Source organism: Argiope bruennichi, chromosome 8 (genome assembly GCF_947563725.1).
Source record: "Argiope bruennichi chromosome 8, qqArgBrue1.1, whole genome shotgun sequence".
NCBI classification, from domain to species: Eukaryota; Metazoa; Arthropoda; class Arachnida; order Araneae; family Araneidae; genus Argiope; species Argiope bruennichi.
Window position 1 is genome coordinate 107,662,195 of NC_079158.1, and position 72,089 is coordinate 107,734,283.

A 72,089-nucleotide genomic window follows, 5' to 3' on the forward strand; every position below is an offset into this window, starting at 1 on the left:
AATATAATATCATTTTTAATAATCTGATTATATCTGACTTTAAAGTGGAAAATTATCCTTACTATGAAAAAAATTAAATCAAATTCATGTAGATATTTATTTCAATGTTTCTCTCTGTTTGTCTCTTAGGCTGAAACTCCTTTCGGCCAGTAAATATCCTAGTAATCCCAAACATGCAATCGTAAACATGATGTACAGTTTGATTGAAGTGCAAAAGAATTCACCGTAGAGAAATGGTAGCGCAAGTCCAATGGAGATGAACAAGTTCAAGCTTGAAAAGGCCGTTTCTTCCTCTCCTTGGAAGAAAACTCCATAAAGAGCTAAAAGAAAAAAAAACTATTATATTAAATTTCTAAAAATTATTTACTTGCGCAAAAGTGCCGGTTCTCAGTTAACTTTCGTCTTATTCGTTGCAATCTACGGTACGCACTACAAGATAAAAAAAAATATACGGACACTTGGATTCAAAATTTTTCTACTTTCTCGAATACGTAATGCAGAAAAAGCATAGTAATCGTCGAAAAATACGAACTCGAGATTTTGACGAAAGTCCGCGTTTTAAACCCCGCTGAGTTCGAAAAAACACATCTTGGGAAATTATGCGCCTGCCTGTCTGTGATATAGATGACTTGACGGTTGAAATCTGGTATATGATCTTTTCGCCACATGAGCAGATTTCTGTTGAATTTTGAGTAAACTCTATCAAATTTCGAACCAGATCCAACAACGGATTAACCTGTCTGTCAGTCTGTACTTGCAAAAATATGTAAATGCACTGACTTAAAAATGCAATGATGTAAATATATCAAATTTGATATGCACTTTTTCTCTCAAATTTCCTTTCAATCAGCTATCTAAAATACAAATTTGATTTACGAATATTATTAAAAACATGCGAGGGATTAATCACCAAAAAACAATCACAAAGGATGAGACGATATATTCAATAAAAATTCTAAATTCACTTCAAAGGTTAATATCTCATAACTCTTGTATGATAGTGCCATGCAAGACGTTTTCTGAAATAATACCAAACAAGTCAGACAAGACAATACACAGCGGTACACTACAACAAACAGTAGCCCACAAGTAGTAATCGATAGTAATAACAACTAAAGTACACAAAACGGCTGGACAAAATTCATCAGGAGGAGGACCACACTCTACGGTCTTTCAAGACGCCTGCAATTCTCCACTGTCTCCTCGCTTTAGCTGTATCCAACCACCGACTCACTAATACAGACTGGCTACTCCTCACACGACAAGCTGCTGCTTCTATAGTAAACATCAGGATTCTGCACACAGCTCAGTTCAGCAATCGCTTGAGCTCCTTACAACGCTTGCTCTTGGCTGGACTAATCAACTCTTCACCATTGTGTCTTTCCAAGATTGATTTAGGCTTGAGAATGTCGGCCTTTTATAGTTCCTGGACAAGGGCAGAGAAGGTTCTGGAACAATCAGACATACCTTGGCTCCTATCGGTTCTATCGCTAAAATTCTGGAAGATTCCAGTATTTTCTATTTTGTCGCCAAACGATCGCTAAGTTTGTCGCCAAGCCCTGAGATTACTGATTCAGTTTCCGATCAGCATCCAACAAAACTGATCGTCAAACGATCTTTCCAGTGATTAAACCAAACATGCTAGGAAATAGCATCACCGATTTGTAACAATGTTTATCGTTTTCTCGAATATTTGGACATTAATTGCTGACTATTGGTTAATACACAAGTATCAGAAGATTGGGTATATTTTGGGCTCCTTTTTTTCAACAGATCGAAACTTCACCGACCACACATCAAATTTAATTTCTTTAATTTTTTAAATCAACGTTTTTACATGTATGCTAACATACAGAGCAGCAGACGATTCTTTGTTTCACGGGTTTGGTTCAAAATATGTTATGAATCTATATTCAATTCGTCGATACTGAATCTTCTTTTCAAATTTTATCTATCTTGCTCTATATGTTTTGTAATCATATCAAAATTTGTACTCTATCAAATTTTGAGAAACTCCATCCAGGGAAAGTCTGTCTGTTCGGCTTTCGGATTAGAAGTTCTGTAAGAAGTTATATGGAGGAAATTCGGTACGAATATTTAACATCTACAGAGACACCGATTCAATTTTGAGCCAAATCCAAAAAAGGGTTGATCGCTCGTTGCTCTATATTTTCAGCAATGTATGAGCGCGATAGCTCAAAAACACAGTGAATGGATATATCATATTTGGCATGAGATTTTGTGACTATATTTGTGTTTTGTATCAAATTTTTGTTTGAATCTATTTGATAAAATTCCTCTAAATCACACATTCGATTCCATTCTATTCATCAAATAATTCACGCTAAATTTAATACTTCACGATTATTGTACGGAAATTCCATGCACGGCTTTCTCTGAAATAGTACTTTTATTAGAGTGTAAGCGAGAAAGTTCAGAAAGACCACTCCCTCTGCTCTTTTCAGTATACTTCATGTATGAGAAAATTAAAAGGGTTCCACTTGGGGTTTAAATTTTTCACATCACTTTAGATAAAATGAAAACTTCAAGGATGCTAAATAATAATTATTGTTTTCCATGGAAGACTGCAAAATATAAAATAGGCATGACATTCATCTATTATCCATTATAATTATACTTGTATACAGGAGGATTCAAAACTTCGTTGCGTTCAAATTTCGTGGGGTGGCAGGGAATAATAATATGTCAGGAAACCGACTTCACACAGGAAGGTATGTCCGCAAACGTTATCTGCATGGGCAAAATGGACAAGTCAAGTGAACACAAGGAAACAGTACATTTAAGTAGTAACGAATGTGACTTTTATTCCAACAAAGGTAAAGCACAAATTTACATTAGGTGCTTAAAATTGTGGCCATTGACACGAATACAGGATTCCCAGTGTCGTTGTACAGACTCCCCAATGTCTGAAGCGGCCGCTATTCGTGCAACGAGGGCCCTTTCACTATCTACGAGCATCTTGTGCATATGGTTTTTCATGGCCAGTAACAAAAAAAAATCTATGGACGATAAATCAAGGTGACCTGTGTGGCCAAGCGATCGTTCTGCCGATTCACTGAGCTCCGAATGTTCGGTTCAGGTAATAACGCGCAACAACTGTGCTATGGTCTGGAGCTCCGTTGTGCTGATACAACATATCTCGGTGCAAATGTCGCACGCATTGTCCGTAATATGCCCAGGCGTTTTTGAAAAGGTTCGATGGTCGATGCAACGGCGGCGTGAATCCCGTGTTCGTGTAAATAGTCGCCATTTTGATCAACTATTGTGAAGCCAAAACTGCTGACGAATGTACTTTACCTTGTTGGAATAAAGGTCACATCCGTTACTACCACTTTACTCTACTGTTTCCTTGTGTTCACTTCACTTGTCCATTTTGTCCATGCAGATGAAGTTTGAGGGCATATTTACGTATGTGAAATCTATTCCCTGAGATATTCCCTACCTTCCCACGAAATTTGAATGATAAGTTTTGAATCACCCTGTATAGGAATTTCACTTCCATCCAAAGCACCATATATCTCTTGACCATAGAATGGCACCAACGATAAATTTCCAAGTATATCTCAATTTGATAAAAAAAAAAAATTGGGATGAAGTCTCCGTAAAGGTTAACTCTTTCTAGTTACTCCAGTTCATATCATCTGAAACATCATACTCACCTTTCGTTTGAGAATGGAACATTCCACATAAAAAACCAAAAGTTCCACCTGCCAAGTAGAAAATAATGGGTTGTTGGGCGTCAGGAGTCCACAAGTAAAGCAAGACGAGACTCACTATGTTAATAATTTGACCCCAAATTAAAACGATTCTTCTTCCTAACTGCCTGGTCAGCAGACCGGAAATAACGGAGGATAAAGAGGCAGCGACACCGAAAAAAACAGAGACCAGTCCGATGCGTGAGGTGCTCCAGGAGCATGCGATGTATGACTACAAACAGACAAAATCAGAGATTAATACAAAAATAAAAAATAAAAAATTTTCTATGCCAAATTTTTCAAATTTTAATTACTCTTTTTAAAATAAATTATTCGTGGTTTGTTGTTTTTTTAAAAAAGGGAAAATATTCATTAAATTTAATGCACTACACTCCCGAATATCCAGCCTTATGTAGCGAAAAGGCAGGTCAAATAACAAAAATGCCAAATAAGCCGGAGTTCTACGAACTCATTTCATTGCCCACCAATACCAGAAGACAAAGTTTTTATACCAAAACTCTATGTTATAAAACGTATTTTCACAATTCTTATTGAGTACTAAACCTCCATTTATCTCAATGTGAACGCAGCCGCTCCCCGGTGATTCATAGAAGCAGTTGCCAGTAACGAATCGAGTTAATATAGAAGGCTCTGTACTGGTAGTTTAAATATGTTTATATACTGCACTGCACGTTTCAGGAATTTATTAGAAAAAAAGTAAGCTACAGGATATAAATTGCTCACATTTTAACATGAATTCTGCAATGACCAACTTAAATGTAAGAAACATAAGTAAAGTATTAACTTAAGGCGTAGGCCTAATTCTTAAGAAAATTGGCTGAAACTGATTTTATTACTCACTCAAAAATGATAAGAGTCAAAACTTGCATTTTTTAAGTTTTGATACGTCCTTAATAGATGATGACTTAATAGAAGCCTTGCCTTCATCATTTAAATACGATAAAAGAAAACTAGACTGGATAGGTGCGAGCGGATACTCGGGAGTGCACCGTATTTAAACTGGCGGGATTGGTTCCTCCAAATTCTTCATGAATACTCTCTAAAAAATGTGCTATCCCTCGAGAACGCTTTGCATGGCACTTGCAAACCATAGTAAAAAAATATTAATTTTTGGCGAGAATTTAAAATTTTTACTGAATTTATTGTATCATTCTTAGAGAAACTTTTGGCGATGAATGCCTGCCATGCTTTTTATGGTATACGAAAATCGAAATAAAGATACGAAAATCGAAATAATGATACGAAAACCAAATTAAAAATGTTCTTCCCATTCATTGATACAAAAATTTGATACAAAACTGCACCCACAGTCACAAAAATCCCACATCAAATTTGATACATTTAAGTCAATGAATTTGTCCATTATCGCGTTTGTTAGTTTCTGGTTTTGCAGATCGACAGACGGTCAATCCATTGTTGTATTTGCCTCAAAATTTGACAGGTGTCTAGATGTTAAATCTGTGTACAAAATTTTACACATTTAACCCTCTTTATTTTGTAGTTATCGTATAAATTTATACACATACAGCCGGACAGACAGATTTCCCTCTGAATGAATTTTACTCAAAATTTGATACCAATCTACAAATTTGGTGTAAAGACCGAATACCAAATTTCATACGCTTATCTCACATCCTTCTTTAAATATCTTTGTCACAGATAGACAGACAGACGGACAGTTTGCAAATATGTGTTTTTCGAACTCAATGAGGTGTAAAACGTCCAAATCCAGAGTTGTAATTTTTTTGCGATTACTGTGCTCACTCTGTAATTCATATACAAATAAATAAAAAAAAACACTTGCTTTTTTTTTCTCGAAAAACTTTCAAACAAATTGCCACTTTTTTAAAAATTGGTTTAACTTAATTTATTAGAATGTTATGTATAGATTTCGAGTAGACTGGGTTGACTTAGACAAAAAGAAAAAAAAAAAGTTCCCTTTTTCAGCAGTTCAAAATTCTTTGAAAACAAAAATTCCTTTCGATAAGATCAAATTTTTATAATTTTTTAAATTTACATAAATTTCAGTTAATATAAATATTCTGTTTTGTTCAAATCTCATCTAAAAGAACTCTCTTCCTGACAAGTGCCTTAAATCCATGAGCGAAATAAAAGCGAATCTCGAGGATTATTTCTTATCAAAATCACAACAATTTTGGAATGAAGGCATAATGAGTTCCTGAGAGATGGAAGAAGGTAATAGAGCAAAAGAGTTCTTACATAACAAAATAAATAATATCTTAAACAGTAAATATTGTGTATTCATTTCATTTTAGATAAAAGAAAGAAACTTATGGGACACCCTAATACGTTCATTCAAATCTAATAAGAGCATTTCTTGAGCTTTAAATAAATTCAATATCAGATTTATGACAAAATGGGGAAATACAGATTCATTAAATTAAATAAAATGTACTTTAACATACCTTTGTGAAATCGGCCATATAAAATGCCTGAAGCATGTTGGTGCAAAGGGTAAACGGTATTATAAAAACTTGTTCTTTATTTCTCATGAATTTAATGGTGGCAAAAATGTGATTCCACGATAGAGTCACTCGTGTTTTAGATTTTTCCAAGTGATCCACAAGTAGCCATATTAGTAGTGCAGCTAGGATTCCACAAGCAAAGCACACGCCTGTGTAATATTGTCTGATATTTGCAGGGACTTCTTCTATTTTAGCATCGACACACACTTGGTCGGTGCTACAGAAATCAGCCCCACAACTACAATTTGAAGTTTTATTATAGTTTTCGGTATGTTCTGAGGCAAGCACATAGAAACTGATCAAATTACTCCAAACATGTGCAGAACAATATGATAAACCATGAAAGCCAAAAAACAAAGAATTCACAGAACTAAGGTTTTTTGACTTTTGGTTATGACTGTTTTGAACATTGCCCGTTCCTTGCAACTCGAAAATCTCTTTAATAGACTGGATGGCATCAGAAGATTTATAGCTAATGTTTCTTTTGGAATCTAAGTCTTCAAAACCTTGATCATATTTTGTTGTTTCTTCGGTCGTTTTTTCAGAACATTGTCGATTTGATTCTGCTTCACTTCCAGGTTCAGAACATTTATATGAGGGCAGATATATTGGTGGAGAAAATTCTAGAGATTTCTCACAATTTTCCTCAGAGTTTAGACCTTCTGCTTTTTCTATGAAGTTTTTTCCTAATAATTCTTTTGTTCCGTCTGTATTAGGTATCACAAGATTTGGAACATAATTAGTGGATTTGTCTGCAAGGTCTCTATAAAATACTGAGCATTCATTGAAGTATGTGCCCTGAGCTCCCCAAACCAATGCGGAACCGATGCCAATCATGACTGCTGAAGGCACCAGAGTAATCCACGAAGGATAAAAATTTGCTGCAATGTAAGGTAAATAAAGAATCATACCCACAAGGTGGGCATTCTTAGTACCAAGTTTTCTGACTAGGTAATTAGAAAATAATAATGACGATATTCCGTTAGAAAGGTATAGGACAACTTGAGTAGCCGTGCCTTTCTCTTTATTCATTGTCGTTTGCAGCATGCTTAAACCACTGTAAGCAGTGAACAATAAAAGAAATGACATGGATATTACAATCAAATTCTTAATGATTCTTAATTTGCTGAAGTTTGTGTTTTGTTGAGGGTATTCCATGCTTGGGTAATTGGGTAATTAAGACTTTGAAGTGTTTCTCAAAATTTCTTGCAGCATGTGATGAAATTGGGAAAATGCCTGTAGATAAAAAAAAACACATTTTTAAGCATTTACGATCATAAAATAATAATAATAATTTTGTTGCTTTTAATAATTAAAATTCATTCACTGGCTGATTCTTTAATCTTTACTGGTTATAAAAATAGAGACTTAACTGCGTTAAAACGGTTCCTGTTCACAATCAATAGAAAAAGTGCAACATCTTTAATAAAACAAGGCTTTAAGATCTATCACACTCTGATGCTTAAATATATCTCTGTGGAGATAAACATGAACATCAAACTATATATTAGAGTTAAAATTTAACACAAACAATATTCCTAGAGGACCAAATGATCATCTAAAACGGTTAGTTTATAATATATATTATTACAAATCTGTGATGCTGCTCCCCAGCAAGATTGGTTCAATCACTGGAAAGACCATTTTACGATCAGCGCTGTTGGATGCTGATCGGATACCGAATCAGTAATCTCCGGGCTTGGCAACAAACTTGGCGACCATTTGTCGACTTGGTGACGGATTTAATGACTTTGGCGACAAAATAGACAATACTGGAAACTTCCAGAATTTTAGCGATTCAGCCAATAGGAACCGAAATGGGCATGATTGTTCCAGAACCTTCTTTGCCCGTCTCCGGGAACTATAAAAGGCCGGCAGTCTCAAGCCGAAATCAAGCTTGGAAAGAGTCTACGGCGAATAATTGGATCTGTCCAATGAAGAGTAAGCGTTGTGTGTAACTCAAGCGATTCCTGAATTGAGCTGCGTGCCAAGTGCTGGGGTTTATGGTGAAAGCAGCATCGAGTCATGTGTGGAGTTGCCCGTCGTGTAGTAAAGAGTCGGTAGATGGATACAGGTAAAGCGAGGAGACTGTGGGGAATCGTAGGCGTTAGGAGTGAATGTAGAGTGAAGCTACATAGATTCCCTCCTCCTGCTGTATTCTGCCTATCCGCTTTGTGTGCTGTGGTTGTTATTGTTTCTTTTGGGCTACTGTTTACTCTAGTGTGTTGCTGTGTGTTGCCTGTGTTCGTCTCGGCTGTGTATTTGTTGTATTAGTGTCTTCGTGTTCAATACATTGTTTTCTACTGAGGCCTGTTGATTGTGTGTTTCTGCATCGACCAACAAATCGTGAAAAGAACCCTGTAAATATCCGCAACAATATGCATACTTTGTACTTCGATAGTGTCCTTTTACTTTGGGTTATAAGGAAAGTGGTTTATTTCAGAGAGAATCCAGGAATCCTATATTTTATTCAAAATTTGTTGCATTGTCTCACAAAATCTTCAGCTTTCGAGAAAGAAATTCAAATCAATAAACGTAAATCCTACACCTGCGTGGGAGCGTAAAGTAGGAAAAAAAATGTTGTTTTGTTGTATTTGTGGGAAAGACCTGGGATCGAATTTTCTAAACAACAGTGACTGATAAAATGGTATTTTGCAATTTCTGCTTTTTTGCACGACAGACTTTTCCCAAAAACATCATTCTCCGGTTTCTTGTAATTCATTCATCCATTAGTAGTTGCTTGTGATTTCACTAAAATTTTTGAATTCTATATAGAAAATAAAAATATGCATCTCAGAGTGCACCCTATGAGATTTTCTTTTAAATTTTAAGTAGAATTTCTATTAATTAAAATTTAAGATGATATTTGGCATTTTTCTTGCACTAACTTTCTACGATATTATTGTAGAAAATTAATTTTTAAACCTTTCTAAAAATTTTTAAAATTATCTTTTAATTGATGTCAAATTAATTATGGTTAAATTCTTTAGTAGAAGTTTCATTAATTTTTAAATACATCTTAAGTTATTTTTTAAGAACGTTTATTGTAAGATTTAGAAAAATGCCAAATTATTTCCATTGTTATGTTTCATCAAAAATTTTACAACTTCTGTTACTAAAGAAGTAAGATAAAAAAAATTCGACCAGCTTTCATTATTGAATAGATTTCTGTTGAAAGCCTACCTTTAAAACGCTTTCGAGACGGGAGGCCTGTATCCTAGACGCACGTACGGGACGAAGCGTACGCAAAAGGATTCCTCCCACAGGAGGGAGGTTTTGAGGCGCTAAGCCAAAAATAAAAAGCACAAAAATAAAATTTATATCCTAATATCGTCAGTTTTTCTACCTTTTTAGATTGTTAGTTCATTTACAATATGAGTTCATTCTTCCTTTGATAAATCGCGTTTTCTTGTCATAATAAACCGAAACCAAAGCTTTCCATAATAAATAGAGAAGTGCGCGAAATGGATCCGAAAGCTACGCCAAATACACAGAACACGTTAGAACCCAAAAAGAATTGTTACGTTTACACAGTAATAACAAAAAAGAAAAGAATTCGGAAGCAGATCAGAAACACGAATGATTCTATCAAGTGGAAAGTTACACAACTCAACTCTGTTTATTTACATAATTATTACCCCCTCGCAACAGTTGATAAATAAAATATCAAATTCTGAATATGAGCAAACTGGAGATCAGGATACTAATACTATACTTATTTCAAAAGCAATGGGCACAGGGAGCCATCTAGTGGTGTTTAAACATTGTTCCAGCTTAACATGCGCATATGCATCCCCATCCCATGAGTTCGATTTCTAGAAATGCACGTGTAGTACGATCGGCTGTGAGAGTCGTTCACTAGTGATGCATATATTACATGCCTGTTGCGAAAAGGTTAATAAAAACTTTTAACCTTGGAAGTCAAAGTTGACATCTAACTTCAGAAGTATAGACTGATAAAAAAAAATCTATAGTTTCTTAAAATAAAAATTATATCTTTTAGTTTGATACTTTTCTTTTTTATAATAGTGCACAGAATTTTTCTTATTGAATCAGAGAACTTACTTCAATTCAACTTCAATTTTGAATGATTCTTCTTTCTGTTCATATAATTTTTAAGAAATGTGCTTACTTCTCGCTTAAAATTAATCATAAAATTTTTGCTGAAATGACAGAAAATCATAAAAGGCGTATAACTCATAGAAAAGACTATTTATAACTTTTGAAACAATGATTATTAAACTGATTAAATGATATTTATTGGTGATACGAATGATATTAATATTAATAAATGAATGATTAATATGCAAACGATAAATCCAGTGAACCAGCAAGTAATTATTAATAATTATTTAACTATTATTTACTACTACATATTTAGGAAGCCATCTTCACGATTCAATAGATTTCTGAGTGTTTAAATTTCTAACAAATTGTAAGAAAAAAAATTCTTTGGAATAAATCTTTATATAATAAATTTTAGTAAATTTATTAAAAGAAGAAATATTGCTTGAAAATAGCATTGAAAAACTCATGTTTTGGTAGTTAATGTGATGTAACTTGTTTTTATAGTGCAATAATATGCGATGAAGTCATTAAGAAAAAATATGTTCATATTTAAATTAATTTTTAATTAAAAATTTAATTAAAATTTTGAAAAACTTTTTTTGTAAATGCATATTTTTTAAGAAATAATTGCATGCGGAATTTGGAAGCTCTAACTTCTAAACACTATAGCATGCTTTAAAATTTATTTTTCAAATCCTGCAATTTACTGATAGTATGCCAGAATATAAATATCTTTATATAAAAATAATTTTTCAAAGACAAATACTAATAGTCTGATTTCAAAAACAATCGGTAATCTGCTTATAATTAAACAAAACGTTGACAATTTTAGCCAGATTTTTCCACATGTAGCATTCATTGCATATTTCACAGACACTGAATACAATATATCCTATTACAGCTTTAAAAAAAAAACGAAATCTTTAAAGACTTACATCAAGTGTAATGATTCAAACTTTCCACATCATTTCAGTTTCAACGTTTTACACTTCGTATGTAATTTAAATCTACTGGTAATGAAAGTTTTTCATAACTACCACATAACTATCTTATCGAGTACTTTGAAATATAAACATGCACGATTCGATTCAGATTATTTGTGCTCTTGGTTTTTTATTTGATTTCATTCGAATGAAAAAAATTATGTCTCATTTGCATTTCAGAAAATGAAAATATGAACAAGTCAAAAAACAATCTTTCAGTACTTTTCTAATTTCTTCTCTTTTTATCTCAGTAATCAACTCTTTGATCTTTAATTTATGATTACCTTAATATAAATAAAAGTGACTGCGGCTACATATATATGTCTTCTCTTAAACAACTCAATCAAATTCGATCAAATTTTAATTTCGCTGATCATAAAAAGACATCGATCGTTTGGGAAAATCAAAATAAAAACTTTGGCATTAAAAAAAATTAAAATACTTTTTTGAGATATAACAATTCTGTGGATAATCTTCTTAAAAAGATTTTTAATGACAAGCTGTTAATATATGAATTTCCGATTCTTTCTCCTCAGATTCTGTTATTTTGTATTTATTATGCAATACTAATACTAAAAATACAATTTGTTGTATTTATGGTTTATATATTATATTATGATAAAATACTGTGAGGATGATTTTTGTTTGAATTTTCTATGTTTAGAACTGCTCTAATAAAATTCTGTCTTTTTTTAAATGGTTTTAATATTTGGATAAAAAATATTCTTCAATAATGTTTTTTAAAAATTAGAAAGGGGTTTGTTTAAAAATTCTCAAAATAGCACTATGCTGTACAACCACAAAAACTCCAGGATTTAAAAAATTTTGATGCTTTATTATTAATAAAATATTTACTATGTCACGAAATATTCATTTATACCTTTCCTATTTTACCACACTATAAACAAAATTTTAAGAAGCTAGTTAATAATTTTAAACAATTAGAATTAATTAATAATTTTAAACATCATTAAAAAAAGTAAAGGTATCTATGAAAAAACAGTACATATTGAAATACCAAGACACCAACAACAAAAAATCTATTTAAAAAACCATATATAATCTTTTTAAATAAAAATACTAATTTGCGAAATAATTACAATTTAATATTACAGAAACTATATTTAAATTTTTTGGGAGGGGAGTAATTCACACAATTTTCGAAATTTTATCTACTTTTTGCATATGCGATGAAAACCAGCGGAAATAAACTACCAAACACTTTCTGTTACACTCTCTAATAAATGTATTTTATTTATCAACCGTATGCCAATTATGAACGATAGTTACGAAAAAGTCTATTAAAATGCAATATTCGATTTTTTTTTAATTTAAAAATGGAGTAAAAAATTTTTTCCTATAATTATATGTTCTGAAATTATTCAGAGAAAACGACAAAATTTCTATTAACTTTTAATTAGAAATTTAATAATTATATTTTCGAAAATTCTTTCTGATCATCTGTCAAAAAGTAACTATTCGTCGAATGTGGCAGTTCTTCGTCAAACAACGATTTGCCCAACAGACCATTTCCAATTTTTTTTTCTTTATGTATGACACATTATGCAAATTACAAATAAACTTCCGGCTATAAAAGGATAATAATGAAGCAGAAGAACAAAATTCCAATGCAATTTTGCTATCAAAACTCCACATTTAATTTTTTTTAATTCAAAAAATAATTTTATTGAGAAAAAATGTCACTTCCTCCACACGTCGTATTATTAAAAACTAATTTTAAAAACTAAAGTATTATTATTATAAACAAGAAAAAAAAACAATTCGATGTTTCATATTTTCCCAATTACTTGTACTGCCATCTATCAAATGACCAAGAATCTAAATAACTCTTTTTATATCTTTTCTTTGTACACTCATGTCCATAAATTAAAGATAATTCAGAGTTACGCGGAAATCGAACTCTATAATACATATATCACCAGTAAAATGACCCGTAAATGACACATCTTCAAAAATCATATGCAAATTGCAAGCCACCAAATGACGCCGACAGTACATCACAATGACGAGAGTGGAAGAAAGTGATGTATAAGGAATACAGGCAAAGAAGTAAAATTGTTCGCAAGCGCTTTATGCAATAACTGCATAGTTATGAAACAAAGGATACATTTGCATGATTTTTTACGTGGTAGAACTATCGGCCATCTGGAATGTGGGCGTAACCAGCTGTATCTGAGGAACTTGGAATCGCCCAGAATGCCATCTCCAGGCTTTTGCAACGATCCCAAGTTGATGGTTATGTGAGTAGACGTTACAGCACAGGTCACCCCCGAGTTACAACGCCGAATGAGGACCGGTATTTGTCAGTTACTTCCAAAAGAAACAGACGGAGCACAGCATAGACCTGTTTCGTCACCTCTCTTCAGCCACTGGTACGACAGTTTCAAGGCAGACTGTGTATAGACGCTTAGGGCAGATTTGTCTATACGCTCGTAGGCCTGTCATATGTGTTCCACTTACTGCAACTCACTGTTACCTGAGGTTAGCCTGAAGTAGAGAGCATGCATTGTGAACACCGCAACAGTGGGTTTGTGTGATGTTTTCCGACGAGTTCAGGTTTAGCTTGCAGTCTGATTCTCGTCGGACTTTCATATGGAGAGCCCCAGGTACCCGTTACCACCAAGAGAACATCATTGAACGACACCGTTATTGTGGTGCAGGATTGCTCGTTTGGGGAGGAATTATTCTGAGTTCCAGAACTGACCTGCATGTTCAAATTGGAACCATGATAGGTCAAATCTATCGGGACGTCATTCTAAAACAACATGTACGTTTGTTTCGAGGCGCCATGGGCGCGGAATTCGTGTTTATGGATGACAACGCCCGTCCTCACCGTGCAAACATCGTAAACGAATGCCTTCGATCGGAGAATACCACCCGTATAGACTGGACAGCATTCTCACCGAACTTGAATCCAGTACAGCATGTGTGGAACGTGCTTGACCGACGAGTTGCAGCCCGTCAACCACCTCCTACATGTCTACTGGAACTTCGGAGAGCATTGCTTGATGAGTGATGTAATATTCCTCAAGATCAGATAGATAATTTGATACTCCATGCCTAGGCGCCGTACGGACTGTATCGCATCGTCTGGTATACATACTATGTATTAACTATCATACCAACCATGTAATATTGGTTTTTGTAAATAGGGTTTTTTTTCTGTTAATTGCTCCAGGGAGCAAAATATCGAAATTTTTATCAATGATATCAAACATATAGCCCCTTTTTTTGCTCTTTACCTTTTGTTTAATAAATAGGCTTCACAAATAAGTCACATTTGTTTTGCTTCTGACTCTTTCTTTTCCTGAACTTGCATTATCCTTAATTTATAAACATGAGTGTACTTTCGGTTTTGAACTAAATTCCGAAGTCATGGCAATACTAGTAAAAAAATTAAAAGCAATAGGAGGAAATTGGAAAAATTAAGTATAAAATACCTTTTTTATATTAAATAATCCAAGACGTTTTGTAACCTAGATGTAATTTTTAACTATCAAACAATGCAAGCACACATTTCGTGTGTAAAATTCCGTCAAGTATAAAATAAAGAGAATATGTGAAATAAAATATTTCATTGAATGTGTGTGATAAATTGTCAATTGCGAAAGAAGGAAAAAAACACATACCTCTTCACTCCACAGTATTTAACTTTTTTAAAGTTTTCAAGGCATTAAATCTTTATTAACAACCTAAATAGTTAATAATTTAGAGCTAGTAAAGAAAATAACGACATTTTTAAAAGAAAATATATAATGGTGAATACTGCGCACGCATTTAAAAATGTTTGCTTTTCACTTTCACATATACGTATTATAAAGAATTTTAATCGACAAAAAAATTCGAATTCCAAATAATATCTACGTATTTGAATAATATCCACGTATCAGACATTTCAGAGTTCGAAAAACACTTTTTGGGTAAATGTCTGTCTGTTTGTCCGGGTGTCTGTGACAAAGATAATTCAAAAAATCTTTGTGCTAGATCCCTGAAATTTGGTATAGGATTTTTACAATAAATTTGTAGCTTTCTATCAAATTTTGAGGGAAATCCTCTCAGAGGAACTCTGTCTGTCCGGCTTTTCGAATATAAGTTAACACGGTAATTACAAAACGAAGAGAGCTAGATTAGGCATACGAATTTAACATTTATAGTGTAAACAATTATCACATTTTGAGTAAATACAACGAGGAGTTGACCATCTATCGGTCGGCTTTTAGAAATATGTAATATCTCAAAAAAGTAAAGACTTAAATGCATCAAAATAGGTATAAAATTTTGTAACGTGTAGTTTTGTGTTGAATTTTTGTTTCAATCGATTGGGAAAAACATCTCTAAAGAGCAAATTCAATTTTTGGATGCTATCAATTTCATGTCATGTAGTAATGGCTAAATATTTCGCCAAGGACAAGATCGATTCAGTAAAAAATGCTAAATTCAAGCCAAATTTTAATATTTCGTAACTATTGCACGCCAGTGCCATTTAGTAGCTTTATTAGGGAGTAGCAAAAAGAATTTCGGGAAAACGTATCCTGATGGTATTCTATGTATAATAAAAGTTAAAATAAAAATACCTGCAAAAAGGCAAAAACACATACACAAAAAAAATATAGATATAATTAGACAGTAAATAGATTTAACAGTTCATCAAAAAATGCAATTGATATTGTTTAAATTAATTTTTAAAAATTGATTAAAAAAACAAAGCAAACATATATGGAAATTTTTTTGAAAAGACAATTTTAAAATGTCGTTAAAAAATTTGTAAGACAGTTTCTTTCAAAGCTATAGCGGGGAAAACATGTAGAATCTTTTAATTCTCTTTTCCACCCCCTTTAGACGCATAGTTGTAATTTGTTCAATAATTATAGAAAAACCTTGTAACCGGGCAGACAGACTTTAACTGCATGGACTTTGCTCAGAATGTAATATTACTCTGCAAGTTTAACATACCTAATTTCATTCATCTTGCTAAAAACTGTTTTCAGTTATTGTGTTCGTACATCAATAACTTCACTCTCGGAGGTATGAAACATGAAAATTCGTCAGAATCTGTAAATTGATTTTTTTTTTACGATTTTTCTTTGTATACTTCTCATAGGATAATGTAAAAAAACATATAATAATTTCCTTCGATTTTAAAGAAAATACACAGGCAAATATCAAATAAAGAAAAGCCTATATGAATTTTAATGAGGCGCATGTTGTAAATGTAAACATGTCGATGTACGAAAATTTCAGCAGACTGCTTTTTTCAACATTTTTACAGCTGCACTTAATTCAACACTTCACTCATTACATATATAAGTATTATAACATAAACACCTACTTGACGTGTCAAATACTTCATTCAGTCAGAAGATATAAAAGAAATTAAGAAATAAACTTTAATCGGAAAGTGTAATTATTGGGTGATAAAATAGTTTTAATCATCACTATAGATACTCTCTATGACTTACCTACTGGAAACGATTTCCAAAACTATTAATTTCCCAAAAAGATTTTCGCACTTTCTTAAAATTCAAAAGATTATAGTTTTAATGATATCGATTTCATGTCATAATATATACACTTTTAATTTGTACCCAAATAATTTGTTGCAGAATGATTCAGTTCAAGTCCTATTTTTTAACCGTATCAAATAATCTGATTTTTTTTAAATGCATTCCATATTAATCGTTTAATAACCTAAAAAATCGCAAATCTTGGCGAGCAAGCTGGTCGCCAAAGGCGGTAGGGAGTATAATCTGGCTGGAACAAAAAAAAATCCAAATTAATTTAATTTGTTTTGAAACTAAATATCAAAATTTAAAAATATTAGAAAAAAAGTTTAAAAATACACATTTTTATTAATGTACTAAAAGATATAATTTCTTTATTTGTATCAACTCTTACTTTTTAATTTTTAATTGACATAAATAACTTAAAATCTTTTTTCAAAATAATAATTATTATTATTAATAATAATAATAATAATTTTATAATAGTAAAATTACTTTTTTTAAAATTCACCAGCAGATGGCGCCACAAATACGGAATCAAATTTCAATTAACTTAATAATTTGACAAATAATTCAATTCAGAAAATATTAAAAACATGTGTAATAAGAAATACACAAACGCATAAAATTTCAAAATGCGAGAATATCAGGAAGTGACTGAAAGATCGGTTACGAAATTTCGTCATTACAAACACGAGACAAACGAAGCTGAATAAAGATATTTTTATATGATTATTGAACGAAGAATATAAATTTGTCGTCCGCTATTTCTACTTATGAAAGCATTGTAACCATGATTTCAATTACTTTTGTGACCAGTTTCAAATTTTTAAAAATAATTTCTTCATTTCTACTGCTAAACTTCCGTGATTGAGGGTACTTAGTCTTTTTAATTTTAAACTAAAATTTTGATGGTTTTAGTAATGGTTAAAAATGAAAAACACCTACTTGTAAGTTCTATTTGTTCCTTTTAAAGTTTTTAAAAGACTTACATTTTTCTTTTCAAATTCGAAATATCGTAAACTGCCTTTTTACTTCCTCGTACGTCATCGCCCTGAATCCAAAAAATGAATTTTTTGAATGATGTCTGTCTGGATAACCTTAAAAACACTTTGAGATAAAATTTGGTTTGTAGTTTTTAAATCAAATTTGTAGACTTCTCTCAAATTTTCAATGAAATCCGTTTATAGACAGTCTTGCTGGCTAGCTGGCTGAGTACAAATGAACATGATAACAATAAAATGTAAAAAGCTAGTTTGATAAAGTTTGGGATATGGAATTAGCATCGAAAATATAGATTCATATCAACTTTTTACCAAATCCGTTAAGAAGTTAATCAGCTACCGAACTGTACTTTCCCATTCATATAATTCAAAAAACGAAGCATAAATAAAATTATCACATACCAAATTTCATTTACTTAGGTCTACTAACTCTATTTTATTTACGTCTACTACCTACACTAATTGCCATTCATGAAATTAAGACAAGAATATATGCACTCTTTCAAAGTTTCACATTAGATATGCTGAAAAAAAAAATTCTGACGAATTATCATACCGCCTCGATATTATCATCCGCGTTTTTGGAGATGCTCATTTATAATTGTGCTGGATTTAACCCTTTCACTAATGACCCGGCCCACCTGGCTTACAAATTTTATACTGGAGGACCAATTTCTGTTTCAAGCGAGGATTGCAGGATGTAAAGCGAAGACATCCTTGGTAATTACGCTTTTTCATCCTACACCCCTCGAAAAAAGCAGCTTACCAGGATAGAATTTACACGGCCGGTTTGGCCGGCTCAGTAGTGAAAGGGTTAAACTTGATATATTTATTTTTTACTTCAGATGAACAATAAGATTGGGCTTTATTCTGCTTTCGTTTAACAGTCCAGCAAATCCGGGATATTCATTTATAACTAAGCTGAACAGTGCTGCCATGCGCTGGACTCTGAAAATAAAAATTCTGAATATTCATTGCATTTGGGACTTTGTCGATTTGTGTGTGAATGATTTGGAACCACAGGACAAAGACATCATTGTTTAGAGAGACAAAAGTGTACGTTTTATAATGGGTTGCTAAAATTATTTAAGAAAATTGGTGAGCTCTCCCACAAATCCATAAAATAGCTCCAAAGCAAAGTTTCATTAATAGATATTGGCTGGAAAATATTAATTCGCTTTCCTTATAACCGTGACCTTGTTACTTTCCTTGTTTTGTGAAAGTATAACAATCGTCAAAAAATGTGAACTCGAGATTTTGAAGAAATTTCTCTGTTTTATACCACCCTGTGTACAAAAAACACATTTTTTGAAAATGTCCTTCTGTCTGTCTGTGACAAATATAACTCAAAAATGCTTTGAACTAGAAGGATAAAATTTGGAATATTCCAAATTTATACGTAGATTTCTATCAAATGTTGTGTAAAATCCACTCAGAGGAAGTCTGTCTGTCTGTCCGCTTTTTTGAACATAATTTAACACGATAACTACAAAACGAAGAGCTATATAAAAATTGATACATAGAATTAATATCTATAGCTTAGACATTTATCAAATTTTAAGCCGAACCCACGAGGGGTTGACCATATGTCGGTCTGCACTTTCAGAAACATGTATATACGGTAACTCAAAAATGCAACTTGAATATATACGCAACGACTTGGTATCTGATTTTTGATTCAAGTGTAATTTTGTGTCCCATATTTGTTTCAGGCGATTCGAAAAAAACGCGCCTAAAATATAAAATCAATTTTCGTATACTATTAACTACATACGAAGACTATATCGCATAATAAATCGCCAAGGATTACACTACAGATGCAATAAAAATACCGAATTCGCGCAAGAGGTTAGTATTTCGTAACTATTGCACGCCATTGCTATGCGAGACTTTCTTTGGGATAACACCTTTATTAGAGTGAGTGCGAGAAAGTTTTGGGAAGAACACTCCGGATGTTTTTTTTTCCCCTCTGGTTTTTATCTCTGCAATTCAAGGCTTCCTATTCGGATCAAAAGTTTCAAGATGATAATACTATTAACAAGCTGTTACCATCACTGCTTATATCATTCTTCAATGTAAAAATGCAAAATATGATACTTCGTTAAGACAAAAGTTTTTATACCGATAGCAATTAAGTTAAAATGCAATCAAAGGTTAGTACCTCGATGTGCTCTTCTTCCTTATATTTTGTATTCTATAAGCCAATGAAATTTACTATAATCTAGAAATATAGACAAGAGCTACAAATCTTGCTTTGATTTGATGTAAAAGAACTCTATTGCATAACGACAATTTATATAAAATAAACAAAATTCGAATTTTTTTTTATTTGTTGAGATAATGAGCACTTGCTTACAAAAAACATTAATGATTAAAATTTTTCAATTAAATAAAAACATTTTCTTAAAAAATGTTTCGATTTCACTTTTTCAGATGTCGAATCTCTTTCGTTTTACGAACTAAGAATTAAAGCTTTTTTGATATTCTCTCAGTTTTTTAGAAAAATACCACATCCTAATGCTGCCAAGAAGACTTCTTTGAGAAAAATAACTTCCAAGCCCGTACTTGCATTCACAATGTTTCAACACTGGCGTCGCCAGATCTTCAGTTTCAGTGTCTATCTTGTCCGATTCTAATTGCTTCTGATACCGTCTTATCATACGAGTAGTGAAATAAGACCTTAACCAACTTTTACCAGTTACTGACACATGCCAGTTATCGTCGGAACTTTTAGACCTCATCTTCAACGCTGCTTCTTTATAAACTTGTCTGGATTTCAGAATGTTCATTTGAAGTTTCGATGTGGCCTGATGAAAATCATGGACAACAAGCTTGGTCCTGCCCTCAGCATCGACCTCAGCTTCTACAGCCATTGTCTCAATGTCTACTTTAGCCAATTTTTGATAAGAAATTTCTTTTCTACCTCCAAATGACCTTTTCGGATCGAGGAGGGTGAAAAACCCGCCCATTCTTGGATCCTCCAGTTTGTCTTCCGGTCGCAACTTCCTCCTAAATCGTTTTCTTCGTCCATCCTTCATGCGGAACTGAAGTGACATTTCCTTAGGAACATCTCCAGTAGATTTTGCAAACTTCTTTTCTAAAGCTAATTCTGGAAAAATTTGAACTGGTTGATGCAGTATTGGTGCAGAGATAAAAAAGGAAGATGAGTCTGTATGTATCGGGTCTCTCTTCTCTGAATCTGAACAAATGTCTTGACCATTGTATTTCATGCCCTCATCTGTTTCAAAATCATGCTGTTTTTCATCATGATTATACCCTCCATGTTTATCTTTTGCTTTATTGTCATCAGGTATTTTATAAAATAAATTTTTGAGCTTTTCCCTTTTTTTCTCAATGGGATATCGTCGAGGATCCAGAAGAGAAAACGATTCTTTTCCCTTGTGTTCAGTTTCTCGATCTGACGACTCTTCAGATTCCCTTGATTTCCTTGATTTTGGTCTTTGAGGGAGATCGCCTGTAGATTTGAAAGCTTTTTCTCTATCTGTAGAAGGCTCTTGTGTAGATATCTGAATAATGCCTGGAGAAGAACGGAAAAATGGATCGTCCCTTTCATCCGTTTGGCAAATCTTTTCAAGTCTTGATAAAAAGGCTCTAGCTAAATCTTTTTTATGTGCATTTTGATTTGATTGTAAGGAAATTGCGGAATCCGACTGTGACCTTGAAATGTTACCGTTATTGTGCCTTTCTTTCGGGCCATTGATATCATCCCATAATTTTTTATTTTGTTCGACAGAATGATTTGATGATTTCTTATTTGACCTCGATGCGTTTGAAGTTTTGCTGTCTTGCTCTTGCTTTCTTGTAGTTTTCTTGTCGGAATTACAATCATCACAGTAATTTTCATTTTGATGACAAATTTCTTGTTGAAATAGAGAACAAGCGTATTCATTCTTGCTTTGATTATTTCTTTGGGGCTCAAAGGGATGATTTGGATCCTTGTCAAGATCATGGTTTAGATCAGATTTTCCACGAACTTCACAATCTTTTGGCTCTTTATTTGATTCATACTGCCAGGCTTTATTTTTTTCTTCAAGGTGCCTTTCATTATCTAAATGTTTTTTCTCTAATGCTTCGTTAATATAATTTTGATCAATTCGAAATGACGCATTTTCAGGTTTATTCATAAAATTCTTCCAGGATTCTAAGATATTTTCAAAATCGTTAAATCCTATATTATTTTGTTTAGGTATGGACAACCCATCGATAATCTCCCCAAATTGTAAATAATTACAATTCTTAATAGTTACGGAATATAATAGACGCCTAGCTGCTTTTATAACGTCACAAACATACTCAAACATTGCTGATGTTAAAACAGAACTATTTATATCCGTAAGCTCTGCGAAATCAGTTTGAGACGATGTTGTACAAAAAGTTTTATGCCTTATCTTTTGCTTATCCGCCTCATTTTCACACTCTTCATTCAGAACTGCAGGAAAAGAATCTGGAATTTTTAACGGATGAGAAATAAAATGAGAATTATCTTTTTGGTCTTTTGAATTCTGCGTTTTTATTTCCAAATCATTAAACAGTTTATTCATTATTTCAAGACAATTGGGTAAAAGTTTCGAGAATTCTACAATCTGATTCAAAACCTCATCTCTGCTGGAGAACTGTGCATCTATAAAAGTTTTTGCTTTGTCTGAAGTCTTAATCGTCTGTAATTTCATTTTATTTTTATATTGCTCCGATGGATGAATGTTCCGTTTATCTAACTCATCTTCTTCTTGCTCTTTACGATGTATTTTCTTTTTTCTTTTCTGCTGATGAACTTTAGGATGATTTGGAGGAACTGGATGAAAATATTTCTGAACTAGGTCTTGATAGTTATTTGTGTTGTTTGCTTTGTCAAAGTTACCGTTGTCATTATTATTTGAAAGTTTCAAATTTTCCTTTCTATCTCTGTTGTTATCCATCATTTTTTCTAGATTAAAATCTTTTAAAAACTTCTCTAGATCTATAATAACTTTTTGCTTCTTTTGCATCTTAGAATCATTATCCATGGATCCATTGTAATTTTCTTGTTTTCCATTCTCATATATCCTCTCAGCTTTTTCTCTCTCTCTTCTTAGAAACTTTTGGTATTCCAAAAAGGCCTTTGTATGTTCATCAGGGTCATTATCCTGGTATGTAAATCGATTAGGTCCTCCATTTCTTTGAAATGCATCAGGTTTTTTCAGTAAATTTCTTTCGTGTTTTTGTTGGTTAATGGGATTGTTCAAATGATGTATCACTTGCATTTCTTTATTGAGTAAATGTTCCATGTTTTCCTCAAATGAAGAATCCGGTGAGGAAAGTTCGGGATGTAATATTAAAACACTGTCGTAGCTGAAGTCTGGTAAAAACTGTCTTTTCCCTGGATCGTTTGGTACATCACGTTGGAAAGTAATTATTTTTTTATCGTTCTTCTTTGTTTTACCTAAATTAGAAATTAAATTTTAAGTCTTAAGATATGCAATACAAACTTTAAAATAAATTTAATAAAAACAACGTTATACGAATATTAGAAAATGGAATCTTTTTATTTTAGTTATTTCTTATTTTATAATATTCAATTTATAATTCATTATTATTCTTATTATCATTTTTTTTTCTGAAATTCATTACCAAGTGCGGACATTTATATAGTATCAAAATATAATTCGATTAAATGATAATTAAATTCTGAAAATGTCTAAAAAAACATTTAGAATACACAAATGTACAAAAAGTCGAAACTCTAGCTTATTAGAAAGTGAATTAAACATAGATTACAAAATTCCATTTTAGTAAACATGAAACAAATGAAATAAAAACACTTATAAAATATAAAAATTTAAATATTTTGCGTTATTGTGAAGTCAATTCGTCAGTTGAGAGAAGAACTAGCAGAATATAAAAACATGAAACAACAGAAAAAAAGGAAAAAGGTACACAAAAAAAAAACAGGAACTAAAATTCCCAAAATGAATGGCAAAGTGACAAATGTTTAACTTTTGAAGTTATATAAAGTGCTGTGTTGAAATTTGTTCCCAGAAATTGTTGCCAAAGTGATACCCCAAACAATCAAGGGAAATAATTCCACTAGCAACTTTTTCAGTAATCTTTTTGTTGTTATTGTTATTGAATTATACACCTGCCATACGAATTTCAAAAAAACTGAAAATAAAAAAAGGATTTTTTAATTAAAAACTTATTTGAATTTGAATCTAATTTCATTTTTATAAGATTATTTTGTATAATAATAACATTTTAGCCCTATTCTTAAACAAATTTCAAAAGGATTTACTTTTAACAGCTAGTTAATGAACAAATTTATGAATTTATTATTTTAGTAAAAATCTTCTGCTCTGACGCTTTTTGAAAGTGTTTATTTTCATTTCACATTCTTTATTTGAATGGAATTCTTAGATCATTTATACTCCGCAGGATTTTTTTTTATCTCTTCATATTTCGGTATATCATTTATTGTTAAAAATAAAAATATATATAAAAAACAAATAAAAAATTAAGAATGAGAGGTTGTTGGGAATAGCGCCACTAGCAGCTAAGTTATTGATGCTAGATATTTATTTTTTCTTCTTATCTCTTCAGAATCCTTACTTTTCTTTTAGGGAAACTAAGTTCTCATTCCCAAATTTTTTTAATTAAAAATTCTTGCCTGGTGCTTACTTCGGGAGGAACGTGCTTGAGAAGCTACCAGCTTTCAGTTTCTAAAACAAACAAAACATATCTCAACCCTTTAATCGCCATTCCCGTGCCTCATACGGTCATAGATGTTTCGCTACCAGATTTCTAAGCTGAAATTTAATCACTGAAAAACATTATTGTTACGAAATTTCCGGGGTTCTTTTGGATAGTGGAAGTTATATGGTGTGAAGAACGCTCAATCACCAGGCGGCAGTAGAAAATAAAACAACGACGTTTATTTAAACGAAGACACACAGGACAACAACTATATACAGCACAGAAGACGATTATCTTCAGCCGAGACGTGCAGCATACAACAAACTCTACTGCAGACAGTGGAACACAGCTTAGTTCAGCACTAGCTTCACTCCGTCGCTGCTCCGCTTATCTCCGGAAGGCCACTTCTTTACTGTCGTTTCCGATTACTCTGCCCTAGCAGAGATGATGGTAAGTTGACCGGAGCACCCGCCTTGCGTAGCAAGGCTATCTCCATGATCCTGGTGATGAAGGCCTGGCGTTATGATATGCCCTTGACTTTGGTAGTAGATTGTGAGCTGTAGCAGGGAGCTGGTCGGGTAGTCGTTTGCATGGGTCTCTCTGCCCTAGCAGCTGCAGCCGCTTCCTTTTATAGGTCTCAGGAGGCGGAGCTAGACGCCTCTCAACCAATCAGGAACGTTCGAGGCGTATCTCCGTTCCTACTGGACGAATCGGGAAAATTCTCGATGTTTCGGGTATAATATATTTTGGCGCCAAAGTTGCCAAATTCGTCGCCAAGTCGCCAAATAGTCTCCAAGTTTGTCGCCAAGCTCCGGGACCCTACGACGCGACACCGGACTCCGTACAATACCGATGACTGTAAAACATTCTTTCCGATGGTGGAACTAACTATGCTGGGAAGCAGCATTACAGATTCGTAACATTATAATTCGATACTAGTACATAAACATCCTCAAGTACTCAATGGATTATTAATTGAATCAGTAAGACAATACATTCCTAATGCAGAAGGTATCATCTTATTAGATAATTAAAAAACATTTCAAATTTTAAATTGTTTAAATTCTAGTCGATACTTACATGGCCACATAAGGCAACGCGAACTATTATAATTCTCCATTATAAAGACCGGCGCAGTCAGATAGAGAAAATTCTTACTTTTAGAATTCAAAGGTTTAAATAGCAGACTTTGAAAGGTATAATAATTCCAAGTAAAAAAATTAAAAATATTTAAATTATCTTGTAAAATTGGAGATTGTTTAATTTTTAATTGCGATTGTTTCGCTTCACTGTTTATCTTAGCATTTTGGATTGACAACTAGATATAATTTAGCATATGAAGGGACACACTGAAGTAAATTTTAAATCAAAACTGCTATAGACCAATTTCATGCTTCAGTCTTCATTCAACATTATTCAGTCCTTCAGGTTCAAGACTTCACGATTATTAGCCGTAGTCAGTTGACGAAAGTAGCGTCAAAGTTATTCATCATTTCATATCAACTGAAGATTATATGCTTTAATTTACTTCAATTTCTCTCATTACCCTATAAAAATTTACCTTACATGACTATTTTCTGTGAAACTGGGTTAATTAGTCTACTAAATCCTAAATATCCATGCATAAATGGATGCTTGAAAATTCAAAAATACATGTATAAAAATTCGTGCGAAATTCCAACAAAAAACAGGTTGGTATACTTATTAAAACTCCTTAAGAAACTATGTTTCAAACATTACAAAAAAAATTTGCAATTTCCCAATCTTGTAGAACTAGGAAAAAACATGTATATTTCCAATGAAAACACTTCATTAATATTCGGGAAAATTAGAATACAGTGAAAAAATATGGTGAAATAGAAAATAAAAATACAAATACCAGGTCTCTCTTTAAGCTTGTTTTCGAAATATTGAGCTGAGAATTCATAAATATCGAGTACTCCTTTAGGACTGGCTTCCAGAAGCTTTGTCAAGTATGACATATACAAGTCAACAAAATCGGGTAAAAAAAGTTTGTTCCCCTCAGTCATTTTCAAATCCTGTGTAGAAAAGAAAGAAAGAAAGAATAATTTGGTTAAAATTAAGTGAAGAACATAATACGGTTCCATCACCAATTTCGGATAATTATCGCTGATTATTTATACGGTCGCCACTCTTTATAACTTATCCGTGATAATCGTAATATTGACAAATTAAAAATTTTTAATGCGTTCGCAAAATAAGTGACTGACATATTCAATCATACTCTACCAAGTATATTATCTTAAATACTTCATTTTTAAGTACTTTTCAGTTAGCTGGGATTAAGTAAGTAGTCGCCAAATAATATAGACCTGAGCCAAAAAAAAACAAAAAAGTGTTAACGTTAAGTTGTATGAAAGTTGCTGCAGAGTTTGGTAACGCTCTTTTGGCGCAGATCTAAATTATTTGGCGACTTTTCACTTGATCCCGGCTAACTGAAAAGTACAATTTTTATTTATAATAGCACAAAAAATAGCCTTTGGAATAACTTATATAAAAGTTATTGTATAGTCCCAGAAAAGATTATAATTCTAATTAATAGATTATCACTACTATTTTACTTATTAGTGTTAATTTTACATTCATCGAATCTAAATTTTTGTAAAAAGATTAATGTTCAGTTTCAAGCCAAGCACGTTAAAATCTCGCCAACCTCTAAAATTTTGCCAAAATTCCTTTATTTTGGATAGCTACAAAATACGGTAAAAACAGTTTTCAGGACTGAAATAAAAATTTCCAAAATATTGCGCTTCATTCAGCGAAAAATACATACAAAAAATTCGGTAAAAGTTTACAATTGGGTGCCCCTTGATGTTTTGACGATTTTTTGAGGCCAAGATCGGTAACCCAACAGTAACGTCAATGAAAACAAAACATTATGGAAACCAGAAGTAGTGCTTCATCGCTGAAATTTGTCGCCAGTCAAAAGGGCACCCAAATCTACACTAGAACCAAACACTTGTGGAAACAAATATCAATTTTAAATTAAGTAGAAATTTTAATGTTTGAATTTTTTAAAAACTAAAAATACAACACTTTACTGCTCTATACTATTATTTAATATTTTCAAATAAAGTTTTAATGGTTAAAAAAAACGCACTTATTTCTCAAATCTATATTACGATTATTAAAATTCTTTATAATCAAAACAGAAAAAACTCTTAAAGTTTATAAATTGCGCCTACTAAATTGGTTAGTTGCCAGCTGCTATTTTAAATGAGATATTATTGCATTTTTTCCCCTTAAAAAAATTATTTATGTTGTAAACATCCTGTTACCAGTGAGGCCTAAATGCTGATGCTTTTTCAGTGTCAGATTTAAAGGAAGTGAAAACCCAACAAAATGCATTGACGCTTTTATCCTGTTTTGTATCATAATATGGAATTCGAAAATGATGTCAATTCACTGGATAGTGAAACAAAAGAAATTGTATGGTCATCTGACATTTACATCTTACACTGTGATATGATGTTATGTCCTTTTTCCTCCCGCAAGAATTTCCACGGATTTCAAATCCCGATTTGAATTTATGTCCCTACCTTAGCATGAATCTAATTATCACAAAGATATTCCTTCGATGTTATTCAACTTTCTGAATGTTATACAATAGCATGAATATTGCAGATAAAGAAGAATTGATATCTACACTTATAATAAAGCTGAATGTGTGTGTGTGTGTGTGTGTGTGTGTGTGTGTGTGTGTGTGTGTGTGTGTGTGTGTGTGTGTGTGTGTGTGTGTGTGTGCGTATGTGCGTGCGTGCGTGCGTGCATGCGTGCGTGTTGGCGCTCTACAGGCCAGACCATTACCAAATTTGGCACACATGTATACTTTGTTTGGAGGTCGAAAATGTTCACCTTGTAGCAATTTTTTGAATTGTGAATTAAAATTTTAATAAATTAAAAATTAAGCAAAATTTTGGCGTTTCTTAGTTATAACTTCCGAAAATATTACAAGATTAATTTTTATATCACATTAAAGTTCAAAAAATAATCCTATTACTGATACTCATGTTTTAACCTATAAGTTAAGTTTCAATTTTAATTTATTTTTTTTAAATAAATTAACCATAATTTTCAACAATTTATTTCGCACAAAATAAAATTTAAGCTGCACGAACACGTTACGCATCAGTGGGGGAAAAAATTAGCTTTTATCAGCGTGCTGCCATTCATTTATAAAAACTCAAATTAAAAAAATAAGTTATCTGTTAGTGCAAATTAAACACATAAAAATGTAATTTTGAACACGCGTCTTTCAGAAATGAAATAAACAAGAAACATGATATTTTCTAAATAGTATATGCAAAGAACAGTTTTCTATGTTCCTTTACAATATTTATATTACTGATTCGATAAAACAGTTTTATTTAAGGAAAATATGTTTTAATCTATATCAGTTATGAACTCTACTCAGGGTCCAACAGCTAATTTGTAACCTTTAGTAACAGACATATATCTATTAACAAATGGCATAAATGAAATAAATAATTATATTTTATCTAATTTGAGTCAATAAATACTGATGAATTACGAATTTTAAATTTTTACATATATCCTGTACCTTGTGAATCATATTTAACAAAATATTCTTAAGACGCTAACATATCGACCGTCTCAAAAAAAATCAATCATCTGCCAGAGTTTCTCAAGAGTGATTGGCCTAAGATTATCAAAATGTTGAGTTTTCTAAAATTGTAATATTTACGACTTAACCCTTTCTAGGGCCATGGGAAGTATGCTTCCCACCAAATTTATCAATCTTTGTATGAAATTATGTAGGTTGGCAGTTCTAACAAATTGTTTTAGAAAGACAGAAACTTAGATGCTTCAGTTCTTTATTTTACACAAAATGATGTGTCTTGATTTGTTACTTAATTATTAATTAACCAAATTAATTAATCAGTTTAATTCTTTAATCAAATTAATTAATTAATCAATCAAATTAAATTTATCTAATAAGCTAAATGTATCCCTTTTCTTATTCTAATTTCAAGTCTAAAAATATTCAAACATAATATGACTAGAAAAAAAATGGCCCTTTAAAGGTCAGATTTGATCTCAGAAGATATAAAGGTTTATTTTATTAGTTAAAAACTGGTATGTCGAGAATATTTTGCAGAATACGATTCCTCAAGGCCAAAGGAATGTCTAAAATTTAAATTAGTTTTTTAAAAAATATTTATAAATTGAAAAAAATAAAGCATTAATATTGAAATTATTTAAATATTTTTGATAACAAAGTTGAAAACTGAATTTAATGATTAACCCCAGAAATTTTTGTCCCGCTTTACAGAGAACTTATTTATTTCTTACTTAATACTAAACTATTTATAATAATAATAATAAATAGTTTAAAATAAATTTACGCTATTTTTCATTGACACAAACACAAGATAGTAATAATCTATAGCTACTCTTCAAGGTCTAGTTGGTCTCATGTATAAGTCAACAACAGCTAACCAAAAGGTTCGAGTTCCAATTCCCATAGCTTGAAATGCTTTTCAATATTGTTTATACATATTTGAAATTGTGAAGAAAGGTATTTACTATAATTAGATGTGGAAGTGTACGATATTTTCTATGAAGCCTATTGCATCATTACTGTTAATGTGCGTTCGCGTTTCGAGGCCTCGTCATTCTGTAGGTAAGACGCTGCTAGCTAACCAAAAGTTCCGGTTCGAATCAATAACTGAGTGAAAGTGACATAATAAATATGAGTTTAAAAAAATATTCAAAAGTTGTTATAATAGGGTACCTTTTTTCCCTTATTCTAATACTTAGAGTTAATATTGAGAATATTTATAATTTTTGGTGCTATTTTGTACAATTCAGGGAAATAATATTGCACAATATTGGGATATTTCCAATTTATTGATTAATGTAACAGAAATTTTATATTTTATACTATGTCAATATTGTAAAAGAATATTTACAGTATTGTTTAATGATATCAGAACAATGCAAACCGTAAAAGTGTAAGTAAAATATAAAGCTGGGACACAATATAGCATTTTTCAAATATTTTACAATATTCTACTTGGGTATTTGATTAATTAAATTCTTGAATATTTCATTCTGTGATTTTGCAAAAAATACTCTGGCATTATAATCCCAGGAGTAAATTTTTTTTAGCAGAATGGAAAATGCTTTTGATTCTCTCTAGATAGCAATATCAAATAGTTTTATTCGTTTCAGAAGAATTCAATCATTAACCGAATTGATTGCTACCAGACTCCATCTAGACAATCAAATGTTGCGATGAATGGATAATTGTCGAATAAAAAGAAGTATTTCTTATGGGGGGAAAAACAAATTTGTTTGTGACACCAGCTGTGTGATTTTTTTTATATTTAATGGAATAAAAATTTTATTTATTTGATTATTTGAACATATTCAGTTAAAATTAAACGTTTCACCGCCTTTATTCAAGTTTATTTAGAAGATTCTGATCTCGAATTTTTTTCTTTTTCTCAAAGTTATCCAAATAAACAGAGTTCGAAAATTCGGGTTCTATTGCACATAATATAAATATTTTTAAAAATTCCGTACCTTTAGCATAGCAAAAATGATAGAACGAGAATATGCTTTCTCTCTATCAAAAAAACTATTGCGTAAGTAAATTTTACTTTCATATTTATGCTGTTTGATAAATAAATATGTATCTTAAATTTATTATTTTTAATATAAAGGCGTATCACATTCATCTTCATTCTAATAATATAAAAATTTAAATTAAAAATTTTAGGCTATTATTTTTTATGTGAGCAGAGAACACGTGACCATCAAAGAGCGCCACTTCTCTGAAACACTACGACTTAAATTTCTTTGGAACTCTAGCTAAACGCTCTTTGTTTGTGCTTTTTCCGAAACTACTAAGTCATTACAATTACCCCCTACTGTGATAGTTCTTTATTATGGAAGCTTTATATTTAACCGCAGAAAAGTTCAACCAACCTAACGCCGGCAAAGACATGGTATGAAATCCTTATCACATCTCTTGTTTCTGTAGTTCGTAAACAAGTTTTATATCATATTGTGAATGGGCAACTGCGCATGCGTTGTCGCGCAGTAGTACTTATTATTGGGACCGTAGTGTGTACTGTACATTTTACCGGTATTGTAAATTGTAAACTTCTGTTTTATTCAATGGCCGATGCCGTCAGTGAAAAGGTAAGATTTATTAAAATGAAGCTATAAAAATATGTGTCGAACAACAAATTTTATTGCAATACGAAAGTGAAAGCGCGCTATTACGCTTAAGCCTATTGTTTAAAATTTGCTTTGTAATTGCATCGCGAAATGAATTTACTCGTAAAGAGCAGTAAACTTCAAAAATAATTTTTACTCCAATGTTTATGAATTTTCAGCCGTTGGTTGAATTATTTTTGAAATAAATTAACGTTTTGAAACAGTTTTCTAAAACTTGGAGCCGGCGAAAAAAAAAAACACGTTGGAAGCTACGTCAGATACCACGTTTCTTATTTATGTATTCACACATTAAAAAAGTCGACTTTACTTTTTGATTTCGGTATTAATATTTATCAATTTTTGTTATTAAAATTATGATCGTCATTTTAAGATGTTATTGACAGTAATGCAATAACCCTGGTGTTTCAGGTCGCATTTCACAAATTTTTTGAAATAAATAACTGTACTTATTCAACATTTCTTACTTTTTTTTTTTTAGAAACTATATTTTATTTGTAATGAAGGTTTATAAACATTCTAAATTATATCATTTTAATATACTTTCAAATATTTGGAACAATATTTTTTATCAGAAGGTTGAAATTGTCTGTTAAATCTCTCGGTAATAAACTGTTAAGAATTTTGTATGTATTTAGGAGAGCTGTACCATGTTTTTCATTTGTGTTATTGTTAATGGAACCCATTCCCATCTTCAATTCTTTCTGTGATATTATCATAAGTTCACATTGTGTCATGATTTCAGCCTGGCATCTAAGCCATTGTCCTAGTTTCAAAATGACTAGGTTTGTATTAATGATTGTGGCAAGGGAGAAATTTGAATCTAATAGAGAAAAGTTTAATGTCTTTTTTTCCAATAATAGAAAAGACATTGTTTATACACTAGTGCCACCTCTAATCTTGCTCGGATAGTTGAAGAAGGCTGCGAAGGTTATTTTAAAGAGTATCTATAAAAATAAAGATGTGACAGAAGGATAAGCTTCTTATCAACAAGCTCAAATTTAAAGTTATGATTGTAATTTTTATTTTTCAAATATTAAACAAAGTTATCTTTGCATTCTAATATCTTATTTATTTATTTTTTTTTTTTCCCCCTTCCATTTCCTCAAATTGTTGTTGTGAATTTATATTACATTTTGTCACCCACCAATTCCTTAAGACTTTCAATTAAAAATTTTGGTAATCCTAATTCAAAATAAACTGGGTGGATAAAGTGAATGAATTTTAAAACCATAAGGATTATAAGTCCTTGCATTAGTGTGGCATTGAAGTGAGAAAAATTATTTGTCGAGCCAGGTTTCTTTTATGTATTTGCCTACTTTAACTGCAGATGCAATTTCATTAGTTGTCAGATTTGGCCCAACACCTCCATCTGTTAGTAATGGCATTCAAGCTTGGTGATAATTTGATCTTTATTAAATTAATAGTATCAACAGATGTTATTTAAGAATGTTTCTATCCTGAAAAGTGAAGTGAAACCAAAAATACCATGTCAAAGTCATTCAAAAATTGAGGTAATGACACAAAGAAATTTGGAAATTCCTACTGTTTGGCCAGATAGTAAAGGAAAATTATTATTTGAGTGTTTTATTCAATTTGCATAAGCCTATTAATGGGGAAACAGTTGGAAGTGTGAGGACAAGGCACATTTTCGCCGTGCACAATTATTATTCTCATTTTAATCAAGCATTCAACAAATATTGCTCCACAAACTCGGTATAATACCATTTCGCTTTTTCTTGTTTCTTTGTTGCCTCTTTGTGTTTTGCATTTTGAGTCGATTTTGTAAAAGGAATATTTTTCATTACAAACTGTGGGGGGGGGGGTGATTAGTAGAAATGCATCGTAATTAGAGGAGATTCATTAAATATTGATCAATAAATTTGTACATTTTGTTTTATGTTGTCATTCTAAGTACTTTTTGATCATTGTAGTGTGTTTCTTGCGAAGGATTAATATTTTAGCATTCAATATTTTATTTAATCATAATATGGTCTAAATTTATATTATTGATGTGATATACATTTTTCTTATTTTTAGGTCAATGAATATAAAGATAAGGTAAAACTTCAAGCTGAAAATCTAGTGAGAAATATTTTTCCTCAGAAAATTCTTGAGCTTGATGCATTGCTGAAGGTAAGATTTGTAAAATATTCCACATATATGCATATAATGTAAACATATATTTTCAGGCAGTTTTGCGATTGAAAGGAGAAGACGCTTTTGAAAATTTTAAAACTTCTGATTTATTTTATACCGGGAGGCATACTTTAAGTACAAGCAAGAAGTGATAATGAAACTGATGTCTGTTCACTAGTCATTTTATACAAAGATTCGGATAAGGATTCCTTGAACATGTGGACTTTTGAAAGGAAATTATATATAGCTATCTTTTAAAAGAATTTGTTTATAGCTATTTGGTTCTCTCACTTGGAGCATGTGAAAGTGCTGATTAAAGCAGTTTTACAGAGCTTGTGTAGCATTAACCAAATAAAAAAAGATGGTATTGGATTAGGAAATAAGAGAGCATTTTAGAATTAAGTCAAAAAGGTTAGATTAAGATTTTAAAAATATGGAAATTAATCAGGATTTAAATTGGAATACGAGATATCATTACATGCATACATAAGACCTTGACTGCACAATAAGATTGCATTGATAGTTTTATTTTAATTTTTAATTATGGCATAGCTAGTCGCATTCCATACTCTACAGCATGGCTGTTCTGTGGAATCTGTGTTCTTATTTGGTTTTACTTATTGGGGGTCAAACTATCGGTTGTCACAAAGTTGTGGTTTAGATCCTCTGTTTCTTTGCCGTATTCTCTATATTAAAATCTGTCCTCTCATTGTCAAGATAACAATTTATTTGTAAATCAATTATTTGCCAAATTCTTTATAGGCTTGCACATTTTTGTTTCTGCTTTAACATAAATTAAATTTCGTGTCCCTGGTTTTAAAACTTGTTTTTTTTTTTTTAAGGAAGAATTTTGTAGCTGGTTCTTCATTTGCTTATTGTTTTGAATTTTTTTTTACACTTGTATGTTTTATATGTAAATACTGTTTTTATTGTCAATCAATCATTTATATTATCCTTGTACAATTATCCTTTATATTAGATGAATTTCAAAATGTTCTTTCAATATAGGGATCCTGTCCGAGAAGTAAATATTTTCACTTATTTTCAAATAATAGAAAATATTTGGCTAAAATTATGACCATTATCCATGTGATAATGAAATTTAATATAAATTTTGATTTGAAAACATGTTGTTAATATTATGAATATTATATATCTTATTATCGAATCATACACTTGGCATGGTTCAATTTTTAGTATCCACTGCTGTTAAATAATTGAAATTTTAGTAAATTTACTCTGAAAAAAAGAATGAAACTCCATTATGTCCATTAATCATGCTCTCCTTTTATTTAAAAAAAAATCATTCTAAATTATTAAGATTTGTTATTCCTTCCCCCCCCCTTCACTTTGTTAAACTCAACAATGACTGTTATCTTAGATCTGTTATCAGATTGATCATATGTTATAAATTTTTGATCATAGATTTGTTTTTGCAGACTGATAAATTTACTGTCACCGATTTATCATCTATACATTGTGAACTCAACATTCCTGTACCTGATGCACCCTTGCATAATCATGAAACTGATGAGGTAATTTTATTTCTGTTGTAATCTCTCAATACACACACATTTATGTATGTACATGGAATATAACATCATGAAAAGAATTTAATTTTGAAAAAGTCTTAATTTTCACAAAAAGTATTATGAAAATTTTTATTTTTTTCTTACTTTAGAAGTAAGAAGTGATAGATATTTTAAATTTCTAACCATTTATAAATGCGGCTTTTCTTTTCAATTAAAAATATTTGATCTAACAAACTCAATTAGAACATGGCTATGTTCTGTCGTCTAATTTGTGATAGTTTTGCCGATCTTATGATGATACAAATCCTGGAATGCTTTAGCTATAATCTTTATATGATGGCAAATAAAATGTGCTAGATTGCTAAATATAGCGAATTAGCACAGAAGGAAACTTGTATTTTCCATCCTAGCCTTATCAAATTTTGTTGCTGCATATTTAGAAATTTAATGCAAAATGTTGGGTCATGATACGCTTCTACACGCTGGTGATACATTGAGAAATGATGTATTCATTTATTAATCTTGAGAAATGTTCAGAAAGCTCGTTTTATTCTTAATTTTATAAAACTTGCCTCGACTTTTTGATATTGGCATTTTTAATGTTTTTGCCAAAATCAAAAGAACATAATTTGTTTTGCAATAGATATGTCAATACAAAATTAAATATTAAAATTATTTTCAAAAAAAATTGTGTTATTATAAAACACTAAACATCCTATGCTTAGAAAATTAATAATATTAATATATAATTAGTATTTATTTATATGTCTGCATGTATGAAAGTTTTTTTGCTGAGGTGCTTAAAAGCACTTACTTTTTACAACAGTTTCTCAGTATGCACGATGATATATATAATTAAATCATAATCTTATCTGTCAATTCGTACAATTTAGCTTTGATTTTTAAATTCACAGTTGAAGATTATTTTAATTACAAACCCTTTAATTGCTTTTACCAGTCTTTGCTCTAGCTATCTAAATAGCAAGGATAAAAATTGTTCATCTTGAGTTTTGACATGCTATATATGTAGGATCTATTCAAAGATGACCAATTTTATCCAAGAATTATTTGAGTATGGAAAAGTTAAGTTGAGAGAGATTGAATAGGCTCAAGATATCAAAGTGGCACTTCTTTCTGTATTAAGAAATGGAATAAAGGTCTAGTTTAACAGTTCCTCTAACCATTGAAATATTTATCCTTATCCTGATATTTTGCAAAAAACATTAACAAAACTCACCCGTGCAAATGCAGGTTTTGCATGGGTCAGGAAAAAGAATGTTTGATAAAGAAATTTGTCAGAACTCGTGTTATTTCTGCTATGGTCTCTAAGCAAAAAATGTAAATTATATCTGAAGCCTTATTATATTAGGGAAATTAATTATTAAATAAGATAAACTCTAATGAATTGGAAACAAATCTAATATATTTGATATAACTATAAAGTTATTTCGGTATACTATTAAGATGGCTATAAAGTTATTAATAAAGCTACTTATGTCAGTAAATTTCTGTGTGACCACCTTGATAATTTGAAGAATAGTAAGGTAATATTCCAATTCTCATCCAGTGTTCTCCAACCTTCTCCAAATGAAATTTCAGAGGGGTTTTGTCTTTTATAAACTGGCAAGACAAAAAGAATTGAAATATTCTTATGGTATTATTCTTACTTGGCTTAATAGTATCATTATATATAATTATAAAACTTGACAATATACGCAATTTACGCATTTTTTTTCCCCTAATTCAAATTTTTGTGGAAATGTTAAATCTGTATTAAATGAATTTTTATTTTAGGCTCCATCCAAGAAGCGAAAATTTAGCGTGTTATCCAACGACGTTTCTGATGTTCAAGGTAAAATTTCCAGCTATCTTATTACAGTTACTGATTCCTTTCCGAATTTCCTTTTATATCTCAAATGCTAATGATCTCTGAATGTATTAATTTATGGTTTGAATTTTTGATTTTGTACCCTAATTCTGTTTTTAAAGATGAATGTTATGTATAAGAATTTATGCTTCAGGTTTTTCATTTATTTATTAAATTGCAGAGCATTTAATGAAGTATGGATGTTAAAATCTCCATTTCCGTGTAATTGAAATATTGGAGGTTTTTGTTAATGATACTGTAGTTGGAATCCTAACAACTGCCAAATATAAATGCTTGCATTAATGCTAATGTATATAGCTAACATTTGGCTTGGGTTTTGTGTGGGGCTCCTTTATCAAATAGTATTAATTTTCAATTCAGAAAATTTTAATTGAAATTAGCATTTTAAAATAAATTCTAGATGGAATGATAATATGGGAAAACTATCCTGCTGTTTATGCTGTGCTTCCATACCTTTAATATTAATGACTCTTGTAAAATAGGACGAAGACCATTTCTCCTTTGCCATCTTCTCTGACAAAATATTTTTTGAGAAAGTTTACTTTCATAGCTTTGTAATTGGAATTTTTAAAAAAATGCAAAAAAATATTACAGATTTCTTTTATTGAAAATTATTCTATGTAGCTTACTAATCTTCAGAGTATAATATGGATTTCAAAACTTAATTAGTGTTAATGCATGGGCTAGTACTTAATAAATAAAATCATCAGAAATGAATTATTTATTGATTTGGCTCATTTTCATGCAACAGAAAATGGAATAAATTTCACACACAGATTATAGTAGAAACTATTATAAATTATCATTTCAAAGCAAAAATGATAAAACTAGTATAATCCTAATTTCAATCAGTAATTAAAGTTTCTTCATTAATCTCTACTTGAATCATTTATCCACCTTGCTTATTTATAAGAACTATAGACCTCTTCCTTAAAATGCATTTTGCTGTTATTATCTTGCTATTAAATGTAACAGGGGTGTTTGTGCTCCGGGGAAACCCCGGAATTCCGGGGATTTTGAACTTCGACACCCAGAAATTCCGGGGATCGTCGTTCAAAAGGAAGTAGGAATAATAATGAATTATTTATTTTGATCTGGGTAATTTTGTTTGCTTTGAAAGCAGAAAACGCAAGGTCAGTGTGTGTGGTGAAAACTTTTCCTTTCTTTCTCCAAAGGCAGTGATAATGCGTGAAAAGGGGGAAAAAAACTTCTTTTTTGTTCTTTCCTTATTGCGAGTTATGACTCATTCCCCCGGTTCTCGGACATTCTCTTCTGGATTCTTTTCGGCAAGTAGGCGCAGCAGAAAGAAAAGGGAGAGACTTCGTTCAGCCAGATGTGCGATCACGTGACCTGGGTTCAAAGGTCTTAATTTTGCAAAATTAATGGTTATTAATTTTGCAAAAAAAGTAATTCATTGAACTTTTATAATTAGGTCATTCAATACTTCATAATTGTAATTTTTCATTTCTCCCCCCCCCCCCCTTCTCGAAACTCCAAAATGTCGGTAGTAAATCCGTAAAAGTTTCAGGGGATTTTTTGGGGTCCCACAAACACCCCTGATGTAAAACAAATCGTGCTATCCTACAAATATGTATAAAATAATCTAGTAATCCAACAATATTTGTTGCAATTAAGCTTTATGAATAAACAGTATTACATATTTTCAAGGAGTTTATGGTGTCTGAAAGTTGTCTTCTGGGTCCCTAGAAGTTTTTTTTTTTTATTATTATTATTGGATTCTGAAAATGCCCTAGAGAAATTTCCAAAATATGCATTCATTATTTTTTAGCAAACTTGTGAAAAACCAATTTGTAGTTTGTTTTATCTTGAAAATTCCACTAATGGGAACCAGTCAAAAGGATCTTCCAGAAATTTTCTGAGATTCTCCCATATGAAGGTGTTATCACCTCCCCCCTCCATGTGTGTGTGTGTGTGTATATAAACTGAGCTAGGCTGTGAATATCATAAGCTCATATGCCAAATTTCGTTTATCGAAGTCATTGCACTTTTTAGTTTTCACCTTTACATTCATATGAATATACAGTGACAAATAATCAACCCATAGATGGAATTTGAACAAAATTGAAAACATGTCTTCAGTTTAGATGTTAAAATTATATGCAAAATTTTTATTTTTCTGCTTTTTTAATTCTTTTTAGTTATTGTATTCATTTACTAATAGATAGCGAAACATACTTTCTGTGACTTTTTTTTTTTTTTAATTTGTAAAGATTTCATCCATCTAATTGAAACATTTTTAATTCTTTCATATACAGAAATTTTGAATACCGTGAAAATTATTCTGGGAGTCGTAACTTTAAATATCACTGCCAGGTTTAATTTTTCTAACAAAAAAATCATTACCATTGTTCATATGAAATTTTTGAGAAATAGAATACTTACAAAAAGCTCATTAAACAGATTTTGGAAAAACGGCCAAGGATTTGTAACATGAATAATAATTTTTAAAAAAATTAAGTGATTGACAGTTTTAAGAGAAATTACGATCGGTAGTTAAAATTTCCATACTATCCTAGGGTCAGACCATTGTTATGAAAGCATTTCTTTGCTATGAAATATTTTTAGGGGGTTTTATTAAAAATGTGGAGGTTTTTTAAAAAAAAAAAAAAACTGTTACAGAATGTTGAAAGCATAGTTCATTGACTGTACATTTCTTTTTCTAAATTATTTAAAATAAAAAAAGGGGGGTGAAAAGTGGCAGTAGTCTCTATACTACAAAAATATCTTAACTAATTGACAAGATAAAGAAAAAGATTTTAATTACATGATAAATCAAATAGTTAGGATTTGAAATTTTAATGCAGCAATTTAAATATAAAATACTTAAATAGTATTTTGGTTCCAGTTTATCTGTTTAAAGGCAAATAAACATTCTTCCATTTGTATCTATCTTATATTTTATGCCTTCATTCTGCCACTGGTCTAATTAAGGTTTCAAATTCTTGTAGGAATTATTTTGTTTCAGGTAAAGTGTGAATATATTTTTAATGTGAGTACCAGTTGCATTGCAATTTCCATCTATATGTTTTGACTTATTAACTACTTAACAAACATAATAGATGCTTTTCACTTAACTGAATACATTTTAACATTAATAGTGAAAATATTTGCATTTATGTCCAATAGACACAATTCCTTAGATTTTTCTTTTTTAAAATCCAGAGAGGTTTATATATATAAGTGAGAACCTTCATTTATGATGAGTGAAATAAATAATTAGTATTTATGCTAGACTGCTGCTATTGTTTAATATAATACTTTTTGAAATGTATGTTATTAGTATCAATGAAAGCTCATTGTCTGACGATTATCAAAATTACAAAGTCTAATACTAAGCCTTTAATTTAATTAAAATAAACTGATATCAGTGAAAATTCTCCATTCATGTGTTTTATATTCTGCTCTTAAGTAGTTTGAGATTCAATGTGTCATTAAAATAGTTTTTTAACTTTCTAAGTGCAACTTCTGTTTATTTTATTTATTTTTAATTAGGATCAATTTTTCAATGGCAAGAATTTAGACACGGTTTTTTTCAGGAGAACCTTCTTAAAATCCTTTGCATGAAAAAATTCCTTATCTTTTATGAGTTATTTTTCCTTGTGCAATTCGTTCTAACACTTTTTAATAAACATTCTTCTGTTTTACAATAAAAACACCCATCTCTCTATAAAAAGGGCTTAAAGTGTGTGTGTATTTGGGGGGGGGGCATTGAAAAAGAAATTCTGTACACTGTATGAAATAATACATTGAAACAAAGTAAATTTTATTAACTTTTTTAGTTGAGTGTGCAGTTAAACAGTTTAATGTTTCAAAATGCATGTATGTCAATTTATATACTAATTCATATGGAATTATACTTTAATTCTAATTTGTTATAGTTTTCCACTTTTAAAATAAGCTTTAGTGTAAATTTAGGCTTAAATTTTACGGTGCCATTCAGTCGCAATAAAATGGATAAAATAATCCCCTGAAACTCTTTCACAGTTAATAAAATAATCTTTCTGGGTGCTATTTGCAATTTTTAACCTCGCTTAATAATATCTAGTAGTATTGATGCATGCCTTCAATGTCTGTTCATTAAATGGCATTTACTCTTAGATACTTATTGACAACATTACAAATCTCGACAATCTGTTGCTAATTCTGTGATTATGTTTTGGAATGTACTAAAATGGCTTAAATAGGATGTATCATTTAAAGCATACTTAGAACTTATACTATGTGGTGGGGATAAAGCTTTTTAGTGGCATTAAATTTCTTAAATTTAGGATCTATTTGTGTTGGGAAGCTAATAGCATAAGATTTAATCAGCTGTTAAGTGTGAATGAGAGTGCTTTATCTTTCATTTTTTTTCACTATCCCATTAGTATTTCATCTACTAATTTTGTAAAAATGAAAGATGTTACCATATGGTATTTTACATTTGCAATGATAAAGTGTTTGATTGTAAACTTGTATATCGCCTGTATTATTATTTATTATGAAGGCACTTAAATTTGAAAATTCTGACATAAAATGAAAGCAGAGCATTTTTAGATTGACAAAGAATAACTTATATAATAATCTATAGTGATTTATTATTTTCCATTAAAACCTATCTAAACATCATCGTAATTTCAATAATGAAACTTAAGTAAATGAGCACTGTTTATTTTACCTGTGTTTATGTATTGAAATGAGAAGAAAAATAAGTTTTCTCTATCTTTGGTTTACAGCTGCTTTCGGAACAAACTAACAGAGCAAAAATGCATTCACCATAAACTGAGGATATCACCTGCTGTACAGCTGGTACTGTTTACTTTTTTTAAAAAAATGAAAACAATTCACAATTTTTCATGCCAAAACCATTGTATAATAACAATGATAATGTATATTTTTATAATTCTGAGAGCATTTTTAACTATCTGTCATCATGTGGATTTCTAGAGTCTTTAAAATAATGTTTCTAATTGTTCTTTGAATTGTAGCAGAGGTAAAAATGATAACGAATGGTCCAAGGAACATTCTCTAAACTTGTTTTATCTGGAATTTTTTTTATTATACAGTATGGATATCTATTTAAAAAAACTAGTAATTACTATTGTCATTTTCAGACTCCTGTTGTCTGACTTGACTTTTCTTTCCTGTTAAGAAACAAGTGAAATCAAATATAAGGAAAAGCAGGTTTTGTCATTTAACATATATAAACAGTCAGCTTATTAAAAATGCCAACTTATTTTGCAATTTTTTTGTTTTATTCTTCCTTTAAAAGAAATTACTTATTGGTGTAGAAATTTTAGTAATGTTATAGCTGTGGAAAATATAAGGGAGAAAGCAATAAAAACTAGGCAAAATCATCGTGTCTATATGCCCCATGAAATAAAATTCAGGTGTGAAAGGAACAGGTCATTCTGTAGTATTTCATGATTTGGACTTGATGTCAAAAAATGTGCTGATGATTAAGCTTAATGTGCAATGCAAGACACCAGTTAACAAAACAATCTAAAATTTGAATACATAATAAAAAAAAATTGATTTTAAAATACATAAAAAATAAAATTGATTATATATATATTTTTTAAAAATTTGGATGAGAAAATTTTTTTAAATTGGTCTGTTAAAGCTGGGTTGAAATAGCAAAAGTTGAAAATTTCCATCGTTTTGCAAATTTATTATTGTTTTATTCTATTTATATGTGCATATTGCTTTCTTCTTACAGAGTAAGTATTATTTATAGTTCTCATTGTCAAAGAGTAAGCAAAACAAAGCATTCTTGTGTTATAAGTCTTCATGTACACATACTTATTGAATATAAAAACCTGCCCTTTTTGTTTATTCTGAATGTTCTAAATAACTTTCAATCTTCATATTCTAAGCAAGTTTTGTAAATTTAACAAAAGGAAACAAAATTAAGTCCTGAACCATCTGTCAATAAAAATTTTGATTACCTTCTATAGAATCAGCTTTTTATTTTTTTTTATCTGAAGGTATTTCAATATTATTCATTTTTGTAGGTACGAAAGTATTGTTGCTCCCAAATGGCACAGTTCCAACAAATTCTCACATAGTTTCTGTTGTAGAAGTTGTGAAGCCGCGTATTCAACAACTGGTAGAAGATGCTAATGTTGTAAGTATATTACATATCATGTTTCATATAAACTATTTATTGCAATGCTATTTCTTCAAGCTACTTAAAAATTAATTGAAATAATGTTCTGTTGTATTTGCACATAAAGTTGCATTTGGATGTTTTGTCAAATTTCATTTTTGAATGTCCTTAATTACTGTATGGGAACTGTGTGTTTGCTTGCATGTATATACTTAAAATAATTGGCAAAACTTGGGAATGTGGACATGACCATTGTACCGATTTTTCTAATCCGATATATGAAACTTATAATCCTGAGATATCTCGTCACCATTTTTGAGATATTACAAAATAAAATTCAAACAAAGCTATCTATCTTGCTTCTTTCCAGGCGTAGAATGTTGTATCATTATTATATAATCATAATTTAAAATAGTACTTGTTATTTCATCGAAACTAATGGACATAACTTATTGTTATTAATATAATATATAATCTTAAAAATTATTACAACAATTGTTACATTAATTATTACAACAATGCATTTTCTTCTAACTTAAAGAAACTATGAATTTTTTTAAAATTATCTTTGTAGTAATAATAGAATATTTGGAATGGATAGCTATACTTCAAAGTAACAGTTATAATAAGGTGGATCTAAATTGCTGCAATGATTGTGGCTGGAGAACTTTGGAAGTATTTTTCTCTACATTGCCAAAGATTGTACAACAAAGTGCTGTTATTGGGTGCAAGGAAGAATTCTTTTTCTAAAGAAAAAGCAAAACATTTTACTTTTTATTTAAAATTTAATCCGAAATGTAATGTTCTTTGTTAGTTACAACTGTCTGGCAGATTATCTAACACTCTGGAAAAGAATGGCAAAATATTCTTCCATTGCCGTTTGCACACCCTTATAATTTGTATATTAATTTTCATCTAGAAAGTATTGCAGCAACCTGAATAGTTGATAGTCAGATGGTGCAATATCAAGAGAATATGCTGGCTGAGGTAGTTTCCCAACCTAACTATGGAAATTTTTGTGCAGTTTTTCTTGCAACATGTGGTCTGGGATTGTCGTGTTGACGAATTACACCCTTTCTGTTGGCCAAAGATAGATGTTCATGTTTAATTTCTTTATTCAAAATATGAAGTTGCAAGATCAGCCATTTCATTTTCTTTCGGCAACTCGTGGTGCACTATACCCTTGCGATCCCAACACGACACAACCTTTTTCTGATGCACACCGTCTTTTGGATGTGGATGGGGTGTCTCCTCTTTGTAAACATATGTCCCTTTTTCTAACCATGTGTTAATCACTTAGTGACTGGAGATGAAAAGTGTATTTAAAAAAAAAATGATTCCCTTTTGTGACGAGCAAAAATTGAGCATATCAAAATTCTGGGTTTTGCTTAATTGTGTGTCACTCAAACGGAGTTTGGACATGAAACTAAACCTTTTAATGTGATCCAAAGCAGCAGTCTGGTGAATTGCAAGCTTGAAACCTACTTCTATGAACATTCACATGGGATTTGTCTTGATTATACTGCTTGAACTAATGGCCTTCCTGATGTGGGTTCATCTTTCAGAGAAAAATCACTCTAACAAAATTTCTTGGCATGTTTGAGCTGTTACTGCGTCTTCTTCAAACTTATCTCGTCCAACATATAATGTCTTAAGTTTTTTTTTTTTTTTTTTTTTTTTTTTTTTTTTATACTTATATCTATAGTTTTGCTAGTTTAAAAAATTTACTAAGGTACGGAAAAACACGTATAAATCATCAATCATATACTAATCTGTTTAAACTAGTTTTGGTTGGATCAGAATTCTTGCTAAGGGTGCTTATAATGCATAAAAGTGCATGTATTAAAAAATGGCAGAACTTTTCCTTATACCTAATAATTTGCCTCAGAAATAGCGAATAGTGGAGTACATGTGATTATTGATGTTGCATTTAGGGATCATGAGCTTCATGTGAAATTTAGACTTAAAAAAAAAAATCTAATTTGGTTCCAAGGTTTTAGCTAACAAACTGCCTCCCACCCCCAATGGATATAGAGGTTTTATTATTATTTCTCTCAAAAATAGAGATGTTGACAGATTTAAAGTTACAGGGGAGATATATTGTTGAGGCAGAATGATTGCATCATTTATTTTCATCTTTATTTCCAATATAATTATAATAGTAATTACTTCCATGACCTGTAGGCTACTGGGTATAATAAAACTAAACCAAGTCATATTAATATTGTGCCAGACTAGTAATTATCAAACAACCAAGCCTATTTAATGGAATGCTTTTGTAAAGAAAATTTTTTTCCAAATAATTGCCTGTTTCTTTAATTTTAAATTATACTTATTGAAATATTTCTGATTTGTTAGAATGATAGTTCAAGTGTTATCTGATAAGCTTGTGGGAGATTATGCAACTTCCGAGTGAAATTGTCTATGATGTCTACTAAAGAAATTAAAAATTGATGAATATATTGATTTTGTTAAGTATTAACTGCATTTTGGGTCATGGAAAAAGATTGAAAAGATTTACTTTTAAGGAATAATATTTTAAGACCTTTTTGTGTATCAAATAGCAAAAAGAAAAATTTATAAAATTTATAATGCTGCTTATTTGCAGTTATCAGCATTTTCTTCTTTTTTATATATATAAATTATTGCTTTACTGATTTAAAATAAATTTGTTAGCTTTCAGAATCAAAAGATTAAAAAAAAAAAATCTTAAATATTTGAGTTCCAACATACTGCAGATGTTTGTGCATTAAGGGGGGGGGGCGAAACCAATTGTATTTACTTTGCAGTTAATTTTTCTGGCTCTCTAGGCCTCTCAACTAGTAATGCTTGAAATGAGAAATAAAAATGCTTTATTTATTACTGAAAGAACTTTCTGTAATTTCCACTTTGATTTGTTGTTATTTTGTTGATAATTATATATTAAACTTTCATTTTCTCTAGCTGAAGATGTGGATTCAGTTTCTAATACCTAGAATTGAAGATGGTAATAACTTTGGTGTCTCAATACAAGTAAGTACTTATAACCTCTCTTGATAATGGTTTCCTATCAGAATTATTTTTATTAATCATTATAATATGTATTGGAAATAAGAACATGATTGTTTTTTATTGATTTGCAGAACATTGCAATATATGCTTAAGATTACAGAAATTGAATTAATTTGGTGTACTACATATTTAAGTTTTATAAATTTTCAGCTTTAATAATAAAAATAAAGGTTTATTTTAAATTTTCATGTGGTCTTGTGTATATATACATTTTGTGCATAAATGCTGAATGCATTTGTCTTTACAATTATTTTAGGAAGATACCTTGGGTGAGATTCGAACAGTTGAAAGTGAAGCTGCTGCATATTTTGACCAAATTTCTCGATATTTCCTCACAAGAGGGAAAATTGTATCCAAAGTTGCCAAGTATCCTCATGTTGTAAGTATTTAAAAAATTTTGAGTTCTATTAAAATAGCCATAACTAATTTATCAAATCTTTCAATTTCTGTAAAAGTTTCAATGAAACTCTGTAACCTTCCTACTAATTGCTTGTATGTTGGAGAATAACAAACAGTTTATCTAAAGTGTGTAAAGCTAGCACAAATTGGAGGATAGAAGTTATATGATTTGCAAAAGTATTTAACTGGACATCTTTCTTTTAGGATGATTTTCGAAGGACAGTCAGTGAACTTGATGAAAAAGAATTTCTCAGTATGCGCCTTATCATCTGTGAACTGAGGAACCATTATGTAAGTTTTATTCTTTTCTTCCCTTTGTTTTAGCATAATAGGGGGGGGTTTTGGGGGGGGGCATATTTAGTTCCTATTTTATTCATTGCATAATAGTTTTGAAATCTATACTCTTGTATTTTTCAACGCTTTTGGATAGTATATCATATTTTTATTGTTTGCGATTGCATTTATCACAATCAACTCAATACATTTCGGTAAGACCGTTAAGAGTTGAATTTAGTAATCCCTCTAATCTTGAATAAGATTACAGTATCTACTTGCCTGGAGAGGTCTGGTGTGCTTGGTGATTTCACTATGCTGCAAAAAAAAAAAAAAAAAGGATACATTTTAAATTTACTTGAATATTTTTATACGCAGGAATAATCCCTTTCTTTGAAAGTTATGCACCAATGTTTAATGCTTTAACTTGGGAGATTTTGTTTTGAAAAGTCCACAACTATCACAAAAGTTGCAATAACAACTATCACAAAAGTTGCAATACAATAACTCTTGCTCGACTTATGGATTAAATCATTATATTTGAGAAATTAAGTAGCTGTTTTACTTTTCCATTTAATAAAAAAAAAAAAAAAAAAAATTAGCTGTACATATTTTTTTTGTTTAACTTACATGTGAATGTAGCACAATCCCAAATAGCAGAATTATAGAGCTGCTTTGGATAACAAGTTTCGGCAAACATTTTCAAGCAAAAATCTCGCATCATCTTTTTGGCTGCCATTGACTCACTGCATTGTTTAACAAATTTTAGGACAGTAAAAAATAATTATACATATATTGTAATTTATTTTGCTTTAAAAGATGTAATGTACAATACATAGTAGGCTACATTTAATATAATGGTCACTTATAATTTTTGCATTAAAAAAGGTAGAGCATTTAATTTTGTAATAAGTTAATAAGACATAACTTATTCTTATTTTGGGTTTACCACTAGTGTTCTAAAACCATCAATAGATGTCATTCTGTCATTTACCGCAGACTCTTTGATCAGGTCGGCATTTGACTGGAATAATGTTTTTTCGATATCTTGGTCCAAATTTTTTACAGGATCATCTTGGATAGCTTATTTGTCATCCTGGCATATCTTTGTTCAGGAATTCATGTACAGTACTTGCATATTTTTTAAATTTGCAATTTTTGAGACATTTTAATTTTCATAGCTTTTATTTTATTATTCCAATAGAAAGTAAAATTAGAATAGGAAGATAAAATTATAGACAGAAATAAAATTGTTGAAAGTTGAAAAGAAAGAAATTTTATTGCTCCGCTACAAGTCATTGCATGGAACAATTTTTCAAAAACTAGGTATTTTTGCTTCAAGTGGTGATTGTAACTGCCTTTTAAATGCTTCCTGGTAACGAATTCAGATTTCTTCAATCATAAATTATATTGTCATTCTTCATTTAGATCAGTTTCTAATACATAGTAGTAGTTCTTGTGCCATTTTTAACAATTTGTTTTCTAAAAACACCATCTTCATCATTCTTGAAAATTTTTGATTCCTCTTTCCTTCATATTTAAAACTTATTTCCTCCAAGTTGCATTCCCAATATGTAGGTTTTCTTTAGCTTCATTTTCATTCCATAGAAATTTTAATTTTAGACAGCAGAGCTCTAAATATGAAAATTCTAGCATTGGACGAAATAAATGCAACAATTGTATATTGCAATATACAACATATGTATATTGCATTCTACGAAACTGTTCTTTGTGAGGATTAATTGTAGTTATGATTTAACACTATGGTAAAGGAAGCATTGCTTTTGAGCAATTAACTCAAATAATGGTGAAACAAAATTTCATACTCGTTCTCAATTTTTATTCCCCCCCCCCCCTAGAAGAAATTATTTTGTATAATTGTTATGTTTTGATTCTCTAATTTCAGTAATTACTATAATGTAGTAGTGTTTTCTGTGTTGTGATATACTATGAGATATGTTATAAAACTTGTAATTTCTGTAAAGTTTTGATTATATTTTATCTATAAAATTCTGATATTTTATTCATTTGTTATAGGCCACTTTACATGATTTGATCACTAAGAATTTGGAAAAAATTAAGAAGCCAAGAACATCGAATGCTGATACCATGTACTAAAAGTTTTTTAGAGAATACCAGAAGAGAAGTTATTTTGTCTCAAACAATTGCTGGTCTAATGCTTAGGACTCCTCATTGTTCATTTTGTTTCCAAAAAATAGCCCATTGCTTCTTCTGAATATAATTTATATTGCATACTGGTTGTACATAACTTTTTTAAATTTCAGGTTTCGAGGAGTGCCTACTTTTACCATGTGTGACTTGTTTGAGAATGAAATTTTTTGCTTCTGTTTCAATAAAGTGTTTTATAAAAAAGAGTTGTGCTTATTTTGAAAAACTGTATTATACGTGTGTTTTGAATTATTGTTCAAGTATTTTAAGACTTTAAATTTTAAAATTATACGCTCAAGTGTAATTTATGCTTTGTTTGTAGTTGACTTTCATTTTAAGGAAATATTCTCTGATAGCCTATCCCCCTCCTATGTTCAAAATCAGATATTTCTAAAATGCAATTTTTTTTCAGCTAAATTTACAATAAGAATAATACTATTTGAAGTGTACATCTTCTTGTCAAAGTATTATTAACCTGCATTAACTTTTTATTTATGTACATGCTTTATAAAATGGGATGTTAATCATTCATATTTCGCTTTTCAATTGTTAATAAAGCTTAAACAAAAAATGGATTACTAGAGCATTGAATTGAATTTGTTACATCTTTGCAACTAATTGTTGGTAACTTGGATCTTATCATTTTGAGTGTTCTTATATCCGTAACCCCAAAAAAGGGGCTCATCTCTCCTTTCCATTTAATATTCTAAAATATCTATTTTCTGAGTATAAGCATTTCAGTGTAAAAAAAAAGTTATTCTTAATACCATTTTAATGACTAATTTTTTTTTTTTTTTTTTTTTTTTTTTTTTTTTTATGAATTCGATTATTAGCATTTAATTGGATGAAACCAGTGTTTAAACATTGGGTAATACTGTGAAATCTCACTTAACAAGTATAATCCGATTTTATGACTTTAAGTGTAATTTTGTGTCAAATCGGTTGGTGAAAACGCCAATTCGATTTTCGAATGCTATTACTCGCGTGCCAGAGATTAATCTAAAAAATCGCCAAGGATCATATGGCAGATTTAGTAAAAATGTTAATTTTACATCAAAGTGTAATTCGTATAACTATTATACACCAATGGCATACAAAATATTGTCTGGGATAACTATATTAGAGACAATACTAGAAAGTTTTGGGGAAAGGACTCCAGCTAGTTATGCATATGAATAACAGGCATTAAAATTGTGTTCAATTACATCTTATATTCATTGTTGTCTCGCTACGTTCTGTATATTATGTACAGGAACTTTCCTAATGAAGATGAATTAAATCGCATTATAGCGCCATTACAAATATGGCTGTGAATTTCTTCTAGCATTCGTGTGTTTTAACCATTTTTCATTCAACTTGTGTATTAAATATGTACCAAAATTAATCCTACAGCTTTGAACAGCAGAAGATCAACCGATTAAATATTTCACGAAACAATGAATATTATTTGAATTCCAAGGTAGCAATATAACCTACTGTTAAAAATTAGGCAAAAAAAAAAATTGTTTTTTAAAAGTTGTCAAAATTATTAGTGAAAAATGGCTCAGTTACTAAATTAGAATAATTTTAAATTTTGAAATGGTATAAAAGTTATTTTTGTGCTATATAATATTTTCAGGTGTTATCGGGAAAAAATTCCCAAGACCTTGCTTAATTTATCTTTTACTAAGATTTGGAAAAAAAATCATATTTTAGTTTGTTATAGATTCGAATATATGCTAGATTTTTTTTTTTTTAACACTGGTATGTTTGCTACATATATGCTTCTAAAATAACGATTTTTTAATTTTCGGGCACAATCTAATTTATGAAAGTAAATGATGAAAGAAATGTGTGACTTTCTTCGACCGTAGTTGGCTGATCTTGTATATTTAAATATGCTGTTACACTTAGCTTTTATTGAAATTGCCTTTGAAAAAAATAAAATATCGCAATTTTATTAGGAGAAATACATATAGAGCTCGTTAAAAATAAGAAATTAAATTGCAAAGTATATTAGTAAAAAAAAAATTCTTCAAATAATTTTAATTTTCAATATTAAAAGGAAGCCTAGTTTTTGTGTGTGTGTGTGTGTATGCTTTATGCTATGCTTATAATAAAGCTCAATGTGTGTGTGTCTACAGGCCAGACCATTTGACTCAGAACTACCCGATTTGGCACATGAATACCTTGGAGGTCAGAAACGTGCACCTCGGGGCGATTTTTTAATTAGAATTTTAATTAATTAAAAATTAGAGCAGATAAACGCCGAAATTTCGCCTAACTTACAGTACAAAATTGATTTTTATTGAAATAGAAAAATAATCTTTTTAATACTAATGTTTTAACCAAAATATTAAATTTTTTTGTCATATAATTGAATTCATATTTTAGCAAACTGAATTATATAGAGCTTATTCTATTATTAATAAAGCTTTATATTGTATAATTCCAGCCTGTAATGACATTTACTTACATTTAATTTAAAATAAAACAATTTTGCTTACATAAAGGCAAGCTTAAATTAATTTATCATTTTGGTGCTAAGTTTTAAAGCAAAATTTATATGCATTCTGAATCTACATATATGGTTTAGCGAAATGTCATTAAAGCGTTTATTAATGTTTTGTGTATTTATTTATTCATTTTTGTTTTTAAAAGTCTTGTTTTAGAAATCTCATTAATTCAAAGCAAAAAATTCAATATGTAATTTATTAGAAATATATAATTTAAATAGGGTGCTTTCATATGTAAATATAATAAGTAATGTAAATGTAAAAACATCTTTTTGAAATACTATCAAAATTCTATTCCCCTCTAATATTAAATTCAAAAATTTTTTTTAAAAAAATGTCTGACTATTTAACGACAATTCAAGTATAGTAAATGAAGGTTATGTATGCGATAATGTAACCAAAATTATGCAATTATTTCTTATTAAAAAATTTTTTTATAATTTTTGAAAGGATTTTTAAAAATAATGGGTAAAAAAACGGTAGTAAAATAAAGACCTGGTTTGGTTAGAAAGGTAAAAGGATAGTGCATTTTAATCTTAGTAAAAACACATTAATTAGTTAAACTAATTAAATTTAATGAAAATGACAAAAATAATATTCATATATACAAATAAATTATTTTCTCTTAATTAAGATATTTATTTCAGAATATTACAATAATATATTAATGCTGTTATTATAGTAATATATCTATTATATTATATTTTATTTGCTTGTTTCCTAAATTTAAGATTTTATCTGTAATGATATTTAGAAAAATTAAAATTGAAATTAAGTTTCAAGACATGCATTTTGACTATGCCTCTTTGAATTACATAATTGAAAATAATACAGATGATAAAAAAAACATGTAATAATTAAATTACTTATTAAAAAAATATTTGTTGGTAAAATCTTGTCCATTTTAATTATATTAACAACAAAAAAAAGTTAACTGTAAAACGATGGTAACGAAGACCTATGTAACAAATTTGAGCTTCCGAGCTAGAATCAGGGGTGTTTGTGGGACCCCAAAAAATCCCCTGAAACTTTTACGGACTTACTACCGGCATTTTGGAGTTTCGAGAAGGGGGGAGGGGAGAAATGAAAAATTACAATTATGAAGTATTGAATGACCTAATTATAAAAGTTCAATGAATTACTTTTTTTGCAAAATTAATAACCATAAACTTTCAAACATATAAACTACTGCATTTTATGCAAATATTTTAAATTACCTGAATTAATTCTTTAAAAAAAATTATCTAATTTCTGCTGCTTTTTTTTATTTTCTGATGTTTGTGGGCTTGTCTTTCTTTTGTGGTGAATTTCATAATTGCAGGAAGGTTGACTTTTATTTTCCTCATTTACAGTTGAAGAAATTTCTTCGAGAACTGCACATGCAGAGGTAGAAGCAGTTTGCTTTTCTGCTAATGTAGAAGATTTTTCAGAGACTTTTATAGGTGACTCATCTGAAATACATGTTTTTAAGTCCTCTTGATATGTTTTCCAACTTCTGTTCATATTCAGTAAGAGATCTTTGTGAATTGGATCAGTCATTGGATTTTTTGAGCCATATTTTTCACATGAGGTTTCTTTAGAGGCCATTAAATCATATTTAATAGTCTGCACTGCATCTAGGGAATCAATCTTAAGAGAGGTTCTATAGTCAGTGACAAGAGTATCCATTAAGTTGAATGCACTTTCCACTAATGGGCCATGGAAGCAGCTAAGGCAGGCTTTGACCAATTTAGCCAATGTAGGATACTTATAATCATTTGTGAAATCATCTTTTAAATTAAAAACTTTAGGCCAATATTTATCAACTGTACACTTGACTTGATTTCCACTTTCATCAGATGTGTAGAGCATTTCTTTGGTGATATCAATATCACTCTGGTGTAACCTTATTTCAGCTTCTACTTTTGACTTTTCATTATCACTAAAAATATGGGACATAAAAGATGATAATTTTTCAAAAGCTAATATTGTACTGGTTTTACCTCTTAGCTCTGGATCTAATGCTGTAAAACTAATTAGATATGAATTTTTAAGGGGTAATTTCTTTTTCATATGCTGAAATTTCAAAGTGAAATTCTCTTGCGTACATAAATAAAAAAATATTTCAATAAGCGAAACGAAAAATTCACACGTGCATCAATAAATGAAACGAAAATTTTACACAGCGGAGAAAAAAAAGTTGCGAAGCGATCAATGACAAATAGCTAATACGGCGAAAAATCCCCCTTCTCTACTTATTGGCGCCACACCTGGAGAGATAAGACCTTTGAACCCAGAGTCACGTGATCGCACATCTGGTCGAACGAAGTCTCTCCCTTTTTTTTTTCTGCCGCGCCTACTTGCCGAAAAGAATCCAGAAGAGAATGTCCGAGAACCGGGGGAATGAGTCATAACTCGCAATAAGGAAAGAACAAAAAAGAAGTTTTCCCCCCCTTTTCACGCATTATCACTGCCTTTGGAGAAAGAAAGGAAAAGTTTTCACCACACACACTGACCTTGCATTTTCTGCTTTCAAAGCAAACAAAATTACCCAGATCAAAATAAAAAATTCATTATTATTCCTACTTCCTTTTGAACGACGATCCCCGGAATTTCCGGGTATCGAAGTTCAAAATCCCCGGAATTCCGGGGTTTCCCCGGAGCACAAACACCCCTGTAGAATGATTTGACGTTACATCAAAAAATCGGTATTTTACATAAGTAAAGCATCTTTAATTAAACGAATATACCTATCTTATAAAGTAAGCGAGGAATTAAAAAAGAAAATAAGTAAGAACACATTCTTGGCGCTTTTCCAAATGTTGGCGATTATGAAATATGAGTCATGTGAGAACATTTCTGTCGGATTGACACCACGTGATTTTAAAAAATAATGGTATCACACAATAACTTAAAATCTGCAATAGCAGTTTTTTTTTTTTTTTACAGTCTGTATTTTGAATTATAAATTGCCTGAAAATTTATTTGAATAGAATGGCAGTCACACGGTTATAATAAAAAGAAAACAATGAATTTTTCCTAAACCGAGGAAATTAATCTCAGAATGTTTCCGTGGTTACAATTGAAAAAACAGCAGTCTCACAAGTTACAAAATCAATGCTATTCATAATTCCATTAATTGATATTATCAGAACTGAATAAAAATTACCATACTGACTATTTTCGTTAGTTTACAAGATTTTTATATGTGTATGAATTAATTTGTAATTTCAATGTATATCATAATTTTTTCAAATTAATTGGAATTCAAAATATTAAACAAACTTTGGATTCATTGTATATGAAACAGTGAATCCAAAGTTTATCCAAAATAAACTTTCCGCGGTGACGCATGCGCGAAAGTGGGAACCGTTTCCGAATCCGAAAATGAACAGAAAATTCAGCTTAAAAAATAACCTTGCAATGAATTACAAATGGAAATAAATATACAAAATAAGTTTTTTTTTTAATAGATTACTAGGCAGGAAATTTTTAACCTTATTTATAATTTTATGTAATATTTATCCGGTAAAGTACCAAGAGTAAAATATCTATTATTTTTCAGAAATCGCCTTGAAGAACGATAAATTGAATTAAATTTTTCTACAACTACATAATAACAATCGAAAACCATCTGCACAATGAAACACAGAACATATCATTACATTCTAAATTTTACACCTTATATTCGAATTTTTAAGAAAAATGCTCAAGAACTATTCCAATACAAAATGGTTTAGTATAAGATGCACAGTTGAAGCAGGATACTTCCGTACAAAGTCATACATCTGCATATTAGATTTTATATTTCAAATAATAAATCACAGCTTTGAAACTTCAAGAAGCCTTGAAGTTTCTGAAGGAAGTGAAGAAGGCATACAGAAAAGTAAAAGGGAAGTACTACTTTAATTTGCAATACTCTTCAATAAATTACAAAATTTTATTCGCATTAGGCCGGGATAGCCTGGTTGGTAGAGCGTCGGATTCGCGTCCCTTAGGTTGCGAGTTCGAACCCCGCCGGCCGAAGATTCCCCGCGTCTGTCGTGGTCACAAAGTCCTCCATGTCGAGAGTCCACCGGTGGTACTGGATCAGGGGTACTGGATCAGGGTGATCGTTCTCTGATTCAGGTCTAAATGACGATCTGTGAATGAAATGCGAGAATGAATTATGCCCCGTAGTAGTGAAGTCGTACTCTTGACCCTCCGTGGCTCTACGATAAAAACAAGAGGCCCTCCCTCTCAGGCTGTCATCAACAGCGGGCTTGTCCATGGCAAATGCCATAAGAAACAACAACATATTCACATTAATAAACTAATCTGGGACTAGAACAAAGTGCAGGTGCTTATTCCCCACTATCAGTTGACGTTGATAAACTTGAAATATGCGTATCTGCAGGCTTTCAAAGCATGAAATTGGAGAAACTGAAAGGGTATGGATGAGTTATCGTATCGTCTTGATAATGTTCTTGTGTCCTGGAAGTGCTTCTATTGAACATTTATAACTGTATTGTTTAAATTTCCAACGACTATTCGTCATTTCGGGTGAACAACAAGAATATTCTTTCTTTTGTTTTCTTCAATAGCCCTGCAAAGTTAGAATATTCATTTCAGTAAAAGAATTTCCCTGTAAAATAACAATGAATATGCATTATGGGCTTTGGCAATATAAAATGGAAATCTAGAAGACATTATTTCATATATTTTAGCACAATAATAAGCTTTTTTTGGTCCTTGTTTTTTGAAACGTTTAACTTACTAAAAAATCATTATTATCAGTCTTTCTTTTTAAGATGAGGTAAAGTTCTCACAATAACAAGTGCTTTATTGAACATCACAAGTGCATAATTCATTCATTTTCTATGATATGCTTCGGCAAATGTTTCTTCAAAGAAATGGAATGAGAATATCTTATATTACAGAAGTCACATGCGTACGATTTCTCTTTCGTATGCTTTCGTAAATGTATTTGTAAATCCACGTTCTTGTAAAAGGGCTTTCTTGCAAAACTCGCAAAGAAAGAGTTTCTATCCCGTATGCGTCCGTAAATGTTTCTCGCAACATCTCTTATCCGAAAAGGTTTTGTTACAAATTTCACATGAATACGGTTTTTCTCCCGTATGCGTCCGTAAATGTTTCTCGCAACATCTCTTATCCGAAAAAGTTTTGTTACAAATTTCACATGAATACGGTTTTTCTCCCGTATGCGTACGTAAATGCGTTTTTAAACTCCTCTTATTCGAAAGGGGTTTGTTACAAATTTGACATGTACACAGCTCCTCTCCTGTATGCAGACGTAAATGTACTTTTAAAGTACTGTTACGGGAAAAGGCTTCTTTGCAAAACTCGCATTTAAACGGTTTCTCTTGTATATGCGTCCGTAAATGTTGCTTGCAACTTTTCTTATCCGAAAAGGATTTGTTACAAATTTCACATGTATACGGTTTTTCACCCGTATGCAAACGTAAATGTACCTTTAAATAACCGCTCTGGGAAAAGGCTTTTTCGCAGAAGTCGCATTTAAACAGTTTTTCCTGTGTATGCGTACGTACATGGTTTTTTAAATGTGAAGTAACCGCAAAGGATTTGTTACAAATGTCACAGGAATATGGTTTCTCTCCCGTATGCGTCCGTAAATGTGTTTTGAATTGCCCGGTAGTTGAAAAGCGTTTCTTACAAAATTTACATTTATACGGTTTCTCCCCCGTATGCACACGTAAATGTACTTTTAAATTACTATTCTGGTTAAAGGCTTTCTCGCAATGCTCGCATTTAAACGGTTTCTCTTGTGCATGGATCTGTACATGACCTTTGAAATTTTGCTTATTCGAAAAGGATTTCTTACAAATTTCACATGTATATGGTTTCTCTCCCGTATGCAAACGTAAATGCACTATTAAAGTTTTGTTCCGGTCAAAAGATTTCTTGCAGAACTTGCATGTAAACATTTTCTCTTGTGTATGCGTCCGTAAATGTCTTTATAAATTGAAAATAACCCAATAGACTTTGTTGCAACAGCTGCAAGCGTAGGATTCCTTATTCGTATGCCACATCAAATGAATTTTTAAATGTGATCGTTGAAAATATGCTTTACAACACGCGTCACATGTATATGGTTTCTTTTTAGTATGAATCAGCAAATATTTCTTTAAATTCGGAAGCTGAGGAAATATCACAAAATTTGCAAGCATATAGTTTCTACATTAAGAGGGAATGAGAAAATTAACTCAAAACTATTCTTTCTGCCTGTCACTTTAATTCCAGTTTGTCAATAAAATATTCACGACGAATACAATTTAATTCCTTTGTCTGTAAATGACAAAAATGAAATTACTTCATTATGTGAATCAGTATGGAATCTTTTGAATGTAATTTTTGTTTTATAACATGGGTCATAAGAATAAAATTCCTCTTTTTTTTGTATGTGAGTAACATACAGTAATAAAAATTAAAGCGTGATTAAAAATTTCTAAACATGCATTGGGGAATTTATTATTTCATGATTCCCGATTTCATCAAGATATGTTGCATGTCGAAGTTGGCATAGTGTCTTTGGTAAGTCAAGCCTTTCTTATTGTTGCCACTTTTATTCCGAGAGATGTGATGATTTATCAGCTTTTCTCATTAGCATGCCATTACGTTTGTGACAACACAATCTTGGAATCTAAAAAAAAGAAAAGAAAAGAAAAAAGATTAATGCAGTGTTATATTTAGAACTCCTGAAAACAGCAAAAATTAATCAAATATTTGCTATTTATTTTATTAATTGGCTAATCATTTGCTTAATTATAAAAAAAATCTGTGCAAGCACATAGTTATTCGGTTTGATTCAGGAATATCAACAGAAATTTTGAGAAATGAATTACACAGCATAATTCGTTCTCGAATCTTTCTCGTAATGCGACACACGTGTTAAATGAAACAATTTTTCAAAAGGAATCTACATAAAATAGAACAATGTGTCCCATTGTGAGAAAAAAAATTCAAACAAATCTATAGTAACGTAATTTATGATACATGTCTTTTTTTACAAGAAAATTGTCTATAGACACTTTTCTTTACTTATGTTTCAAAATTTGGTAAAAATGTGATATAGCATTATCATTAAATGAATTTGTAGCGCACTAAGCTATGGCTGTATTAAGATAATACTTCTAGTATGATGCTATAAACTTCCCATGCTTTCAATATTTCTCTAATTTCACTGAAAAGTTGTTTCTCCGTCGCATATAAATTATTTCCTCCTCTCCAAACCAAATCTCCGCTGGCTTTTTGCTTCGACACAGAATACGTTTTTCGATAATTTTGAATATGTTCTTTCATCACTTCATCGATGTCATTGCATTTCGCCTCTAACCCCATAATCATACCAGATACAAAAATTTCGTCGATTAAGGCTTCCTAGACAGGTGCTCGAACCTCTCGGAGTCGCGTTCGACAACGCAATCAGGCCAAAGCCTCCTCCAAGTAGACATAAATGTTCCCTTCAAACAAGCAATCAATATAAACTGATACAGACTAATCTAGCACACTACGTCATAGTGTCTCCTCGTCACTCTGTTTTGCGAAACATCGCTCGTTCAGCCAGTTACTTTTTAACAGTTTCCTTCGCTCATTATGATAACTACTCGTTAAGAAACATTAACTTTTTTTTAGTAAGAAATACAAGTATAACATTTATTTATTTCAAAAATTATGACAACAAATACATGGGAAGCCCAGATGATTGAAAATACTTCATAAATCAATAATTTGCCAACAAAACAGGAATATTTTCCATTAAACTGGAAATATTAGAATAAAGAAAATAAATAAATCCATAAGAACAAATGGCAATGCAAATAGTGAAAAGAAGTAATATATAAGCCAAAAATTATTCGGCATTTATTAGCTTGTAAATGTTCAATATGGTTTCTAGAATACTAATCGTGAAGAGTATTGACACATGGCTTTGAAGTGGTACGCTTTCGGCTGAGTAGGCAGGGAGTTCGATAGAAACAATATATATTCTTGACATGTCGATTTGAAACCCCCTGGGTCATCAAATCGACATGTTATCTACATAATTTAAAAAAAAAAAAAAAAAAAAAGCTTTTAAGAATGTGTTTTCGCTTTAAAAAAAATTCATAATTGAAACATCAGTTGTTTTTTTAAATAACTTTTTTAGTGTTTTCAACAATTTGGGGACTCCGCATATTTTTGCGATTTTTACTTACTAAATGTCGTTTAGGACCCTATGTTGTATGGTGATTTTCAATCCTCTTGATGCCTACTATCACCTCATTGAATTTGTCAGCCGAATTGGGCAATATATATATATATATATATATATATATATATATATATATATATATATATATATATATATATATATATATATATATATATATATATATATATATATATATATAATTTTTTTATTTTTATTTATATTTTTTTTTTAGCTGGCAAATAGATTTTTTGAGCTCGAACGATTTTGCGATGGGAGAAAAAAATCGTTTTTATAAATATTAACGATTTCGGAATACAACAGTTACGTTAACATTCCAGTTAAAACCAGATTTAAAAAAAATTAAAAAAAAAAAAAAATTGGCATCCCCCCCCCCCTTTTTCTCCCCACCCCGCCCAGGAAAAGTATTGGGACTTGAACGAAATATTTTAAGATGGAGGGTAAAAAAAAAAAAAAAAAAACCATCCGTTTTTCTACATATCGACACATGCGTAATCTGTTAATCATATGAATGTTTCAAACCGGTTTAAATTGGTTTTCCACGAAAAAAAAATCTGGATTCGAGATGATACCCCGTGACTTTAAAAAAAATAGTAACATGTTAACATGAAATTTGCGATAGCAGATTTCAATTTTTAGATTTTATGTGAAGAATATAAATAATTTTACATTTATTTAATTATACCTTAAAATAAAATGACACAAATGTCAAGATTATGAGAACCTTTTTAACCCCTTGAACTCGGAAAAATAATTCGATGTAAAGTTAGTACTTAAAGATGTACTTAATACAATAACTTGTTTCCTTCTCCAACACACACACACACACACACACACACACACACACACACACACACACACACACACACACACACACATATACATACAACTGTTTTGAGCTGAGTTTCCCTGAAAAATTAATCTGCATTTTCTTATCACTCTATAGATGTTTTTAGCAATCAAATTTAAATAAATAAAGCTTCAAAATGATGGCCTCTCTAAAATAGTAGCTGAAAGGAAGCATCACAGTAGAAACGATAAAATAAAATTGAAATACATTGCACAATAATTAAAAAAAAAAAAAACTTGGATTTAAGATGGCCACTCCAATTTCAGTTTCGAGTATTAAATTAATCTAAAATGTATCAATATATTCAATAATAAAAATCACAGCTTAATGTGCTGTAAAAATCATGAAAAAGAAATTTGCATAATACAGGCCAGACTGTTTGACCTACAGCTACCAAATTTGGTACCTTGGAGGTCGGGAATCTGCACCTTGGAGCCCTTTTTTTGAATTTTTAGTTAGAATTTTAATTAATTAAAAACTAAGCAAAATTTTGGAACCTTTCCACCAAAAATTCTTTTCATTTCCCCACCGCCAAATGAGAAAGGCTTCGGCTTTTTTCCCATGCAAACGAGGTTAGGCTTAACATGTTTTCGATCGATTATTTCAAACGATTCTGTTTATTTTCTTTGATGGATTTAAAATTAAACATTGTAAATTAATCGATCTCTTCATGATGAATCAGAAAATTTTGATGAAAAATGCTTGATATATTACATAAATTAAGAAAGATATTCTTTAGTGCTCAGCGACTGTTTTCAATACTCATAATTTAAAAAAAAAAAAAAAAAAATGCTTTCTTTCAGAAAAAAAATGTTCTTACATTAATTGCAATTTAATCATTTCCACTTTAATTCCACAGAAAGATACATATTACGTTATGGCTGAAGGCCTTTATAATATTATGAGTGAGTTTTATGTCCATCAAAATGTGAAGCTTTAAAATATTTTGATGAAGAAGCTATTAAAATAGGAGTTAATAAAATATTTAACAATTAAATTTTTAACAAGAATTAAGATTGGTGAACTGGCTGGTCCCCAAAGGCGGCTAGTATTCAATAAATAAATCATACATAAAATATAAAATGAATGCAAATTCATTAAAAATATTTTCATTATAAATTAACTGTACTTTTAAACAAAAAATTTTATTCATATAAAAATTATTAATAATTATGTTAATAAAATAGTTGAAAATAATTTACAGTTGGTAAAGAACATAACTTACTCAACAAATGATTCGGTGGTTGCATTCTTTCACATACAGCTTTTAAGTGCAATCCTTTCAGTAATGTATCAGTAAACACCAGATCTGGAAAAAATAATAATAACATGTGAATTAACAAAAATATGGTTCATTTAGAAAATACTGAATAATGATTTGATTTGTCAAATTGAACATTGTTAAACTAATAAACAAATATTAAAAGATAATTAAGGAGGAATGTATCGAACAAATATCTGATGGATGTATATATTTATACCTTTTATCTATTTCTAAACAAAAACTTTCATGTAACTTCAATCAAATATATCAAGACAATTGTTTCAAGAAGGAAAAGTTCCTTTGCCTTCTTCTAGAATTTGTTCCAAAATATTTAAGATCTGTATTTTACTATTTTGAATGCCTTAAATAATTCTTCATATTTACCATATGCTGTACTTAAGGAATATAAAACACCAGTTAGCATAATTAAAAGTAAACAAAAAAATCACAATAAAATAGAAGGATTCAAACCCAAACCAATAATTAAAAGAAATCTTTGTTTATTCGTTTAATGAGAAAGATCTGCGGGACTTTTACAAATTCTTTAACAACACAGAATTTTTTTTAGACATGATGAATACTATCATTCTTTCTTTCTATTTCCCACAATGGCTTAGGCTTTCAAGAATATATTATTGTTAACATAAATCTTTACTTTAATTTGAGAAGCACAATTCAAGTGCATATTTTTCAAAAGAATTCTCAGTAGAGTGCTTATGTGTGTTCCAGATATTTCATTTTTCTTTGAATTAGAATGTGCGGCATAAAATCATTATCAGTTCTCGAATATTTGTCATGATTTTGATGTTTGTATGTATTATGTATTGTACTTACATTAACATTTGTACATTTAATATTACAAATATATTAATTATTATTAGATTAATAATAACATATTAATATTCTTCCATTTTATCTATTCTACTTACATTAATATTTGTTTTTCATTCTCTTATCATGAAAATTTTTTTGTCAATCTTAAAAGATTAGATAAAGCTGATATGTACACAAAATATTTTGAAATACAATTGAAATAAAAGTTTTCAAATAATAATTTAATTTAAGGAGTTATATGTTTTTGAATTTATACACATCTAAGTATCTCAGATTTTGATAAAATTTAAAATATTTTAATTTTATTAAAACATTATGACAGTAAATGCAACCTCTTTATAGATCTCTTATCAGCCCAAACTTTGAACATAAACAAAAGAAATGATTTAGTATATATAATCTGCTCACTGTTTAATTAATAAATGATTCAATATAATATTTATAATGCATAACTCGAAAATTATCAATATGCAAAATTATCAATGTAATCTAGAGTACTTCAGTTTATTTATGTATTGAATAATGGACTAATTGAATTAAACCTTCAAAACTTCACACACAATTAAATGCAATAATAGTACCTTATAAAATATCTGCCAGAAATCAACAGATTCCTTTTTTATTATTACAATCGAAAGCAGTTGCATGGAATGATATAAACTACCATTTTTAATTTACAAAATAATTATTTTACAACAAATAAAAGTATTCAAAGAAATTCCTTTTAGATTATTCAAATACTTAAAAAAAATGTACATATTTATATAAATTACACAAGAAAAGAAGACATTTATCATAATCTGACGAGTCTCCAAAGAATTTATTTACCAAAAAAAAGAAGAAGAAAAAACAGCTTGATATTAATTAAATTTTATAACAGTCAAAGAAATGTAAACAATGTGCAAACTATAAATACAAAATGTTCTCCTTTCTGTCAAATTATCATCATCTACTGTGAATACATTGGAATAAAAGTCATCACATTTATAAGTAAGTTTCAATACTTTGATGAATGTTTAAAAATACTTAAATTCATTTTAAAATATATGAAAGGTTACTGAAAAAAAACATTATCTTTCTTAAATATGACACTCTGAACTGCAACTTTAAGGGATTTAACAAATAAAATACAGCTCATCAAAGAAAAGGTACTTTGCTTCATTCATTTTCATTAACATGTTAATTTTCATGTTTACTAAAGATGACAAATTCAAATTACCTATACTGCATTAAATTTTTTTTTATTAATTACTACAGAATCTGTATTATTTATTTGATATAACTTTCATGAAAGAAGCAATTTATTTTAAGTAAAATCATGAAGAATTTAAGGGGAAGAAGAAAAATAAGAATTGGAAAAAAAGGGGGGGGGGATTCTAGTCAATTAATTGGGTAAAAGTTTACAATTCAGTGCCCCTTGATTGAATAATCATTAGCAATTTAATTTTAAGGCTTATTCCATGTTTTTCACTCATTTTGATTTTCAATATTTTTTAAAGCAAAAGATATTTTGATCTTTCTATATCCTCGACCAGTTAAATACTATATTGAAGAGGCATAATAATCACAAATTAATAAAACCAGTTATCTTAATGATACATCTTTATACATATTTTCCTCTATTTTGATGATATACAAAGAAAAAAATCCATTATCAAATTATAAGGGTATACATGAGCTATCACCTTATTTTTTAAGCATTTTAATTTTTTATGTGATAAATATATTTGTGTCAAATATTTAATTTAACAAATATACATTTCCAAAAGTGCATTATTAAATTATAAAATGTATATTGTCAAAGCTGCAAAATTTATATCTGATGATAAAAAAAAATTCTATAAAGTTTATTTTTTTACAGTATTTTATTTTTAGCATTAAGAAATAAAAGCAAAAAACAGAAATAAAACATTTTTAGATTTTATTGTTAATAATTTATATATTACAGGTATCAGTAAAACTTCAGAACAATTAATGGTTCTAGTGTAGATTGGATGCCCCTTCGATTAACGACAAATTTCTGGGATGAAGCACTACTTCTGGTTTCCATAATGCTTTATTTTCATTGACATTACTGTTAACCCTTGTGGCATCCAAAAAATCGAGAAGCATCCAATTGTTAACTTTTACCGATTATCCTGAAAGCAAATAGTTTAATTTTTCATAGGAACAGTGAAATTGGATAATTAAGCCTTTTCCCTTAATTTTATTTTAGATTTAACATGGTAAGATCTATTTGTTCGTAAAAGTTTTAAGAACAAGACGATACACAATGTTTGCATTTTTTAGCAAGATAAAAATAATAGAGCCAAACAACAAAAGGGAGGGGAGGGGAGGGGGACAGAGCAATTTGACATTTACAGTTGTAGGAAAACTGAATTTTCAGCATTCCATTTCACGTATTACACATTTGATATAGGATTCTAATAAGTTTTTTTTTTTTCAGTTTACTGATTATTTTAGCAGTTTTAAAAGTAAAAACCAAATCTTCACAAGCATAGATATCTATAAAAATATTGTTATAACTCGGAACTCTACTTTCGCTTTGGAATCAGTTTATTTTTGCAAAACTGAAAACAGAAAATTTCATGAAGCTATTTACATAATAATGTCAGAAATTGATTAGAATATTTACAATTATGAAGTAGACTGAAATTGATCAAATGATCCTTCCACAAAGAGATGAAACGTAAAAATTCTTTCCGCGAAGCAGACGCATCATATTCGGCTAAAATCGACTAGCGTTAAACGGAGGACGCAGTAGAGGATCGAGCTAAGTTTCAATTAGTGCCTGTAGACGCAGTCTGCAGCCGCCTATAGGCGCTAACAAGAACTATCCCAATTCCAGGACTGGCTTTAACAGTTGGTTATAAGGTTATGCAAATAAGCATTATTTGTGGCGAATTATGCCAATCTTTTTCATTTCCTATTCCGCGATTTTGTTTTTCATTTTATTCCGCTAAAACTTTGAATCATCAAACTGTTTCGTTTATTTACTCTTTCGGAATCTTTATTTGTTTCTTTTACACTCTCAGAAATTCATCTGATAATTTTTTTTTAATTTTAAATTGAATTTGATGTAAATAAATTCTTTATTATTATTAAAATGTATTTATTTATTAAGAATTTTCTTAAGTCATTATCTAAAAATTATTATTCATTAAACAACTTATTAAAAATATAAATGCATTTATTTATTATTATTTATTTATTTTATTATTGTATAATTATTTTTCATTTGAAAGAAAACGGGGGTACTTACGAAGATCTGGATGTCGCCAATTTGTTTACCTTTTGTATTGCCAAACCGGTTACCGCTGATCTCCGCATAGCTCTCTCTGGTAAACCCTGCGTGATGTAGTATGCGCAGTAACGTATTCTTTGCAGAGCATTGATACATGGATTTGCAAAGGATGTATAACTGCGCATGTCTAGTAAACACAATAAGGCGTACTGATACATAACATTTGCAAAGAATGTATCACTACGCCTTACGGACTACAGAGGAAAACAAATAATTTTTACCTTTTGAAGTTTCCATCTTGTTCAAAATTAGTCCACACTTTTCCTTGTGCAATTCTTTTAAGCACGGGGACAGATAACTGTTTTCTTTCTCCGTTTGTACTTAATTGAACTGCAAAAAAAGTTAATAATAATAAATATAAAAAACTTCTTAAGATTAAAAAATAATGTACATATGTATCAATTATATGAATCTGTATATAATCTGTATATAGTTTGTTAGTATTATTGGACGAATTATGTTGAAAATGAATCATAGTCTCTAAAATGCTGTAGAAGCTACGTTTTCATATCAATTTCTTCACTCTGATAAAGTTTTTGAAAAGAAAATTAACTCTTTACATATAAGATATCAAATACTAAAATTTTCTTATTTTCCAAACATGATATGATACTTTTTCCTCTATTGATGTATTCACACTTCTATATCTACTAATTCTTGTATTAAATGCTTCTATTAAGATTAATAGATATCAAAGTTTTTTTAATAAAATGTTGATATTTAAGTTACAAAACAATAAAAACCTATACTTTTCTCAAACATTATGTTAACATATAAATTATATATATTGTTACAAATCTGTAATTTTGCTATCCGGCACGAGTAGTGTCATCCTGGAAAAACCGTTAAAACCTTTGTAAGATCTGTACTGTGCGTGCTGAGCTTGGCGACCATTTGGCGACTTGGCGATGAATTTGGTGAGTTTGGCGACTAAATGGATAATACCGGAAAGTTCGAGAAGTTTCACGATCCATCCAGTAATAACCGAGATACACCCAGGTACGCCCTGATTGGTCTGAAGATTCTAGCCCCGCCTCCCGGAACTATAAAAGACGAGCACTCTGAAGCTGGGCAGAAGTCATTTTAATTAAAAATGGTTTACCTCACAGTGAGGTCCCCCCACCTTTACTACAACATGTAGAAGCTAGCGTGGTAAAATTAAATTTTACCACGCTAGATCCAATAACCTTAATCTCAATTTATATCCCCCCTAGTGCATATATTTCTAATTTTATTTTCGACATCGAAAACCTGATGCAAACAGGACCTAATCAAATAATTTGCGGAGACTTTAACGCTCACCACGTTAGCTGGGATTGTAAGCGTAACTGCCCAAAAGGTAATTCCCTAAAATCATTCGCCTTTCACGCCGGATTAGACATTATAGCATCGTCCACCCCCACTAGATTTTGGCCTCAGTCAGCCAATACAATAGACCTCACCTTAATTAAAGACTTCCTGTACCCATATGAAATTCACTCCTTACCTGAACTTAGCTCTGACCATAATCCCTTCTTATTAAATTTTTTCTTTAAACATTCCCTGCCCAATAATCTTAATAAATATAAAACAAACTCGAATAATTTTAAATTAACCCTCAGTCAATCAGAAACCTCAAATATTGATGAATTTACAAACCCAGATAAACTTGACAATTCTGTAAACATCTTCGAATCGCAAATTATTAATGCAAAAAATCTAGCCTCCAGCCCCATTATAAATAGTCAAAATTTTATTGACCCTAAAATTAGAGACCTAATCAGGGACAGGAACTTTGCCAGGAAAAATTTTCAAAAACCAGAGACCCAGTCTTCAAGAGACTAATGAACCAAATTAATAAGGAAATTGAAAAACTTAACAATAAAATCCAAAACAATGAATTTATACACAAATTAATTAGTGTTAACACAGAAGACGGATCAATCTGGAAACTTGTCAAAACTTTTAAAAGTAAAAAACAAAAAATTTCGGCCCTTAAAGGCCCTGCTAGTATCGCAATAACTGATAAAGAAAAAGCAAACTCCCTGGCGGCTAGCCTTGAGAAACAATTTCAACTTAATGAATTGAGCAATTTCACCACAGAACATAATATAAATAATACAGTCAAAAGCTTTCCCGACTCAAAAATTTATTGATATTCCCCCTCCCTCAACTGATGAATTAAAGGATCATATTAAAAAACTTAATATCAAAAAAGCCCCTGGCCTTGACAGTATTAACAACAAAATGTTAAAAACACTTCCGGACAATTAACTAAAATTTTTAATTAATATAATTCATAGCATTCTCAAATTAGGATATTTTCCCATGTCATGGAAAACAGCTGCAGTTATCCCCATATTAAAACCAGGAAAAGACCCAACTGATCCCTGCAATTATAGACCTATATCCCTACTCTTCTCTGTCAGCAAAATTGCTGAACAGATAATTCTCAATAGATTAAATAATTACCTAGAAGAACATAATATACTAACACCTGAACTATTTGGATTTCGCCGTAACCTATCTACAGCCCACCAATTAATTAGAGCAGTAGAATTCATTGAGGAAGGTTTTGAAAATAAACAAAAAACTGCAGCGGTTTTCCTTGACATTCAGAAAGCTTTTGACAGAGTTTGGCAAGATGGTCTTATATACAAGCTAATTAATTACAACATACCCCCACACCTTATCAAAATTATAATTTCTTACCTCAGTTACAGATCCTTTAAAATCAAGATAAACAATGGATTTTCTGAAGTAAAACATATTCTTGCAGGTGTACCTCAAGGATCTAAACTAGGGCCAATTTTATTTTCCTTGTTTATTAATGATATCCCCAAGCAATTTAACACTATGTTGTGCATGTACGCTGATGACACTGCAATACTAGCTAGAAACAAAAATCAAAATTTCATTACCATAGCTTTAAACCGACATATTAAATCTCTTGAGGACTGGTTCGTCGAATGGAAAATTGAAATAAATGCTAGTAAAACTGAAGCTATAGTTTTTAATAAAAATAACTGTAAAAAGAATTTCTCCCCAGTTAAAATTAAAAATCAAACTGTCCCGTGGTCTAAGGAATGCAAATATTTAGGCGTTATTCTAGACAGTAAATTAACTTGGAAACCCCACTTTATTTACACAGCTAAAAAGTTTCGAGACCTAACTCGTAAATTTTATCCCTTAATTTCTCGAAACTCCAAAATGAGTAGACAAAATAAAATGCTTATTTACTTTGCCTACTTGCGTCCAGTATTAACTTATGCCTGCCCTGTGTGGGAATATGCTGCCAAGACTAATCTTAGACTTATTGAACGCCAGCAAAATAACTTAATTAGAAATTTCTGCAATATGAAATACTACATGCCCAATACAAATATGTACTTATGCCTAGACTATCCCCCTCTTAAAAAATTCATTAAAAATGTAGCCACTAACTTCTTTAAAAACATGGATAAGAATGAAAATGAAGCAATAGCTAAAATCCCTAAATATAAACCATCTACAAACTCTAGAAGACCCCGTAATATACTACTTTAATTTATCTCAGCCCTTTAGTTTTTCTTCCTAACTTTTATTTTTTCAAACTCAAATTAAACAGTATCTCAATAGCCAATTCTAGCTCACAAGCAGTAAAAACTTACTAAGCCCAACGGCAGCGTACCCCCCCCCCCCCCACCCTCACCTTAATATCGGACAATCACAATGAGTCCTGACACTCGTCATCTCCAAATTTCGTCGAAGACGGCCACGGCAAAGTATAGACAGCAAAGCACTGAGAAGTCTCTCCTTACCGGGGATAAGCCCCTGCCGGGGCTAGGCGCCCCGTCAACCCAACCATCAAGCTGGGCAGAAGTGATGTGGATCGTCAGAAATGGTGTGTATCGTCAGAAGTCGTGTGTGAGAGTCGGAGTCGCCGACGAGTAAAAAGATTTTGGAGAGGATTAGACAGCAAGCAAGCAAATTGCTGAACTAATGATTAGCGATTAAATGTGTTGCGATTGATTAGCGGTATTTGTAGAAGAAAAAATTTTGTAACAATATATATATATATAGTTACTAAGTAGTATTATACATAATAACAAATATTGATATTTATTGTTTACGAGAATTAATGGAAAAGAAGCACAAATACTCAAAGAAAATGAAGGAAAAAAATATTATGAATTTTAGAGGTAAATAGAATTTTGTACATAAAATAATCCATAAAAATAGACGATTTTCCCGCACAGCCTTTGTTTACGCATGTCTATATGCATTGGACTTGAAGTCCGGAAATGGTGGCATATCGAAAAAGAAATTATTGTAGAGGGCACTATGACTGAAATCGAAGGGGGAGTTGCCCCGATGATACGATTATTTGCCATTGTTCCATTGGTTTCATATGATCCTGAAGTAGGCATGGTTTTTTATTGCACTCTGTAATTGGCCTCGTGTGTACCCTGCTTAATAGATATAACAAGTGTAAAGGGAGAGCTTTGTAAATTATTATGCTCTCAGCCAACTCCCTTGAAGTATTTGTAAGGAAATGCCTCTGACCGTAGCCGACGAGAGATCTACGCTCTGACACTCATTTATTAGCATAACATTAGCATAGCGGATTTTTGACAGTGATTGGTTAGGCTAGGATTCTTTTGAGAAGTTTCAATTTATGGAAATAGAACTTTGACGCTCGCGATTTCAAAAGTCGCTGATATTTTAAGTATAAATAAAATTGAATATTTCCAATTTATAAAATTTATTCCTCAAATAAAGCTTATTTTGCATAGATTGAAAAACATATTTTACTCTATAAAGCTGCATAAAAATATCTGTCATATATTTGATTTTTACTACATATTTAAAGATATCTGGTGATCTAACATCTAACTGACAAGGGTGACCAACCAGAATAAGAACATTTGGATGGAGAGCCTGGGTTTTCTGCCTGTAATCTCCATTCCGTAATATTGCTGTTGAAAAGTGGCTGAGCACAGATAATATAACATAATAATGTATTGAATAAGATAATGTTGATATTATTTGTTATTTAACCCTCCAAGTACCGTTTTGTGCAAAGCAATTCTATTTCAAGACGGGCGGAAACGTGTTATTTCGCCCTCTTCGGTTGTCTTGAAAATGGGCGCAAACAGCTTTTCCCTACTTTTCCTGTTTTATTAATTAAGAAATGGGGTTTTATTTTATATTTAAAATTTATTAAAATATCAATGCGTTTCAAAATTGAATTTGAGAAGAAATTTATTTCCAAAAACAATTTAAATGAATCTGATTTTAAGGAAATGGAGATCCACAACTAGTTATATATAATCGCTGGCAGATTATTCGTAATTCCAATTGAAAAAAATAACTATTTACGAGCTTTCGAATGAAATAAAGCAAGTAGAATGGTAAGGGGACTTGCATAATATACTTGTATTGCTTACAAACATCGCATAATTAATTTCGTAATCATCTGGCACTTTTTTTCACGTATTGCAAAAAATTCGAAGAATTAGTTGAAGAAAATATTGTTTAGAATTCTTGATGTAAATATTTTAATGCTTTTAAGTTGAAGTTGTAATGATTGGATTTTGAAGCGTTAGGAAATAAACGTTCATAGATGGCGCTAGACCACTAGCGCGAGTGTAATTAAAAGAGTGATGTCATTCGAGTGTTTGCTCTTGGAGGAGAAGGAGTTACTGAGCAGAGTAACTCGAACGAATCTGCAATAAATTTGTTAAGTTTTCTATTTGCCTAATTTTTTTCAAAGCACTCATGAACCAGCCACGACAGAAGTATTTTCCGTAAATACGTGAATTTAAATTGACATATTTTCCGTGAAAAGACTCAAAAATCAATGAAATAAAACAATTGAACCTAATGCTGCCAAATTTGATT

The 72,089-nt window shown here is 30.6% G+C and overlaps 3 protein-coding genes across 4 annotated transcripts; 1 reads left to right on the plus strand and 2 right to left on the minus strand.

Annotated features, from left to right (window-relative positions):
- Positions 1-20,860: 20,860 nt before the first annotated feature.
- On the minus strand, positions 20,861-24,983 carry LOC129980719 (uncharacterized protein MAL13P1.304-like). The gene is made up of 3 exons (XM_056091102.1): positions 24,917-24,983; positions 21,077-23,240; positions 20,861-20,909 (listed from the first exon to the last, which is right to left on the minus strand). Exons 1-3 carry the CDS (start codon positions 24,981-24,983, stop codon positions 20,861-20,863), a joined length of 2,280 nt encoding a protein of 759 aa, XP_055947077.1.
- Positions 24,984-31,304: 6,321 nt separating this feature from the next.
- LOC129981262 (proteasome activator complex subunit 3-like) lies at positions 31,305-49,458 on the plus strand. 2 transcript variants are annotated; one of them, XM_056092032.1, is made up of 9 exons: positions 31,305-31,482; positions 33,755-33,850; positions 35,293-35,388; positions 37,180-37,237; positions 43,288-43,400; positions 46,326-46,394; positions 46,690-46,812; positions 47,037-47,123; positions 49,143-49,457. In XM_056092032.1, exons 1-9 carry the CDS (start codon positions 31,423-31,425, stop codon positions 49,221-49,223), a joined length of 783 nt encoding a protein of 260 aa, XP_055948007.1. In that variant the 5' UTR covers positions 31,305-31,422; the 3' UTR covers positions 49,224-49,457. The 2 variants fall into 2 exon arrangements, with proteins under 2 accessions (XP_055948007.1, XP_055948006.1); XM_056092031.1 differs by lacking the exon at positions 31,305-31,482 and adding an exon at positions 31,525-31,678 and having other exon boundaries at positions 49,143-49,458.
- A 6,177-nt stretch (positions 49,459-55,635) lies between these two features.
- Positions 55,636-65,697, minus strand: LOC129981915 (zinc finger protein 583-like). Its single transcript, XM_056092970.1, has 3 exons — positions 65,559-65,697; positions 62,051-62,134; positions 55,636-58,409 (listed from the first exon to the last, which is right to left on the minus strand). The coding sequence occupies exon 3, from the start codon at positions 57,691-57,693 to the stop codon at positions 56,773-56,775; it is 921 nt and encodes a 306-aa protein (XP_055948945.1). The 5' UTR covers positions 57,694-58,409; positions 62,051-62,134; positions 65,559-65,697; the 3' UTR covers positions 55,636-56,772.
- Positions 65,698-72,089: the final 6,392 nt, after the last annotated feature.

What these genes read in the sequence shown, in the direction of transcription:
- LOC129980719 (XM_056091102.1), bottom strand. Translation starts at nt 24,983, where the DNA reads ATGGAGATAGCCTTGCTACGCAAGGCGGGTGCTCCGGTCAACTTACCA. An exon ending in ATCATCTCTGCTAGGGCAGA is followed by an intron (nt 23,241 to 24,916) that starts GTAATCGGAAAC and finishes TTTCTAATTTAG; the next exon opens with GTAAAACAAAGAAGAACGAT. An exon ending in GCAAAAGATAAACATGGAGG is followed by an intron (nt 20,910 to 21,076) that starts GTATAATCATGA and finishes AAATTTTTCCAG; the next exon opens with AATTAGCTTTAGAAAAGAAG.
- LOC129981262 (XM_056092031.1), top strand. Translation starts at nt 31,562, where the DNA reads ATGCGTTGTCGCGCAGTAGTACTTATTATTGGGACCGTAGTGTGTACT. An exon ending in AGCTTGATGCATTGCTGAAG is followed by an intron (nt 33,851 to 35,292) that starts GTAAGATTTGTA and finishes TTGTTTTTGCAG; the next exon opens with ACTGATAAATTTACTGTCAC. An exon ending in ATAATCATGAAACTGATGAG is followed by an intron (nt 35,389 to 37,179) that starts GTAATTTTATTT and finishes TTTTTATTTTAG; the next exon opens with GCTCCATCCAAGAAGCGAAA.
- LOC129981915 (XM_056092970.1), bottom strand. Translation starts at nt 57,693, where the DNA reads ATGTTTACATGCAAGTTCTGCAAGAAATCTTTTGACCGGAACAAAACT.